The sequence below is a fragment of the Triticum aestivum genome, chromosome 2D (genome assembly GCF_018294505.1).
Source record: "Triticum aestivum cultivar Chinese Spring chromosome 2D, IWGSC CS RefSeq v2.1, whole genome shotgun sequence".
Taxonomy (NCBI): Eukaryota; Viridiplantae; Streptophyta; class Magnoliopsida; order Poales; family Poaceae; genus Triticum; species Triticum aestivum.
Window position 1 is genome coordinate 133,594,775 of NC_057799.1, and position 71,243 is coordinate 133,666,017.

At 50.7% G+C, this 71,243-nt stretch overlaps 2 protein-coding genes, 3 long non-coding RNA genes and 1 pseudogene across 5 annotated transcripts; 5 read left to right on the forward strand and 1 right to left on the reverse strand.

The window, feature by feature from the left end:
• The first annotated feature begins 4,090 nt into the window (after positions 1-4,090).
• On the forward strand, positions 4,091-12,850 carry LOC123055718 (protein PELPK1-like; annotated as a pseudogene).
• Positions 9,258-11,882, forward strand: LOC123049047 (uncharacterized). The gene is made up of 3 exons (XR_006423428.1): positions 9,258-9,392; positions 10,801-10,976; positions 11,598-11,882. It is a non-coding gene; the product is annotated as an uncharacterized lncRNA (long non-coding RNA).
• A 162-nt stretch (positions 12,851-13,012) lies between the features above and the next one.
• Positions 13,013-15,878, forward strand: LOC123049048 (uncharacterized). The gene is made up of 3 exons (XR_006423430.1): positions 13,013-13,736; positions 13,926-14,048; positions 14,236-15,878. It is a non-coding gene; the product is annotated as an uncharacterized lncRNA (long non-coding RNA).
• Positions 15,879-18,871: 2,993 nt separating this feature from the next.
• On the reverse strand, positions 18,872-21,547 carry LOC123052176 (uncharacterized). Its single transcript, XR_006424508.1, has 3 exons — positions 20,989-21,547; positions 19,483-20,652; positions 18,872-19,172 (listed from the first exon to the last, which is right to left on the reverse strand). It is a non-coding gene; the product is annotated as an uncharacterized lncRNA (long non-coding RNA).
• A 4,215-nt stretch (positions 21,548-25,762) lies between these two features.
• Positions 25,763-26,880, forward strand: LOC123049049 (protein PELPK1). Its single transcript, XM_044472047.1, has one exon. It carries the CDS (start codon positions 25,813-25,815, stop codon positions 26,593-26,595), a length of 783 nt encoding a protein of 260 aa, XP_044327982.1. The 5' UTR covers positions 25,763-25,812; the 3' UTR covers positions 26,596-26,880.
• Positions 26,881-69,199: 42,319 nt separating this feature from the next.
• LOC123049050 (protein PELPK1) lies at positions 69,200-70,363 on the forward strand. Its single transcript, XM_044472048.1, has one exon. It carries the CDS (start codon positions 69,238-69,240, stop codon positions 70,063-70,065), a length of 828 nt encoding a protein of 275 aa, XP_044327983.1. The 5' UTR covers positions 69,200-69,237; the 3' UTR covers positions 70,066-70,363.
• Positions 70,364-71,243: the final 880 nt, after the last annotated feature.

Consider the following 71,243-nt stretch of genomic DNA (forward strand, 5'->3'; position numbering starts at 1 on the left):
GGTCATTTTCAACTCGATTCGGAGCTAGCTAGCGAAGTCAAATATACTTCATGCACTACTTTGTATCTCAGCAGCTTGTCCTTGACATGCAAGTCTGCTCATGTGATTTAGAAAGAAAAAAAAAAGGCCTGCTGATTTGGTGTATTTCCCAACTAATATACCCGGAAGTCGTTTTCTGCTCAACTTGCAACCGAGCAGTGGACTTGCCGACAGACACATCCCACATGATAGATTGCATGCGATCTCTAATTACATGACGTAGAGCTAGCCCTAATCAAACACAGCCGCCACTGTACTAACCCATTGTCCCCCGCGGCTCTCGTGTCACCCCTCACGGGCGACACGAGAGCAACCTAACCCTTGCCTCGCCTCCCCCCTCCCTCCCCCCTTCCCCGCCCCGCCGCCACCCGAGGCGCTCGCCGGCGCGGCTGCCGGTGAGGTGGCAGCGAGGCTCTGCTGCTCTGCGCTGCAGGGGGCGTTGGATCTCAGGGTGGCGGCCCTGATTGGCGAGGGCGGCGTCGATCTCGTCCGGCGGATGGCGCCGCCGGTGCTGGCCGTCCCCACTGGCCGTGTGCGCGGCGGTGGGGCGGTGGAGGCTCGTCGTTGCTGCGGGCTGCGCCGCTGGCCTCGGCTGGCTTGCTTCCCTGCCTCCTCTCCTCTGCTGTGGTCCTCCCTCGCCGATCTGGGCGCTGCTCCTCCGGGCTGCCAGATCTGGCACATGAGGGTGGGTGGTGGCCTTCCTAGAACGGGGGAAACCCCTGGTCGACCTCCCGTCGACCCCGATGACGGCGGCGCTCCGGTGTCGATCACCCTCCTGAGGGCGTGTCGGGCTTCTTCGTCACCTCCTTCCTCCTCTCCCACGATCCCGGGCGAAAGCCTTGGCCTTGCTGGCCGAACGGCGGTGGCGCTGTGGCGTCTCGGTCCTCCTTGGAGGCGTCGTTCAAGGGAGGGTGAGGTTGTGGTCTCGCGGCAGGTGCTTGGTGGCGGCGGCGTTGCTCTGCTCTTCGGGATGGCGGCTATGGTGGTGTCGAGGTGGCCCCCCTGCAATCCTTCAGCGACTCTTCATCTTGTTTGGCTCTGGACAACCGGTCGGTGGACGGCGTCCGCGTGTTGTGGCACGGTTCGGACGTAGGGCCGATTGGATCTCCCCTCCGGCAAGGCTCGGGGTGGCCAGATCTGGAGCCATGCTTTTCTTCACGCAGCCCGGGTCCTCTCGGCCTTCACTTGTGCAGTGTACTGATTGCAGTTGCTCCGCTGTTCTAGCTTGCGTAGAGTTCTCCGGCAGCTTGATCCTGTTTTCACTGTGGTGGTGCCCTGCTCGCCATTGCTCTGCTTAGCTCTGTAATGTGTGTGCACGCCGCCTTTTATCTTTCAGTTTTCTTCAAGCTTTCGCCTTTGTATCAGCACTGTTGTATCCTAGCCGGTTGATGGCTTCATTAATTTGAAGTCGGGCTTTACGCCTTTTCTCTAAAATGCGACGACAACAAACAACATGCTTCCATTTCCACCATATCGAAATCAAAACAAGCGCACGGCCGGGGTTATTTTTCCTGACCACACCCACTGAAATTAACATGCCTCAGCTATCCGTTCGCTGGCGAGTGGTGACCCAACACCTGCCGTACCACGACGACCGTGCGCCAGTGACCTGACACGGCGGTACGGCGACGGACGCTCCTACGCGAACGCGTGACCGAGCCAATCCGTCAACTCTGACTGATGTATGGCGTCTTCAGGAGATCAGCCAGATCGACCAGATAGGTGCAGCTGAGCTGCCGAACCGACTGACCAATTACCGAATCATCCAAGAAACACTTTCTTTAAGGAGCCAGCAACGCTGGATAGATTATATTGATAAGCAGGCAGATGCAAAACAAATTTACAGGTCGACCAAGATTTTTTTTTTTTTTGAGAATCACCGGAGGAGTAGTCCCTCCATCGAAATATATTGCTCAAAGTGGCCATAATGCCAGGAGAGTGGTCCAGTTTATAAGAAAAACCGGATTGAAAACCTTAATAAATTGACCCCGTTTATGAGGAAAACCGAGCCGAAAAGTAGACAAGTAACAAGTGTTACAAGGAAAGGAGAGGAGCAAGACGCCCAACATAAGGCAAGACCTAGCTAGCATACTAACAGGACCAAGTAGATGAGGGGTGCGTAGACTCTACAAACAGCCTAACGCACCGCACCAGCGTGCATATCAAACCCCACGGAACAACAGAGGAGCATCCACAATCAACGAGTGCCAAAGCTTAACACGAACCTTGTGCCAAAGCTTAACACGAACCTTGACTGAGCGCTCCGCCACGGAAGTTCAGGACGATTAGCAAGTCGGGGAGGCGTCATTGCGTCATCATTCAAGACGAGACCAAGAGCCCGAGGCTCGCCTCAACAGAACAGGGTCATGAGCATGCATAGAAGCAGGCCGGAGACCACACGTAGGACAGCCGAAGAGAAACACATGAAGAAGAACACACCACCATCGGTCTTGAGCAGGCCCCAGCTCCACCAGCACGCGGGCCACCCTCAACCACACGCAACAACAGAAGACGTCGTTTGGGTCTCCAAGATGACGCCTCCGAGGAGGTAGTGTTGCCGAGGACACAACACCGCCATCTGATCCGGCATTGCCTGATCTTAGGTTTTCACCCGGAGACCACAAAGCAAAAGTTGTAGGTGCTGGAGCTCCACAACGACACCTCCTGCAAGGAAAACAGCGTCCATAGACGTCGTTGCCGCCGGCATCGACATAGTCGACGTAGGGTTCTCACCTGGAGTTTGAACACATCCCTACAACAAGACGGCACCTGACCACCACCACCATCGAACCCTTCGAGAGACGAAGAAGCACGACAAGCTGCCGGAGCCAACCGCGCCCTGCGGAGACCACCGACACCAAACGTCAGCACTAGGCGCCAGATCCATCAACGGCCGACCGAACGCAGGCCCCCGAACGCAACGCAAGCCGCCATGCCCTGTCGTGCACCATGCCGGCAAGGAGCAGAGGAGCACTGCCCGAGGCCAGGAACCATCATGGTCCAGGCTGGAGCCATACATCAGGTGCGGCGGCACGCCCCACGCGCGCCACCGCACACCCGTCGAAGACCAGAACCGAAGCGCCCGCGACGCCAACAGAAGGCAGTGAGATCAAGACCTGTTGCAGCAGCACCGCCACCACCTCCCACCACCACCACCACCACCTCCACCAGCAGCACTCACCACCACCCTCCTCTGCCCAAGCCGGACAACCACGAGCCGATCCAACCGGATCCAGCCAGTCCAGCGGAACGCACCACCAGCAACCATCTAGATCAGCGGGGCCACACGAAGGACGTTGCCGCGCGCGCCCAGGATAGACCACCAGAGCATGGGAGGCCGGCACTGCGCCCCCAGCGTCGTCACCTCGCGCAGGGCGACCCAGATCCGCCCCCAGCGCCCACGACGGGCCTGCCTGCACCGCAAGACGCGGCCACAGGAGCCAGCCGGCACACGGGCCACCGCGACGGGAGGCAGCAGCCCCGGATCCGACGCCGGACGCCCACCCGAGCCACCGCGACGAGAGTCAGCCGCCTCAGATGTGCGTGAACCCAGCCGCGAGAGCCCCGCCGCCACCATCCCAGGGGCACGCGCGGCTTAGCCCGCGTCCCCTCCGGCAGCGGCGAAGCAGAGGAGGGGTGGGGGGAGGTGCCGGCGGCGGCGCGGTAGGGCTTGCCCCCGAGTCGCCAGAGGAGACGACGCGGGGGGGGGGGGGGGGGGGGGGGGGGGGAGGAGGAGGGGGGGAGCAATCTGTTTCAGGTCGGCCAAGATGGCCAAGGAGTAAAAAGGAGAAGAGCTAAAGAGAAATGAGAAACAAAAAACGTATCACCATCCAAGACACACTTGCCTACTTGCCTTCAGGTTCGCTGTAGCACAGGATATTCGATGCGTAGGCTAGGCCGGTAGGTAGCATGCATGCACTGATATGAGTACATTTAAACAAGCAATTAAAGCTCGAAATGTATCACCGACCATATCATGTCATCACTCATGTCTCCTCAATATTCCAAACTAATTTAACTACACATAACTAGAGATGGATAGGCAGAGGAAGTGAGTAAACAACCACCGAGATGCAGGTGACCTACCAGGCCACCAAGGCACCGAAGTTCAGCCAGACCACTACTGGTGTCCACCGCAAACATGCATGCATGTATACCCGCCCCGCTGCATGTAGGGTGTAGCATTTCTGGCTATAAATACCAGCCTTCTTCTATCTTCCAGCCATCACACCAACTCCAAGAACCAGAGGCACACACGTACGGCCTCAACCATGCTGTGCAAGAACACCATGGCCTCCCTTGTCTTCCTTGTGGCGCTGTTGCTCTCATGCAGCTCCATGAGCAGTGCAACACGGCACCTAGAGGAGGCTGTGCCCAAGGAGTATCCAGGACCGGCCCACAGATGTTCGGGGCCCTGGGGCAAGACAACAATTAGGGGCCCTCTAGACACACAAAAGCTTCAAGTATTTTATATTTCATTGTCTAAAAAAAAAGTATTTTGTATTTCACAAGGAGATAAAATATGTTTGGTACATAACATAGATTGAAAAACAGCAGGAAATCCCTAGAAGAACTACTAGGATTGAAAATTTTGGCAATTGATCCTTTTTTTTGGCTTTATGATCCTACTTGACATTATTCCTGTTTATTTATGTACTCTTTTCTCCCTTTTGTCACTATCGGATAAATACTTTCTCATTTCATGAACAAGTTGCATAAAACTATCTAATACAGGGAATAAAAACACCTGGATATTGATTGTTACAAATGTAGGTGGCTTGATCCGTAGACCACGACAGTCACCATGAAAAAATGACGGCCTCGTGAACTGAATAAATCCCCCTCCCCTTCTCTTAATCTCCTGATGACTCTCTGGCACACAAATTCAATGAAGACCAAACGAAGACCTGAACAGATGTGGCGGATGAGTACCGGAGAGCAGAGCTATTCAAGGATGAATCTTCGAATTGAGAAACGGGACTAAGGAAATGTAGAAAACGCACCATCTTTCAGACGTCTAGTTGATGGGAATGATCAGAACACCGAGAAACGAAGGTGAGCCGATTGCGGAACAAATTTGCGCCGGCTGTTCCCATTAATTGCTGACCACGACCTTGGAATAAGAGAGGAAGTAAGCGACGACGCTGTTCTTGGAGATTGGATCTAGGATTGGGGAAGGAGAGGAGTCGCAGAGGAACGATAAAGTTTGGGACAATACAGTAGCGATGCGAACTCCATCGTGAGAGAATCTCAGTGGGCTTTAACTTCGGCCTTTTTTCTTTCTGACGAATTTGCGGGGCCTAGGACGGAATACACTTAATGGCGTGGGTCGGGGCCCCTACCTCCTGGGGCCCAGGGCGGGCGCCCCGTTTGCCCGGCCTATGGGCCGGGCCTGGGAGTATCAACCACATCTGATCGTCCCGGAGCTGCCAAAGCCCCAACTCCCGCCGCACCCTGCCATGCCTGAGCTGCCCAAGCCTGAACTACCGCATCCTCTTGCACCCGAAGTGCCACACCCCGTGGTGCCTGAGACACCAAAGGAGACTGAAGTGCCACACCCCGCGGTGCCGGAGGTGCCAAAGCACGAGTTGCCACCACACCCTGCTGAGCTCCCCAAGCCTGAACTGCAGCATCCGGCTGTGCCGGAGACGCCAAAGGAGCCTGAAGTGCCACACCCCAAGGTGCCGGAGGTGCCGAACACTACACCACAACACTCGATTGGGGGCAGTTAACTGCCGGGAGAAAAACATGTCTAAGGGCAAAGAATCTGCCGGGACATCAGTTACTGCCGCTAAAAGCACATTAGGGCAGGACAACTGCCGGGAGAACTAAAGCAACGCCGGCGCGAAAACTGCCGGTACACTTTACGGCCCAAACTCTGCCGAGAGAACTAAATCTCGGCCCATGATCTGCCGGAGACCGTCTTCGGCGCGAGACCGAATATAGTATCGGCCCTAAGCGCGCGTAGCGAGGAAAAAAAGCACGCGACTGGGCGAAAATTTTGGCACGAAAGATATATACGCGTCGGCCCTACCTCTACCAGACCGCAACGCCCGCCGACCCTCCTCCACCCCAACAACCACCGCACTGCCGCCGACCACTGCCTCATCGCCCCACTCCAGAGCTGCGCGGCCGAGCACCTGATTGACGCAGAGCACCACCGTCGTCGCCGAGCTACAACACCGGCGGCTACCATCCTCCATGGAATGCCTTCCTTGCCACCAACCTACTCGTGCGCTTCCTCCCCGAGCAGGCCTCCCCGCAAGATTCACCGACCACCAAGCAGCGGGTCCGCCTCGTCCTTCACACGCCCCCGAAGCAGTAGACCGTCGACCCTCCTCTCCTACGAGCAGCTCTGCCTCCTCAACATCATTTCCCTGGACATCGTTGCCTCTTTGACAGGTGAGATTTCGTTTCAATTTTGTTGCCTTTTTTGTTCTGAATGTGCAGCTACGCATTGTGTAGAAGTGTAATAATGTTGAAAAGTAGCAGCACTGAACTATTCCGGCAGTTAGTACAAATCATCATTTTGAATTGCTTTGATCTAATAACAGTTGAAACCATGAGCCAGACACGTTTGAAGGTTCTTTGCTTGTCTAAAAACTAACACTACTACTGTTAGTACCCCTTCAGATCAAAGGACAGGGACCATTGGTGATTAATAACTGCATACCTTAATTAGATTTGTTGACACCTAACTAAGTTGTTTAGTTGAGCTTTGGAGTTCATTTTAATTTGAGATGAAAGAAAGCTAATTATTTTAACTCTTTGTTTGTTTAGTTGATGCCTACATCCATTTTATTATGCTGGAGTATAGAGAGAAGGGGATTATTGTGTTCGGTCTGGTCCATGAAGAGAGATGGGGATTATTGTTATTCACTTTAGTTAGGTTCAGTTAGAAATACCTGAACATTTTAGTGCTAATACTATTATTCCAGTACAGAACTAATTTGAGAATGACCAAATTTGTGGTCATACACTCTACATTCTCAACATCAAGGTACTCCAATTCTAGGAGAACTAATTTGTGGCCATACACTAAGGTTCTAGGAGTATAACATCAGGGTAGTTTCTGTACATACACAGGCAAGCTCCAATTCTAGGAGGACTAGTTTGAACTTTGAATGAGTTTAACAAAACAAACTAGCATGAGTATAACTTGTTGAGAAAAATACTACTTGTACTAGTAAACTTTCAAGTTTACATGGCTGGTTAGCATTCTTTCTTAAACATTGATGCCTAGCTGTGTTCTAAAGAGTATAAGGCCATGCTTGGAATGGGTGTATCTTGATACGGAGGTGTATAACTTACACGTGTAACTTACTGTCGGTCGCCTGCCAGTGCCAGGGGCTGCTGCTGCCGGTCGTCAGGCGAGGAGCTCGCCTCCGGCAGCCGTGGCTTCATGGCCGCCTTTGTCGCGCTCAGAATTGATACGTCTCCAATGTATCTATAATTTATGAAGTATTCATGCTATTATATATTCTGTTTTGGATGTTTAATGGGCTTTATTATACACTTTTATATTATTTTTGGGACTAACCTATTAACCGGAGGCCCAGCCCAAATTGTTGTTTTCTTGCCTATTTCAGTGTTTCGAAGAAAAGGAATATCAAACAGAGTCCAAACGGAATGAAACCTTCGGGAGAGTTATTTTCGGAAGGAAGCAATCCAGGAGACTTGGAGTAGACGTCAGGGAAGCTTCGAGGAAGCCATGAGGCAGGGAGGCGCGCCCTACCCCCCTGGGCGTGCCTCCCACCCTCGTGGGCCCCTCGTGGCTCCCATGACCGACTTCTTTCGCCTATATATGTCCATATACCCTAAAAACATCGGGGAACAAAATAGATCGGGAGTTCCGCCGCCGCAAGCCTCTGTAGCCACCGAAAACCAATCTAGGCCCGTTCCGGCATCCTGCCGGAGGGGGAAATCCCTCTCCGGTGGCCATCTTCATCATCCCGGCGCTCTTCATGACGAGGAGGGAGTAGTTCACCCTCAGGGCTGAGGGTATGTACCAGTAGCTATGTGTTTGATCTCTCTCTCTCTCATGTTCTTGATGTGGCATGATCTTGATGTATCGCGAGCTTTGCTATTATAGTTGGATTTTATGATGTTTCTCCCCCTCTACTCTCTTGTAATGGATTGAGTTTTCCCTTTGAAGTTATCTTATCGGATTGAGTCTTTAAGGATTTGAGAACACTTGATGTATGTCTTGCATGTGCTTATCTGTGGTGACAATGGGATATTCACGTGATCTACTTGATGTATGTTTTGGTGATCAACTTGCGGGTTCCGTAACATTGTGAACTTATGCATAGGGGTTGGCACACGTTTTCGTCTTGACTCTCCGGTAGAAACTTTGGGGCACTCTTTGAAGTTCTTTGTGTTGGTTGAATAGATGAATTTGAGATTGTGTGATGCATATCGTATAATCATACCCACGGATACTTGAGGTGACATTGGAGTATGTAGGTGACATTAGGGTTTTGGTTGGTTTGTGTCTTAAGGTGTTATTCTAGTACGAACTCTATGATAGATCGAATGGAAAGAATAGCTTCGTGTTATTTTACTACGGACTCTTAAATAGATCGATCAGAAAGAATAACTTTGAGGTGGTTTCATACCCTACAATAATCTCTTCGTTTGTTCTCCGATATTAGTTACTTTGGAGTGACTCTTGTTGCATATTGAGGGATAGTTATATGATCCAATTATGTTATTATTGTTGAGAGAACTTGCACTAGTGAAAGTATGAACCCTAGGCCTTGTTTCCTGGCATTGCAATACCGTTTACGCTCACTTTAACCATTTGTTACCTTGCTGTTTTTATATTTTCAGATTACAAAAACCTATATATACCATCCATATTGCACTTGTATCACCATCTCTTCGCAGAACTAGTGCACCTATACAATTTACCATTGTATTGGGTGTGTTGGGGACACAAGAGACTCTTTGTTATTTTGTTGCAGGGTTGTTTGAGAGAGAGCATCTTTAACCTACGCCTCCCACGGATTGATAAACCTTAGGTCATCCACTTGAGAAAAATTTGCTACTGTCCTACAAACCTCTGCACTTGGAGGCCCAATAACGTCTACAAGGAGAAGGTTGCGTAGTAGACATCAAGCATCCAGCACCACCACCTCAAGGCAAGCTGCGGCTACCGGGCCCCCTTCATTTCTCCCCCACACCAACTTTTCCTTGCCCCCATTTTTAGCTCCTGACCAGGTAGAACTCGCCAGGTCCGACCACGCCGACGGCGGGAGGGTAGCGACAAGGGGGCAGCCAGTTGGAACTGGAGGGCCGGCGCCGAGGGCCTGCCACTGTGAGACTCCACCGCCAAACACACCAACCCCAAGGTTTGCTCCTCCTTGGCCCTGTTATCTTGCTGTTGCTGCCATAAGATTGATTGGCTCTCTGAATTGTTCTCTGATAAATACTCAGACTGAATTCAATCTAAATGGAGTAAACATTTGTGACAAAGAAATGTTTTGTGCTACTGTTGGATAATGCACTGCTATGCTGATGACAGAAATGTTCTGTGCTAAAGTTTATCAACAAGAAATGTTTTGTGCTAAAGTTTTATGCTGATGACAAAGAAATGCAGTTATATGCAGTGCTAAAGAAACATTGTGATAAATGCTAGTGCTATATTTTTACTGTCAAGTCTGAAATTTTGGTCTTTACTGTCAAGTCTGAAGTTAGTGGTAACTACTGAAGTTGGTGTTCATGTCAAGTTAGTGGTAACTACTGAAGTTTGTAGTTACAGTTGCTTGTCTTTCACACAAGAAGCTGGTGTTTCTGTCAGATCTTTGAAGGTCTGGTTTTCTAGTTACAGTAAGTTAGTGTTCATGTCCGTCATTGGTTACAGTAAGTTAGTGGTTAAGTCTGAAATGGGCATGCATGATTAGTTAGCCTTGCTCCCCTGGGCTACTGCATGTTGCATGATTAGTTGTTTAAGTGTAAGGTTTAGTATCACAAATGTTTAAGGGTGTACACTGGACAAAGTTGCATAGAAATTTACTACAGTTATGTGATGAACATTATTAAAATATGCTTCAGTGACTCAAGATTGATCTATTCTTAGAGATTAAAAGGAAGAGATGGCTATTCCTTACAGAAACACGACACAACAAATTCATTTTTTGTTGGGAACTCGAGGAACATCTTCAAGCCCACTGTTCTTATTCTCATTCTGTAATCTTATTTACTCCTTGCATTTTCATTCTTATTCTTACTGTCAAAATTAAGAGCAAATTCTAGTAATATTTGTACTGCTTGTTCAGATGTTATAGATTGCAAGCACCAGAGTTGAAGAGGCTATTAACAGAACTAATTTTCTCATATTGTTTCTCTTTAAGTACTTTGTTTTGTTATCAAGGGTCTAAGACTTGGTCCTTGATTAAAACTGTCATGTCTTTATTTTTGCTTGTTCTAATCTGCCAAGTAGTGACTGGTCAGCTTGACCTTTTTTCAAAAATGAAAAAAGGTCTACTCCCAGATAATGCTAAACTGGAACCAGATTGCTGCTTCTTTGATTTATGTGCTGCTTGAAGGTGCATATATGTAACTAATGGCATGTAGGTTACCAGTCTATGTAATGTGTCATCCATAGACACACTTTTCTTTTCATGTATTCCAATCACACCCTCTGATGACCTTGGTTCAGCCAGGAACATTTGGTGATAGACACACTTTTCTTTTCTTGTAGTCTGCTTGAAGTTTGCTTTACTGAATGCAATTTGTCCTGTTTTGTCTGGTCCGCAGCTGAGTTATGTTCTCCCAAAGACCTCTGTGATGATGGAAGTCGCATATCATCCCTGGTTTTCTCTCCATTGATAGTAGCAGCAGATTTGGTCGACTTGAAATTAAATGATGCAGTACTTGACCTGATGTGCTGCATGTATATCTCCGGTGCTGGCTTGCATGTTCTTTGATATCAGGTGAGTGCTGCATGTAAATTGTTCTTTCTTATTTCAGTTCCATGTGTGTTTTGGGTCATTCCTAAACTGCCAATCCTAACCTTGGTATTCCTCTTATGCTGTAGTGGATTTATACAACTGTATGATGATTATCTGCTTTAAAAAATACTCCTGGGAAGATAATCAGTTAGGGTCCATGTTCTGAAGCTAGAATAATTGTGCACTATTCTTCAGTATGATAATCCTCCTGGGAAGATAATCTACTGCTCCCAGTACTAAACATTTGTTCTGAAGCTTCTGACTGAACATTTGTTTCAGTAGCTGAGACTGAACATTTGTTTCAGTAGATTAGACTGAACATTGGTTACTCTGATTAATCCAAGTTACTCCAATTAATCCAAATTACAGTCACTATACAGGATAGACAATTCAGTTTACACGCTCATCAAATTACAGAACAAACATCCAATTAATCCAACTGGATGATCCACCAGTGCAAAATTTGAAATGAACTAAGCTGAGGACATGCTTTTCCGGACGGAGGGAGTACTGTATTAACTCCAGGGATGATGCTATACATGTTTAACTCAGTTTTAGTCATAACTTTCACCAGTAAGTTCTAATTTGTTTCAAACTGAGCAGGTTTTGCAACAGAAGTTCCATTTTGAATTTCCCATCTGTTGCAGGTTTTGTTACAGAAGTTGACGGAGGTTTGGAAGATCTTCAAGGTGCTGAAGATTTGGAAGACCTACGATTAAGTTGGTGCAGTGATCATATAATATGCTTTGTTTGTTGAACCTGGACACTTGCTCTGCTCATTTTGCTGGTTATGCCACTATATGCTCATTTTGGTTGTGTGGCACCCTCAGAAAGATATGTTCTTTCTCCTTTTGTGGCACAATTAACATATATGTACTATACCTTTTGTGACAGAACCTCCTTCTATATATATGTATGATTGTTATGTTTAACGGATGAAGTTTAAGGTTTTGGATGAGACCTATATCTTACTTTGATTGAAGTTTTTGGATGAGACCTATATGTTACCGTGATTGAAGTGTATGTATATTGTGATCTGTCCTGATTGTTTGAACATGATGAGATGGACATAACATTAGGGATGCCTAAATTAATTTGGTACTGAAATCTACATGCTGGCATAGAAACTGCCGGGAGAACAAGCTTCTACAGGCACTTGGACTGCCGCCAATTGAAGTTTCATGTGTTTTGACAAATTTGCCGGGAGAAGAGAGACTGCCGGCAAATACAAGGACGAGGGCAGAAAAACCGCCGGGAAGAGTTTATCTGCCGGGACAAGTAATCCCCGGCAGCCGTTATCGTGGCGGTTCTATCTGTCGGGAGAAATGTTGACCCGACAGTTTGTTTGCCCTGTAAAGTGATTTCTCCCAGCAGTTTACATGCCTTTGCATCAGTGTTGTGGTGTAGTGGAAGCATGAGCTGCCACCGCATCCTGCTATGCCCGAGATCCCAAGGCCCGAACTGCCGCATCCGGTTGTGCCTGAGGTGCCAAAGGAGACTCAAGCGCCACACCCAATCGTTCCGGAGGTTCCAAAGGAGCACGATGTGCCACACCCTGTCGTGCCGGAGGTGCCAAAGGAGCCTGAAGTGCCACACCCTGTCGTGCCAGAGGTACCAAAGAGCACGAGCTGCCGCACCCTGCGATGCCAGAGTTGCCGAAGCCTGAAATGCCACACCATGCCATGCCAGAGGTGCCAACGGAGCCCCATGTGCCACACCCTGAGGTGCCGAAAGAGCCCGAGTTACCGCACCCTGTTGTGCCAGAGGTCCCGAAGCACGAAATGACGCCGTTCCCCAAAGCCGAGCTGCCCCCGAAGCCCGAGTTCCACTTTCCCGAGCCAGCGGCCAAGTCATGATAGGACTAGCTACATCCGCGTAGTGCCCGTTATCTCTATCTCTATCTCTATCTCTATCTCTACTACCTAAAAGAACCGTAAGGTTCCGTTTTCCCTCTTACGTCCCTTCGTTTCGTCCGCCTTCGTCCATCGTCGATTAAGTTTTTTTTTTTTCACGCGCAATCGTCCCTGCCGAAAACGTCGGGATGCAATCCCATCTAGCACCGATCCACCCCGCCTCACCTCCGTCCTGACAGGCTCGGCGCTGCCTCCTCCCCTCCCAAGCACAGCCGCCGCTACACACCCCATCAGAGTACACCTCCCATACTCCCTCTCTCTCTTGGAGCCGCCGCCGCTCCCCATCCACCCGGCGTGCATCGGATCGACCTTGTTCCCTCTCCTTGCAACGTGGGATATGGAAGGGGCCGCCTGTCGGGCACCAATCTGATGGGGGCGTGGTCATCTACCTCCTCCTCTCTCCCCACGTTGGTCCAGCCTGTCTTCTCTACCAGATCTGGCGGCCGCGTCGGCGAAACTGCTGGCAGTGAGACGGTTCGCGGGTGTGCGATAGGAAACATCGGCCGGTCGTCTTCGAGTCCGCCTACCACGGCGATCCCGCAGTACAGCCTCCCCGCCTCCAAGATGTGGCCTGGACAAGGCCGTCTTCTCCTTTCCTCTGTGGCGTCCAATGAAGAGCTACACCACCGTGGCACCACATGTGTATTGTACCTTCGCCCCGCGGCCCTTCTGTTCTGGGATGAGGCAGCGTTTGTCTGTAGCACTCCATGTCCCACATCAACATTCCTTTCTTACTTAGTGTTGTACAAGTGATGCAATCAGGATTTGCTGGTTTTTGAACATATCCCTGATAGAGTGAAAGGGACGGAAGAATTGGAAATACAATGAGGTAATATTTCTGTACAGGATAATTGCTTGAGTTTTTTCCTCTTCTCTAATCAAGTCGATTGCTGTGTTACAAGGTACGTAGATGGTTACAGGTGCAGCTACATCTGAAAATTTCATTCTTAAACGTCAAATAAAGCAACCAAATATTTAATTTGTTCCCTAATGATCATATTTGGTGTTATTTCTTTAGGATGGTGCATGGAGAACATGCTCTGTTGCCATCTTCATCCGCGAATTGGCTCCCAAATCTAAAAGGTGTGGCTGCCGAAACATGAGTCTAACAAGGCGCGGCTGCTGAACCAGGAGAACCGCAGTGCGTTTTTGATTTCTTATTTGTTCGTCAGTGAATCTATCTAGCATAGGATTACACCATACATCATTCTTCCCATCATTTATGTTCTGTAAATGAGATATGCAATTTTTCCTTGGTATCTTGGATAATGACAGTCTGGTTCTTGAAGTGCGAAAATTAAACTGATATAAGTTATTTTCTTTTTCAGGACCTGGTCACAATGAATGAGTTTGAGACAAACCTTGTGTCATGTGTTATCGCACTCAGATATCGGAGCCTTGGAGAATGTAAAGAAATGTTAAACGGGTAGATGTGGCCCCTCTAAACTTACTTGAATTGTTCAGCAAAGGTCCGCGATTAATGGTACCCATGTACATTCAGTAGGGCGAGTTGGTCTTGCTATATTGCATTCAGGCATAGTGTTGATATTTCATCAAAAATAAGTTCAAGCATGATATTTAAGATCAATTCTGGAAGAATGACCTGACACACCTGAAACATAAGAAAAACATAAGGTGACTAAAAAATACATTGAACCAAATGTGCCTGACTGAATTTTATTTGGAATCGTACGTGTTATTATTCTTTGAATGTGGCTGGCCATTGCTAGCATGCATACATGTAGCCACATCTATGTGATATGGTCAGTATATATCTATCATGAGAATAGTATCTCATGCAATCAAGTCACAATTGTTTAAATTTCAAAAAGCCAAACTGAAGAACAAGCTGAATACTGTTCCTTCCTCGCTCGCGTCGCTCCCAGGGGGGCGGCACGGGCGATAACCTAGCCGCCGCCGCCCCCACTCCCCGCTCCTTCCTCGCTCCCATGCCGCCGCCGGGGGATGCCGACGGGCAAATCTCGCTCGGCGGACGGCGGCGGCGGGGCCTCCTCGTCGTGTGGTGTGCGGCTTCGGCCCTGGACGGAGCTCCACTCCTGGTTGCGGCTGGGCGGCGGCGGGTCCTCTCGCCGGCGCAGGTAAGCCGGGGCGGCGGCGGCTAGGTTATCGATCCGGTTTCCCTTATAAACTGGATCAATTCTCTTCTTCTATAATGAAATGCCAGAGCTCCTGGCCCTCTGACGAGGTTATGTCAAAAAAAAGTCACAATTGTTTATCCTCTTAGATTATCTTGCACTGCAGAATTGTTGTACGGAACAATTTATAGGTGGTATTCGTTATTTCTCGGTATGTATATGAACAATGATCGCACATATTCCTGTAAGCTATATTCTCTTCACATTTATGCATATTCTTGCTGAGACAGAAAAGAAAAGTAGTTGTAGTAAGTAGATATATTTCTTCCCATTTGTTTATTCTTGCTGGGAGCGGAAAACACATTAGCGACAATAAGCAGTTATGTATAAACTTCTGTCTTGCATACTGGAAATGGAAACTAATTATCATTTTTTGCTTTCTGACTTGCAATGCAGAATGTGAGAGCTTATACCCCCATAAAACAAGTGTTACAAAGTCTTTCAATGGTGGTCTTGTATACCCTCATAATTATTGTTGTTGTAGTCATCATGTATAAATAGCAAGATTCTTTTTCAGTTTTTTCTTGGCGTCGATGAGCTCAGGAGCTCGGAGGAGGCCACCATGGAGCTGATGCCACCTCGGCAAACAAAACCTGTGCAGAACGAGAACGACGAGGCGAGCCAATACTACAGAGGAGCTGGACCATAGGGAGGTCTTAATTTTAAATAGCAATCTTGGTTGCTAGCATATGTAAGGTTTGAAGTATCTATCCACCTTTTAAAATATAAGTGTCTAAATACTGAATAATGATTATAGTGATTTATGACAATCAGGTACCGTTTGGTTTAGCATACAAGTGTCTAAATACTAAATATAAGTATCTATCCACACTTCGGTTTAGCAATTAGGTACCGTTTTCTTCATCTTACTAGCTCCAGTTTGTTGCAAAGGAACTATTGACTATAGTGATTTATGATGGTGCTTCCTGGTGATTTATGATTCCTACAAGTATATAGGAATATTTCAGCTCCATCATAGGAAAAATAATCTGAAATAGAGTTTCGGTGAACTTGACTATCATGACGTGAACTTGCTTCCTTTAGTTTGAACTTGGCTATCATGGTGTTTACAATCCATTATTCATGCTTGCTTTGACACTTGTGTGTTAAATCAATGCTTATGCATCTTATTAATGTTGCTCAAAATATCATGTTTGTAAGATCGGGTATATGTTCTGGTGACCTCAGAACACCATTTCATAATACTCTTGTTGTGATGAAATTGTTGCTCCCGTAGCAACGCACGGGCAATTACCTAGTCTAAGTATTAAAACTATAGACTATACATGTTTGTGTGTGTGTGTTTGTTTTTTTTAGAATTTTATCATTCAAATCACGAATCAGTACAAAGTAGTTGACCCTTACAAGCACACTGAAACGCAAACACAAAGGACCATGAACATCTAGAGTACCCTAAGACAACCATAACACGAAGATTTTCGGAGCCCTGTGTCATCATCCTTCAATCTTGAGAGAAGACCCCTGCAGCAGAAGGATCTGCAACCAGTCGCAAGCAGGTCATCATCTTCGACCTCGGTACAATTGCCGCCACGCTGCTTCCTCCTTTCTTGACACCAGCGCTGAGAGGGCATGGACATCAATCCAACACACCTGCAACAACCGTCGCCATCTTTGGCTTTGAGTACCGGGAAAAGTGTCCCTTCCGGAAGGAAGAGAACTCGAGTCATCCGACCGGTCCAGCACCGCGGCCGGGCCATCCGCCCGGCCAAAGCAGGATCTCCCACCAGCATCAGCGCAGAGGAAGGAGAAGAACACCAACAGCAAATCATACCAACAAGGAAGAAGGGTCTTCGTCTTCCTGCATCCATCGCCCATCTGAGGACCCAAACGGCCAGTGCCGATGGACCTCCAGCCACCATAGCCCGCGACCTCGACGAGATCCGGGGATCCCCAACCCCGCTGGCTCCTAGACGAAGGCAAAAACCTCGCCTAACCGCGAACGGAGCCCGGAGAAACTTATTCCGACGCGACACCACCGCAACGGCCTCGTGAGCGTCTCCCTAAACCCTAACCCGAGGTTCCCCCTCCCTCCCGCCGCCGGAGCGGCCGACGGAGAGAGAGGGAACCGGCGGCGTGCAGGGAACTCTCGTCGCCTCCCTAGATCCTACTTTTCCGGGGGCGCGCTGCCGATCGACTTTTAGAGAGAGAGAGATTGTTATAGACTTATTTGCATGTGTGTGTTGTACATGTTGTTAGAGCCTGCGCTCTAGTTCCCGACGGGAGCGTTACGTCTGAGTGGTGTTGCATGGTGTAGCTGCTGAACATATTCCCTACTTCACTTTGCCTCTATGCACGATGTATATGATATCTACACATGAATAAATACGTTTCATGTTTTGAGTTTTAATATTGGAGTTGTGTTTGAATTAACATATGTGCATGACTAAAGAGTAATGTTTTGGCTACATTATGCGCTTAGAACAAATTTCCTTTTACTGGACAATTAACTTATTTTTGTCTTTTTATTCCTAGAGAAGGCCTGGAAACCAAGGTTTGATTGGAAGCATAATACGATAACAGTCTGGAACCACTTGTTCAAAAAACAAAAGTCTCCAACCAAAAGCTAGCAACGGTTTATGATAGATTTTTTTCTTTTTGGCGAGGAGTTTCTTACATATATGGGAAGCAAAGTAGCATTAGTATGTGTTGCAGGCCTGGCCTACATTTTCTAGAACATCGTTAAAAAATGTCTTATAAAAGTTTACAGAGGGAGTATTAAACAAACTACTCCCTCGAGGTCATACATAAATGATTCTTTAGGACAATGACAGTCTACAAGATGCAACTTTAAACAACAATTTCTACTATATTATATCGATAACACTCAAATACTTTTTGGCAAATCTACATATATGATTTTTCAAGGTTTTTCCTACTAAAAATACTTAAAATAATATCAAATCTACATATAAGTTTCTTCCTAAAAGCACTTAAAATGATATAAAAAGCCAAAGTTGTAAAAGCTTTCTATAGATACGTCCAAAAATATCACCTATATATTTGCTATTGGTACTTCTTAAAATAAGTTGTTTATGTTTGTTGACGTTGGAATAATATTTGAGAAGTTCATACAAATACTTGAAGGGGTGCACTGTTAATTTAGCTGTACAAAATCAATTGGTTGTTTATTTTGTTTTTTTAGTCTAGGTTTATGCGAATCACGAAGACATTTTTCACCCTCCAGATGATATTAGTTGAGGCGAGAAATATTGGGTGTAACACAAGTTTTAATTTCGTCAAAAGAACAAGAGAATAGGATTTGTATGCCACCATGTAGTTATTTCAGCATAATAAAAATCAAAATCCCCATTACAGACACTACTGCCTCTATTCCAAAATACTTAAAGTTCTAGGTTTGTCCTAAGTCAAACTATTCAAATTTAACCAAGTATATAGAAAAGTGTGTTACTGTCTAGATTAATATCAAACTAGATAGGAAGTGCGGCCAGCCGCACCCCACTTAGTCTCGTTTTAGCTAACCCGGTAATAAAAAATATAACTGATGATGGAAATGTAGAATTGGCAGAGATAAAAAAAAACATAATTATGCAAAATCTGGCATTACTCAAAGAGTAAAGAGATAGTAGATGCTTTCCCTAAAAAAAGAGATAGTAGATACTTAGCAAAATTCCAACTTGATTCAGTCATATCCAAGACGGTAAACCAAAATATATATGTTACACGGGATGGAAAGGTCCAAAGCATGGAAGGTTCATTACATCTCATTGATGCATTTCTTATGATATATACCACTGATGCACCAAAAGGTTCAAAGTTCAGTACAACATCATAATAATAAATTCTTTCATATCATTCTAAGATATACATCAAATATACTGAGGTAAATTAATCCAAATAGTCAAAAGATGCCTTGACACTGACATATAATCAAGGAATTGTACAAAAATTTCACAGTAAATAATCTGAATCAACAAAACAAAAGAGTCAAGAAAAAAGATCAACATAGAACTGGGCTTTGGATTGAGAACTTCTATGGACCATAATCTCCAACAGAAATCTGGACATAAATAAACGCCTCTTGTCCCAGTAAATGATTGAATAGCACACTCATACTTGCAACTCGTGATCTGCGTGACAGCACAAAAGACACAAACAAATAAAGGCATTGAGAACATGAATCAGGGGCAGGCTACAGCATATGACAACTGCAAGCAACCACAAAACCAAATTCAGGCCATGTAGGTTGTTCTAACACAATATGTTAATAGCTAGCGAGTGAAATATATAGATGAAACCGACATCGAAGGTAAACAGAGCAACCAACTGTTAATTCGGTTGTTGCACAAAAACATAAGAAAGTAGTATCTACACAGATTGATTAGAAGCAAAGAGAGGAACTTTAAATGCAGATGTAAGAGAATGAAGCAAATGCCATACTTGAAGATCTTCATGGAAAGATATCGTCCAATTGGGAACCACACGTGTAGCATTTAGAAGGCGTCCATAACTACATCATCATTAATCTGAAATGAGATGACATGCTTTGTTCAAAACACATAGCTTAGTAGTAAGTACAACAAAGAGAAAAGCATATGTGTATTTTAGAGCAGGAAGGAATGTGAGAAGCATAAGTACTGTTTGCAGATTTTTAATCCAAAGCTAGAAAATAATCTCAAGAACTAAATAGAGTTGGTCTGACTTAGTATCTGGCCAAACAACCGAGGTCTAGGATCAGAACATCGGGCTTATGACAGCGGCAGAATCCAAGTCATTCTGATGGCACACTTAGGCTGAATCAACGCACGACAACATGTTAAAAAATGGCAAAGACTTTTTATTCCCTGCTAGCAATTACATGCTCATTAGAGCTTTTACATATATCAGCTGAAAATGGAAGGGTAATGTAAAAAAGATGGGACTGAATCAACGCAGGACAACATGTAAAAAGCCGGTAAATCAAATCACATAGTACATTATCCTTCCACTTTCAGGTTTACATTACTTAAAAGGTAACCTCGACTTAACATCTAGAACATGACTTGTATGATTAGTAAAGATTCTCATTAGAAAACTCTCAGGTCTCAGAAAGGCAACGTCAACATAATATCAAGAACATGACTTGTAGGATTAGTAAGGAGTCACATTTGAAATCTCAGCAGACTAATAGGATATTTCTATTTTTCTCACTAATAAAAGAAGTTCCTCCAAATGAATAAAGCATACACCAGTGGCAAATAATGTAGTAACAGTATAGTGGCATTTTAAGACCAATTGCAATAAAAGTAGTTTGATAGCTTAAATGGTAGAGCCACAATAAAATAAACTGATTTTTATAATCAAGTGTATGATGAGAGGAATACAGAATGGCATGGATGGCTTTGGTACCCGGATGTGGTGCTGCTTATCCCTTTTGTTGTAGACACTTAAGACAGAAACTATCTACAGGAGAATAAATGGGTAAAGAAAATAATTAAAGTGCAATACCAAAGGGCATGGACATTGTTGCAGGTTGTTAATCGAAATCTCAAGCACTTAAATAAGTTGGTGTCTCTTTGATTTAGCTGTACTTGAAGGAACAGACCTCCCAAGGAGCAAATTATCAAAAACCTGCAAGTAAATACTATATTTATCAGTGACAGCAACTCATATTCAGACCTCCTAAAGACGCAACTACATCCACATACTTGATCTGAAACATTCACAGTTTGTAGTTTCAGTGACAGCAGCTCATATGTTCAGTTCACACTTTAGTCATTCAGCAAAAAATCATTCCACTGTCACACACTGACTCTTGTCATGCAGATCATTATATGCAAATGACACAAAGATGATCAAAGGCACAACAGAAGCTCAAGCGATAGCTCAATTTCTTTAGGCGGCGTTCTACTCTGTCTGTGTTGTGGCTGTTGGTTGGGGGAGCAAGAGAGAAAGAGAGAGGTGAACCTGTACGTGTGGAGATGGAGCCGAAATTGGAGGCGCCACAGATCCGGCCATCTCCAGGGCATCCGACACTCCTAGCAACGGCTCCCCGTCGGTGAACGGAGCTGAGAACCGGAGAGGCCACTCTGGGGCCTGGATGCGTTGGTCGCTAACCAGCAGCGCGAGAGAAGGGTCATGCTCCTCCTGCCGAGTACACGCGAGCATGACAGCGACGACACCGAGTCTTCCCGTCGATGGCGACGCCTCCAGGCGGAGCAGCTGTGTGAATGGCAGACGACGCTCCTCCGGTGATGGAGACGCGATGGAGGAGTGGCGGGGGTCCCTGCCGGTGGGTGGTGGTGGGGCAGGCAGCCATACCTCTCCAATGGGGGCGGCAGCGAGACGCTCCTACTGCCGAGCGCCGAAGGGGTGGGGAGGAGGAGGAGACGGTGCAAAGGGTGTGAGGCCGAGGATGCGGAGCACAGTGAGCGGCGGCGGCGCGGCGGGGAGCGTACGGGCGCTGTTTCAAGGGTTTGAAGAGGGGATCGAGAGAGAAAGAGAAAAATGGAACCTGGCGAGGCGGCGGCTAGGTTTGCTATCGAGGGAGCTCCTACATTTTATAACACTATGAGAAATCCCGACTCTACCCCGGGCCAAACCATCAAATTGCCCACCACTGCCATCAGTAAAAATATCGAACGGCTCAGGTTGATTCACAAAATATCCAATGGCTCATATCCTCCCAGCCCGAGATCTGATGGCCGAGATCGCTAGGTAAAACAGATCTAACGGCCGAGAAGCTCCGGTGAATGTGAGAGCTTCATTTTACATAGGTATCTAACTATGGGATATATATGAAATGAAAATATACTTTGTGATGAATCTAATGAATTTAGTTTGGTTTTGTAGATGTTTATTTATTTTTCTCTAAACTTGGAACATTTAGAGCTTCAAACATTTTGGAACGGGAGAGTGTAGAAAAATATATTTTCACCAAATTGATGAACAAAAATACTCTAATTGGTGTCTAAACAATGAGATGTGTTAATGAATTAGTGACCATCTTTGACTATTTCCATTTTTATTTCTATTGCATAAACTGTAAGAAAAAATTTCAGGGAAATCCTTATTGTTGTATGGGGAGTAAAAGCGGCCCCATAAGTAATACTCCCTCCATTCCAAAATAGATGACCCAACTTTATACTAACTCTGGTATAAAGTTAGGTCATATATTTTGAAACGGAGGAAGTATATGACAAAATGAGAATGGGCCAAAAACATATAATCCTTTCGTTAGGTAGCTTTCGTGAACATGTTCTTCCTAAAATGACATGCATTCACGGGCTGGGGTATCCAAGTACTATCATATTGCGTTTCAAAGAAAAAGTACTATACACAAGATGGCGTTGTAGACGTTTTCCTAAACACAAGGACACGAGATGGCGTTGCGTATGTCCACCAACCAGCTCAACTAGTCTGCTCATGATGTGATATAAAGAAAAACAGTCCATCGATCTGGTCTCAGTATTCCCATCTACTGTAATATACCCACAAGTCGTTTTTTGCTCAACTTCTTTCACTGTCCCTGCGCCGGCCGGTGTCGCTGACAAGAGCCACCATGCGCGGGCGCCGGTACGGCCGGCGTCTACCTGAACCGCGTGCCGACCGGTGACCTGCACGGTACGGCGCGCACGAGGCGACGCTCCTACGCGAACGCGTGCGCGACTCATCCACCAGCCCTGACGTGTGCCCGGCCTGTTTCGATCAGGAGATGAACCGGATCGATCAGGTAGCCTCGCCGAATCGCACGCAACCGATCGTCTAGCGCGGTACAAGGGTAGCGAAAACTACCGGAACCTGCTACCGGGAGCAGCTAGCTGCAGTTGAACTGCCGATCATCAGCAATTGACCCCCAGAAACTACTACACCTACGAGTATTTTTGGTGCGCCAGTGACCTGACACCGCGGTGCGCCGACGGAAGCTCCTACGCGAACGCGTGCGCGCCCAGTCCGTGTCACCAAACAGCCAACTCTGACTGATGTATGGCGTCTTCAGGAGGAGATCAGCCGGGGTCGACCAGATAGGTGCAACTGGGCTGTCGAACCGACCGACCAGTTACCGAATCAATCATCCAAAAAGCATTTGCCTTCAGGTTCGCTGTAGGTTGGGTAGCATGCATGCATTGCTATCAGTACATTTGGACGGCAGGTTCTGGTAGAATCTTAGAGCATCTACGGCCGAATTTGACGAATCAGACCCCTTAAACACCCGCGGACATGACTAGGCACATCTCTGAGAGTGAGCGGCCACGCCTTAAATTTGCTCCTTTGCATCCAAGGCTCTCATATTATATCCCTTAGATCCATACAAACCATGTAAAATAAACATACGTACTACGACACCCTATCTACGATTCGTCGTCGGAGATGTACGACGTCGGTACCAGGCGCCGGGTGGACAAGCGCATAGGAGGGCTCTGGCTCCTCCTCCTCCTCCTCCTCGACCTCATCCATGTATGCGAGCGTCTCCTCCTCCTCCGCAGTGTGCTCTGCCTCCATCTCCTGCCGACGGCGGCATCTGGTTTCCGCATCCGACTCTGAGCAGAGGAAACCGAAGATGGTCTGCTGCTTCGTCTACAGATCCGCGTCCCCAGCGTCCCTCACATCCTCCTCCGGCTCCTCCTCAACCTCGTCCTCCCCCTCCCCTCCAAGTCCTTGTCCAGATCCACTGTATCCAGAGGTAGCCCTGCGGCGATCCGGACTTCGCGCCTTGCCCGGATCTGCTCAAGGAGCTGCAGCTGACGCTCCGACGCTAGATATGGGTAGCTCCTTACCCGACGGTGTGGTGGCATGGCTACTTGTGGTGGTGGACGGGGAGTGGAAAGTGGCGGCGACGGCGGACGGGAGGGGGGAAATGTGGACAGGTGGGGTTTTGGTGCCGACGGTCGGCTTAAATAGCCAGGCTAGACACTACACGGCCCGCTGGAGCGTCGCCACGCGGCGCCATCGGTCCGATAGAGGAAACGAGCTTCGGAGCGCCGGGTTTTGGATTGTTTTCGCGTGAGATCCCATCGTCAATCCGATGTGGCGGGCGCACCCGGGCGCACCCAAGCGCCCCCATATCCGTCTCATATATGGGCTGGATATTAGAGGTGCCGGTCAGTTCGGACATTTGAGGCCCGTTTGAGGCACCCGTCTGAGTTGAATTTTCGTGACCAGTCAATGCCTGGACCGTCCGTCTGAGCGTTTGAGGCCGTTTCTTTTTTGTAGGCAATCAACAGACAATTAGAGAGCTTAAAATGTTGATTGGTTTCAGTCCGTCAGATAGTCTGATTTAGCGCAGTTCCATGTGTTATTGTTGTACCTTAGTTTTCATTTCTCTTTCATGTACATATTATCACGATTGTTACAGAATCTATAAAAAATACTCCCTGCCAGTCAAAATTAGGGCTAAAAATGCCGAAATCACTAATTAAGGAGTACTCATTGCAAAGAACACTCCACCTTCCCAGGTCACGACAAGTGGCGCACATGCAGCGCGCCACTTGTCGCAACCTGATAGTTTTCCCTTTTTTGTAGATCCGTTTATTCAAAATGTTTTATCTCTTAAACCGTGCGTCCAAATCTCAAACCGTTTTCACCATTGGATTCCTCGCGTCGAGATCTCCAAAACTAGATCCCATGTTGATAGGTTTTGACACAAAAAAATTCATGAAAAAACCGGACCAAAAAACCGAACGAAAAAACAAAACCGGGAGCACGTTTTTTCCCTTTCTGAAAGAGGCACGCCCGTGCCTTTCGCGAATCACAACCGTGCCTCTCGGGGAAGCAAAACCGTGACTCTCGTGGAAGGAAAAAAAACAGAAAACGCGTTTTTTTCCTTTTCGAAAGAGGCACGCCCGTGACTCTCGCGAAAGCACAACCGTGCCTCTGGCGAAAGCAAAACCGTGACTTTCGTGAAAAAAACTAGAAAACGCGTATTTTTTTCCCTTTCCAAGAGGCACGGCCGTGACTCTCGCGAAAGCACAACCATGCCTCTCGCGGAAGCAAAACGTAACTCTCGCGAAAGAAAAAAAAAACAGAAAACGCGTTTTGTTTTTCCCTTTCCGAGAGGCACGGCCGTGACTCTCGCGAAAGCACAACCTGCCTCTCGCGGAAGCAAAACCGTGACTCTCAAGAAAGAAAAAAAACATAAAACGCGTTTTTTTTTGTTTCCAAAAGGCACGGCCGTGACTCTCGCTAAAGCACAACCGTGCCTCTAAAAACCGTGACTTTTCGCAAAAGAAAAAAACGCGTTTTTTCACGTAATTTTTTTTTCGAAAATGTTTTTTTGGTCGAAAAGTTAAGGAAGACCGGGAGGAAACCAAAACGTCGAAAAAACAAAAAAAACCGTTTAAAAAGCCAAAAACGCGTGCGAAAAAATAAAAAAATAAAATCTGGACGGAGCGTCCAGAGCGCGACACATGGCGAATGGCTGAGAGCGCGCTAAGTGGCGCTGATCGTTGCGAGGCTTCCGAAGGAGCGCTCGTTAACTAGTTGCTCCCTAGAAATGCCATATCATGTCATCACACATGTCCCCTCAACATTCCAAACTAATCTAACCACACATAACTAGAGATGGATAGGCAGACATCGATCACACACAAAGCTGAAGCGAGTAAACAACCACCGAGATGCAGGTGACCTACCACGCCACCAAGGCACCAAAGTTCAGCCAGATCACTACTACTCCCTCTTGGTGCAGCATTTTGGACTATAAATACCAGCCTTCTTTTATCTCCCAGCCATCACAGCAAGAAGTTGCCTCGCACATTGATACACACCAGAAGCATACAGCATCGATCGACCATGCTGCGCGAGAACACCATGGCCTCCCTTGTCTTCCTCGTGGCGCTGCTGCTCTCATGCAGCTCCATGAGCAGCGCAGCACGGTACCTAGAAGAGGCCGTGCCCAAGAAGGAGTATCCACCACATCTGATCGTCCCGGAGCTGCCAAAGCCCGAGCTCCCGCCGCACCCTGTCGTGCCCGAGCTGCCGAAGCCTGAACCACCTCACCCTCTCGTGCCTGAAGTGCCACACCCCGTGGTGCCGAAGTCGCCAAAGGAGCCTGAAGTGCCACACCCCGTGGTGCCGGAGGTGCCAAAGCATGAGCTGCCGCCACACCCTGCTATGCCCGAGCTCCCGAAGCCCGAACTACCGCATCCGGCTGTGCCCGAGGTGCCAAAGGAACCCGAAGTGCCACACCCCGTCGTACCGGAGGTGCCAAAGGAACACGAACTGCCGCACCCCGTCGTGCCGGAGGTGCCAAAGGAACCAGAAGTGCCACACCCCGTCGTGCCAGAGGTGACAAAGGAACCTAAAGTGCCACACCCTGTCGTGCCGGAGGTACCAAAGGAGCACGAGTTGCCGCACCCTGCCATGCCAGAGTTGCCGAAGCCTGAAATGCCACACCATGCCGTGCCAGAGGTGCCAAAGGAGCCCCATGTGTTGCACCCTGAGGTGCCGAAAGAGCCCGAGTTACCGCACCCTGCTGTGCCAGAGGTCCCGAAGCACGAAATGCCACCGTTCCCCAAAGCCGAGCTGCCCCCAAAGCCTGAATTCCACTTTCCGGAACCTGAGGCCAAGCCATGATCGGACGAGCTACATCCGCATAGTGGCCATTATCTAAGTATTAAACTATATACTATACATGTGTGCGCGCGACGCGTGTGTTACTGTGTGTGTGATTGTTAGAGTATGTACTATACATGTGTGTGTTGTACATGTTCTGCGCTTCAGTTCCTGACGACAGCGTTATGTCTGAGTGGTGTTCCATGGTGGAGCTGCTCAACCTATTGCATACTTCCTTTTACGTGTGTATGCATGATGTATATGATATGTACATGAATAAATATGTTTTCGTGTTTGGAGTTTTTATATTGGATCCTATTTGTGTTTGGATTTGTGCATCACTGAAGAGAGTTCTTATGTTTTGGCTACATTATGCGCTCCGGACAAATTTCTTTCTCGAGCAGACAATTATTTTTTGTCTGTTGTAGTATTACTTAATAGAGAAGGCCTGAAAGCCCAGATTTGATCAGAAGCATAAGAAGATATAACACCATCTCTACCCAAAAGCTAGCGCCGGTTTATGATAGTTTTTTTTTTCTTAAAACAGCCTTTCGCCCCGCTTTATAAATAAAGCAACCAACTAGTCCGTACACCGGGTAGCAACTCACTGACATAAAAGTCTTTTTTTGTGTGTGGGAAAGACATAAAAGTCTGTTGGGGGCACAACACAAGCAAGCCCAAATAAAATAGAAGAGAAAAGCAGAAAAAAGACCACCAAGTGGCCATAACATCATAGGGCTGCCGAGGAGCCTAGACGACATGCCGAGTCATGTAGCGCATCCAGCATCTGTCGTAGACGGCCCCGGTCCCGTTGCCTAGCCAACGGGTGCCAGTGCTGCAAGAACGCAAGAAAATTGAAGAAAGAGTCAGAGGCCCGTCGCAGAAAGATCCGCTCGATCACCATCTTATTGCGCATCGTCCAAAGCGTCCAAGATATCACAGCAAAAACTAGCTAGAAGAGGCGTCAGTTCCTTCTGGCCTGCCCCGCTCAAGCCCGGAGGAAGCTGGCAAGATTTGAAGCTCCCAATCATGCCCGAGGGCCTCCTGGACAAAGCTCCAAAGCGATTGAGCCACCATCCAAGTAAAGAGGATGTGGGCCCCTGTTTCTGGAACCCCCCACAGGAGGCACAACCATTACCCGGGCCATGCCGCTTGAGCACCTCTGTCCCGATGGGAGGTGATTCCTTAATTATAGTTTCCACACGAAAATCTTCATCTTTAGAGGGAAAGGTGCCTTCCAGGGGGGCGTGGCCCACTCAATTGTTGGCCTATGGCATAGCGCATGGTAAGCCGAAGCCACAGAAAAATCTCCTAGGGGAGACAAGTGCAGAACATGGAGTCCAGGTCTCCCCCGCGCACGGGAGGTAGGGTCGCTTGTAAATTGGACCACTCCAACACCTCCTTCGGCCCAAATGAACGACGAAGCAAGATGCTTCATTGACTTGGACCGCCCGGAGACCAAGAGCAACAGATCATTGCAGTTGGCAAACAAGTTTGGGAACCCCGTGCATAATGGGGTTCCTTCCACCCAACGATCTAACCAAAACATGGCCCCATCATCATTACCAATAGAGAAGGACAACCCCAGGCGAATCTTGTGCTTGATCTTCTGGATCAACTTCCAAAACTGGGAACCCTCCGCGCGTTCGCAAGCTAGGAGTGGCACGCCCCGAAGGTACTTTGCCTGAAGAAGCTACAGCCACATGCCCCCCTCCACTACTAGGGAAAACCTTATACACAGAATCTAAGCAGTAGCGCGGGATAAAAAGGGGGCACTACTGCTACCTAGCAGTAGCGCGTGGCCAGAACGGGCGCTACTGATACCCACATAGCAGTAGCGCGGCAAAACGAAAAAGTGCTACTACTAAAATTGCCCCACCGTTGCCACCAGGCTAAGTTTAGTAGTAGCGCCCCTCCAATAACCGCGCCACTACTAACTAAATAGTAGTAGCGCGTATTTTGGGTAGGGCGCTACAGGTAAGTTTGACCCTAGCCACATGGCGGGGCCCACTTAGCAGTAGCGCTTCTCCCAGGGTGAAAGCACAAGTGCTCCCTGGGTGATTTTGGTAATTAATTATGTCAACATATCTCGTGTTGGACTAATATTTTCATCTAGTATATTTCAGGGAGTTCAACAAAGGCGTGGCATGGACAAGAGGATGAGTAACCCCTTCAAGATGCTAATGACAGAAGATTGGCAAAAGCTCAAGACTCTTCATTTCTATTTCAGTGATCCAAGATCACATTGAGTCCATAGAAAAAGCCAACACTATTAAAAGGGGATGAGGTGTTGCTTAATGGTCTACTTGCTCAAAATGCTTAGTGATATGCTCCAAAGCCCTCAACCACTTTCTCAATTCCAAATATGTCCTAAACCTAAAGTCAAACTCGGCCCCACCGATTTGATTCATCCGGCACCACCAAATTCACTTGACATAGCCACTGCCAGAAACCCTAATCAGTTCGGTCTCACCGATGGGATCTCGGTCTCACCGAGATGGCCTTGCAAACTCTTTGTTGCCTGTTGCAACTATTTCGGTCTCACCGAAATATGCAGTCGGCCCCACGGAGTTTTCCTGGCCAACTCTCTATTTGCTTATTACCAAAATCGGTCTCACCGAGTTTGTGTAATTGGTCAAACCAAGATGAGTTTTTTCCCTAACCCTAGCTCATCGGTCCCACCAAGTTGATCATGTCGGTCCCACCGAAAAGCCTAACGTTCACATTTTGAGCTGAATCGGTCTCACCGAGTTCATACATTTGATCTGACCGAGTTGGCTCAAATGTGTGTAACAGTTAGATTTTGTGTGGAGGCTATATATACCTCTCCACCCTCCTCTTCATTTGATAGAGAGCCATCAGAACGTTCCTACACTTCCACTATTCATTTTCTGAGACAAACCACCTACTCATGTGTTGAGACCAAGACATTCCAATCCAACCACAAGAATCTTGATTTCTAGCCTTCCCCAAGTTGCTTTCCACTCAAATCAGCTTTCCACCATAGCCAAATCTGTGAGAGAGAGTTGAGTGTTGGGGAGACTATCATTTGAAGCACAAGAGCAAGGAGTTCATCATCAACACACCATCTATTACCTTTTGGAGAGTGGTGTCTCCTAGATTGGTTAGGTGTCACTTGGGAGCCTCCGTCAAGATCGTGGAGTTGAACCAAGGAGTTTGTAAGGGCAAGGAGATCGCCTACTTCGTGAAGATCTACCCAAGTGAGGCAATTCCTTCGTGGGCGATGGCCATGGTGGGATAGACAAGGTTGCTTCTTTGTGGACCCTTCGTGGGTGGAGCCCTCCGTGGACTCGTGCAACCGTTACCCTTCATGGGTTGAAGTCTCCACCAACGTGGATGTACGATAGCACCACCTATCGGAACCACGCCAAAAATCTCCGTGTCTCCAACTGCGTTTGCACACTCCAATCCCATCCCTTTACTTTCTTGCAATTTGCATGCTTTACTTTCCGTTACTCATATACTCTTGCCATGCTTGCTTGAAATGTATTGTGAATGCTTAAACTTGTGCTAAAACTCCACCTCAACATGAAGAACTTAAAACCTGCCACTTTTACTTGTTGAGGGTCTAATCACCCCCTCTAGACCCCTCTTCTCGATCCTTTCAATTGATCTCCATTGCTTTGGTTTAATCACCATTGGAGGAAGATGGATGAGTCTACGATGGGGAGTTTTAGACGTAGAGTGCATATGCTTGATGGAGAGTTCTTTAATGCTTGGAAAAATGAGATGCTTGAGATTTTCAATGAATATCACTTGAACAAGTACATTACTAGCCCTTGTGCGTCCCTTGTTGACCCCTTGCGTCCTACCCCCGATGAGTCTCTCGACATGATCCGCAATCTTAGAACTATAAATCTTATCATTAGAGGATTTCCTAGAAATTTGATTATATGCTTGCCTACTCTTGAATGTGCTTACACTGTATGGAGATTTCTTGAGGAACGGTTTCCTAACTATTCCTTGAAAAATCTAGATGTGATTCTTCAAAAGTCCATAGCTTTTCATAAAATGAAACCCAGGGATCCTAAATTTGATGATTGTCTATTTGAGCTTCGTAACCTTATGCGTGCCAAAGGAGATGTTGGAGTCATTAGTAGCATTATCTCTCAAGTCATTAGAATTCAGAAAGATGCACATTGCCATGGTCATACATCTAATGAATCACTCTCTCTAGGTGATGATCAATCACCAGATGATGTTGAACATGGATAATATGATGAGGATGATGATAGTGAAGTTGATCTCAATGAGTCTATGAGACACTTTGGTCTTATGGCTAACCTTCACGGCAGCATGGCTGGAGGAATGGAATCGGTTCTTGATAGTGGATGTACCAATCACATGACAGGAGACAAGGATATGTTTCGTGAGCTTGCTGAAAATGACGGGCCTCGAAAGTATGTCACTTTTGGTGATAACTCAAAGGTAAGGTGGTTGGCCTTGGTAAGGTGGCCATCTCACATGACAGCTCCATCCAAAATGATATGCTCGTTGAATCTCTTGGCTATAATTTACTTTTCGTATCTAGACTAGCCGACTTTGGTTTTAATGTCCTATTTACTGAAGTAGATTGCCAAGTGTTTCGAAGAGATAATCGTAATATGCTGTTTACCGGTATACGTAGAGGTGATCTGTACATTGTTGATTTCACTAAAAAAGGCTCAACCTAGAACCTGCTTAATTGCTAAATCATCTAAAGGTTGGTTGTGGCATAGAAGGTTAGGTCATGTGGGCATGCGAAATCTTGATAAGCTTATTAAAGGTGATCATATCCTTGGAGTTAAGGACGTTATATTTGACAAGGATAGACTTTGTAGTGCTTGTCAAGCAGGAAAACAGGTTGGAGGAAGCCACCCCGTGAAAAACATCATGACCACGAGAAGACCGCTCGAGCTGCTTCATATGGATCTTTTTGGTCCCAACGCCTACAAAAGTCTGAGTGGTAACTCGTTCGGCTTAGTCATTGTCGATGACTTTTCAAGATTTATGTGGGTGTTCTTTCTTGATGATAAATCGCAGGTCCAAAAGATCTTCAAGAACTTCGCTAGGAAGGCCCAAAATCAATTTGAAGTGAAGATCAAGAAGGTTCCCAACAACAACGGAACGGAGTTCAAGAACGGTAATGTGGACACCTTTCTTGACGAAGAAGGGATTTCACATGAGTTCTCGGCTACGTACACACCTCAACAAAATGGAGTTGTTGAGAGGAAGAACTGAACTCTTATTGAGATGGCGAGAACGATGCTTGACGAGTACAAGACGCCAAAACACTTTTGGGCGGAAGCGGTTGAGACAGCTTGTCATGCAACAAATCGTCTATATCTTCACAAGCTACTCGGCAAGATGTCATACGAGCTTCTCACCGGTAACAAACCCCAAACTCTCACACTTACCGCGTCTACAACAATTTCACCCGAAAGGTTGAAGAGACGGTAGATGTGAAGTTTGATGAATCTAACGGCTCGCAAGTAGAGCAATTGCTGATTGATGTAGGAGACAAAGACCCTTCGGAAGCAATACAAGACTTGTCTATTGGCAAGATTCGCCCAACGGAGGTGAAGGAGAGTACCTCGTCCGTTCAAGTGGAAGCCTCTACCTCACGACAAGGTGAACCACGCATTGACTCGGAGGCATCCACAAGTGGGACACGTCAAGATGAGGGAAACGATAAAGTACACCAAGATGAACCTCATCAACCTCCTTCTCCACCTCCACAAGAGAACAACAACACCAACAATGAAGAAGGACAAGAGGAAGAACAAGATGATGAAGAGGATGTTTGATGAGGACATCAATACCATTTTTACATGCACAGCCCCTGCTGCTATACATACTGGACCAATTACTAGAGCTCGCGCACGCCAATTAAATTACCAGGTACTTTTGTTTCTTGGTAATGATTCTAATGTTCATGAGAATATGATGCTGCCTAAATTGGATACATTTGTTTTGCTTACAAATGTAGGGCCTAGCTTGGAGAAGGGTGAACATTGGAGCAAGAACAAGCATGGAGATGATCGAACGCGCAAGGGGAACAAGAACAGAGTTTCAAGTGATGATTTCAGGACTTTGAAGCCACCGTAATGAGTGCATGAAGGCTTGGACGAAATATACAAGATGCCACTTCACAAATTTCGTCCAGAGGCTATTATAGGTGCTGTGTCACCTTATTATTGGGCCAAGCCCACGTAATTTCGAAATACTTGAGTATAGGCTGTTTTTAGAGTCCGTATGTGTGGGGAAACAAGAGATAGGGTTTGATTCGGACCCCTCCTTCAAGGGCCACGAAATTCCCATCTCTTCCTCCATATATATAGCCCTTAGGGCGTCATTTAGACTTCGGGTTTTGTTTAGATTGAAAGTTCGCCATAGCTGCAACTTCGCATACTTCGTTTGTGTTCAACGACCAGACCAAGACGTCACAGAACCCCACCTTGATCAATAAAGCTTTCATCTTGTATTCGCAATATCCAGATTGTAATCTTAGTTTCTTGCTTGTTCTTCGGTTGCTTGCGGGAAATAGACCTTCGTGGTCAGGTTGATCGTGCTCCGGCGTGGTCAATAACCTCTCGGAGTTGGTTTATCGATTGCTAAGGTGCGACGTCCTCGCACGTTCGTAGTCGGATCGTCAAAGTCTACTCCTCTAAAACGATAATCACCATCTCATCGAAAGACGGGACACCTTAGCCTCTATCAAGTGGTATCAGATTTCCAGGTTGCTCGGTGAGATTTTACAGTTTTTCGTAGTTTAGATCGAGTCTGTTCTTCATACCTACAGTTCATGAAAAAGCCAAAAAAATATTTAGGGTTAGTTCATCATATCCAAACCAATCTGAGCCATTGCATAATCTATTCTGTATTTTCTTTGTGGAACTTGCAGTTGCATCGTCGTGTCAAGTTACTGCTCTTAGCGTCTAGTTCTTTAGAGTTTCGAGTTCTGTTCACAAGTTGTCACGCCGCCGCCGCACCATCATCATCGCCCCTGCCTTATACCACCACCACTTATCCGCTATTTCTCTGTGTCCATATACCATCACCGCTCCGAGTCCGTATACCACCACCGCTCCGAGTCCATATACCACCACCGATCCGAGTCCATATACCACCACCAATCCGAGTCCATATGCCACCACCAATCCGAGTCCACATATACCACCGATATACCATCACCAGTCCGAGTTCCACCAGATTCATCTCCGCCACCAGTCCTAGTCCGAGTCCAGTATTTGTTCCTTTATTTTTGAGTTCCAGATCACGCGATACTACGAGTCATGAACAAGTCAGATCCCCCAACTTCCGTGGCACCCGCAGAAGAAAAATAGTTCCAGTTTAAGAAAAACTAAGTTTGGAAAATTCTGGCTAGGTAGTTTTTAAACCATTTGTAGAATTTTTCAAAAAAAATGTTGCTGAGCAAAAAAAAGTGCAAAAAAAGTGAAAAAAAGAAAAAAAATCAGAGTGTGCTCCTCCCTTGTTTACGTGCAGCGCAGTGATTTTGTTAGTATTCTAGGCTCGCGTCTCTAGCACGGTCTAGCGTAGGACTAGCACAGTACCGTTGTCGGGTGGTAGGTGCGACATATGCCAACGGGTGGCTTATCATTGTGGGAGCCAGTAAGACATCGCCGGTGCCTGGAAACGGGATAAGGCGAAGACATGCACGCCGGCGAATCTTACCCAGGTTCGGGGCTCTCCGTGGAGATAACACCCCTAATCCTACTCTGCGGGGTCTCCGCATGATCACTAGATCAATACAAGTAGCTACAAGAGGCTCCTTGAGCTGTTTGGCTAGAGGAAGAAGAAGGGCAAGGCTAGCTCTCCTTTTCTCTCTACGTGGTGTCTAAAACTATATGAGATCAACCCTTTGCATGGGTGCCCTGGGGGGTTTATATAGGCCTACCCCCAGGGGTACAATGGTAATCCGGCTGGACGTGGGTCCTAGCCGTCAGTGTCTGTATTCGCCGGCTTCACCGCCGACCGCTGGGGCCTGCCGACTGGTGGGTCCCGCCGGCTGCCGGCCTCATGGCCAATAGGCCGGCCCCACTGCCTGGGGGTCCTGTCGGTGGCTGGTTACTGTAGCCTCGCCTCTGATGACGAGGGCTTTGTCGAGGTAAGCATGGCCACAGTGCCGCCGCCTCGCGGGCTCTCACTGTAGCCTTACCTCGTCTTGTCTCCTTAATGACGCACATACTTCGAGGATGGGGGACAGCCGGCTGTTGGGAGCCGGCTATGCCCCAGGCTGACTGGGGGAGGCATGGCCGCCTTCGAGCATCTCTCTGGCTGAAGGGGCCCGCCGCCCGCGGGCCGTACTGGCGCCTGTCGTGGGTGGTGTCATGGTCAACATGGCAACAGTGCCGCGCCGGACGGGGGATGGCCGACCCGTATGGCGCACTGTGGCCACGCGTGCTCCGGGATTCGGGGGGTGGCAGGTTGTACTGTAGCCACGCCTGTCGGGTGGTAGGTGCGACATATGCCAACGGGTGGCTTATCATTGTGGGAGCCAGTAAGACGTCGCCGGTGCCTGGAAACGGGATGAGGCGAAGACATGCACGCCGGCGAATCTTACCCAGGTTCGGGGCTCTCCGTGGAGATAACACCCCTAGTCCTGCTCTGCGGGGTCTCCGCATGATCACTAGATCAAGACAAGTAGCTACAAGTGCTCCTTGAGCTGTCGGGTTAGAGGGAGAAGAAGGGCAAGGCTAGCTCTCCTTTTCTCTCTATGTGGTGTGTGTAACTCTATGAGATCAACCCTTTGCATGGGTGTCCCGGGGGGTTTATATAGGCCTACCCCCAGGGGTACAATGGTAACCTGGCTGGGCGCGGGTCCCCGCCGTCAGTGTCTATGCTCGCCGGCTTCTCCGCCGGTCATTGGGGCCCGCCGGCTGGTGGGTCCCGCCGGCTGCCGGCTTTTTGGCCAGCACGCCGGCCCCACCACTTGGGGGCTTTGTCGGCGGCTGGTTACAGTTGCCTCGCTTCTGATGATGAGGGCTTTGTCGAGGTAAGCGTGGCTATAGTGTCGCCGCCTTGCGAGCTCTCACTATAGCCTTACCTCATCTTGTCTCCTTAATGGGGCGCATGCTTCGAGGGAGGGAGGTAGCCGGCTATTGGGAGCCGGCCACACCCCTGGCCGACTAGAGGAGGCCAGGCCGCCTGTGGGTGTCTCTCTGGCAAAAGGGGCCCGCTGCCTGCGGGCCGTACTGGCGCCTGTCGTGGTGACATCGAGGCCAACATGGCTACAGTGCCGCGCCGGACGGGGGATGGCTGGCCCGTACGGCGCCCTGTGGCCATGCCTGTTCCGGGATTCGGGGGTAGTGGGCTGTACTGCGGCCACGCTCCATCCTATCGCCATTATGTGGGTACAGTCTTAGCGGGTGCAGTCTTTGCCGGCTTCTGGGAGTCAGCTTTCTTCATGGCCGGCTTCTGGGAGTCGGTCCTCTTGGGGCCGGCTCCCTGGAGTCGGCTATCTCGTATCTTTCTTGGGGGAGGTTTATGAGGCTGGGTCGCCTTCTGGGAGTCGGCCCTGGGGGTAGCCGGCCGGGGGAAGGCGGCCCTATGCTTTGTATGCTTGAAGGCTTGAATGGCCTGATAATTTTTCGAAGAGCCGGGGGGAGTCGGTTAGGCTACCCGTGGCCATTTACTCCGACAGTAGTCCCCGAAGCTGATTGGGCTTCGAGGTTGAGTGGAGGTCGAGAAGCTCGGTCAGCTTCTTATCTTGACGAGCCAGCAGCTGGGAGCTGGCTTCGGTTGGGCGCGCCGTCTTGGAAAATTCTTTTAAAGTCGGAAGGCGGGAGTCTGTTGGCGCGTGCGCTGGGCTGCGGACCGGCCGCTCGCCGCCTGCGAACCACGTGGTGTCCCCTGGCTGAAGAGAGCTGCCAACCCACGCGCGCGACAAGACATCGCCGTAGGTCAAGGGCCCACCACTCCTACGCCTAGGCCCAGGCGCGGATTCTTTGCGGCCCAAAGCCGTCCGCCCGTCTTCCGGTGGCGGTTTCCGCACGTCTTTAGGGCGCAATAATCGCGGGACGTGGGGGAGTGGGTGCAGTTAATCCCACGTCCCACCCCACGCCTTGCCTCCTCAGCTTCGCCGCACGAGGCTATAAGTAGGGGGAGGAGGGGAAGCGGCAGACACTCGCACGCTCCTCTCCTCTCCTCCATCTTCTTCCTCCTGCTTTCCCTCACGGCAGCGCCTCGCCGCCGCGCCGTCCCACCATTCTTTTCTCCGCCGCCGCGCTCATTCTTGCCGGCCTCACGCCGCTATGCAGTACGGCGGGGACTGGGACGGCTCCAACGTCCATATGGACCACGTCGAGTTCCTCCGCAAGACGCGGCGGCGCGGACAAGGTGCAGGTCCGTCTCGCGCCTGAGAAGGAGATCACGCCGGAGCCGGAGGAAGGCGAGCGGGTGGTCTTCCGCTCACATTTCCTGCGCGGCATCGGCTTGCCCGCGAGTGCTTTCTTCCGTTCCTTCCTCGAATTCTATCAACTCCAGCCGCACCACCTCACCCCGAACACGGTGGTGATGCTGTCCGCCTTCGTCACCTTGTGCAAAGGCTATCTTGGCGTTCTTCCCACCCTCGAGCTCTGGGGGCGTGCCGGCCCAGAGTGGCGCCTTCATCGCGATGCGGAGGGTGGCAGCGTACAACCCCTTCCCCGTCATCACGTTAATCCAGTCGGTGAAGCTCTGGCAGAAGTCATACTTCTACGTGAAGAACGTCGCCCCGCAAGGCGACTACGTCAACTTGCCGGCTTATGTAGCCGGCCCGCCAGCGGGTAGGCGGCCTCAGTGGTCCTATCGGGCCGTGACACTGACGCCGGCTGGAGCCGCAGCCGTCGCCCGACTGCGGGTGATGATCCAGTCGGAGGGCCTGACTGGGTCCGACTTGCTGGCCGCCTTCGTCGCGCGCCGGGTGCTTCCGCTTCAGAGCCGCCCTCACCTGATCTGTCAGATGAGCGGCCAGCTCGATCCGAGTCGGATGTGCACCAAGGACATGCCGCACGACGAGGTGGCCCATATGGTGAATTACCTTGCGAACTGCAAGCTCTCCGCAGAATGGCAGTTGGGCAAGGAGCCATATTCCCGGGCTCATTCGCCGCCCATGGTATGTTCTCTTTTTCCCTTTCTTCTCTTAGTTTTGTCGCCGAGTTCCTTGTGGCCAACTCTGACCAGTCGGCATGTCTCGGCAGAGCCCTCTCCTTCGACCTGCAGCCGGGTCAGAGGCGGAGCGCCGATTCCTCCCCGACCGGGCGGAGCACGACCTGGAGGACACCGACTTGGGGGCGGCCGCCATGGATACAACACTGAGGCAGGTGGCGGCCAAGCCGGCGGCGAGGCAGGCGGCTCCGGGCTTGGAGCCAGCTTCGACGACTGGCCGGATGACGACGAGGCGGAAGTCGTCCCACGCCGCCAGCCGGCGTCTGGCCACGGCGCGGGTTCCTCCGCCGTGCCGCCTGCTCGGGGCGGCGGGCAGAAGCGTCGTGCCGCGTCGGGCTTGTTCGGCAGTCGGCCAAAGAAGCCCAAGGGCGGGGCAGCGGCAACCAGGCGGGATGAGGCGGCCGCGAAGGCGGCTCGCTTCCGCAAGGTGGTGAAGCAGCCGCAGACGTTGTCGGCGTAAGTGTATACTCCTTCGTGCATTCTTTCTTCTTTTCTTTGGTGGTTTCTGAATCCTTGTCCTTCCTCAAAAAATCAGGGCTCCGCTGTCGCTCGAGCGGGTTGCTGCCGCCTCCGTCGTTGGATCGCCGGGAGGATCCGGGAGCACCACCCGCCGCGTGGACCCCCGTGCCGAGCTTCAGGCGGCGACGGAGCGAAACGCGCGGGAGGCGCGGGAGGAGCGGGAGGCGGAGGAGTTGAGGGCGGCTGCCGCCAAGGCGGCACAGGAGGAGGAGGCGGCGAAGGCGCGCGCCGACGCAGCGGCCAAGGCCCAAGCGGAGGCTGCGGCCGCGGCGATGGCGGAGGGGGCCTTGCTCGTCACCCCTCTCGCATCAGAGGAAGCCGGCAGCGACCAGCCGGGAGTGGAGAGGGAGGACGACGTCGACGTCTTGGAGAGGGAAGCGGCACCGGCCCCGCCGACTGGGGCGACCCAAGGCGGCCGGCCTAACTTGCCGCCTGCGCAGTCGGCCGAGGGAGAGCCGGCCGCAAGGACGGATCTGGTGGTCCAGTCGCCCTTGCGCCAGCGCATGGGGAAGGCCGCATCGGAGCCGCAGAAGGCCGCGGGCTCCAGCTCGTCGGCCCGGGACATGGAGGCGGCCAGCGCCAGCTCGGGGTGGACGCCGGGTGGAGGGACGGCTGTGGTGAACGTGGCAGCGCAGGATGTCCGGAGCCGGCTTCAGGCCCAGGCTGCGGCGCTGAGGAAATATAATGACGAGTTCCTGGCGACGCGGGCGGCCATTCGGGTTAGTCTTCTTGTCTTTGCTTTTTTGATTTAAGTTTCTTCCGTGGGGGCGCGTCAGCGCACCTACTGGGTGTAGTCCCCGAGTTCCGAGTCGGCTGCAGAGCAGGCGGCTTGGAACTTCCTAGCGGGCCTTGTTTTGCCATTCTTGTTCTCATTCGCTCCTCTGCCTGACTTGCAGGACTACCACAACCTCCGCGCGGCTGCCTTCAACTCCCAGGCTCGGGAGCTGACCCAGAAGACTGTTGACCTATCTGAGAGCCGGGGTAAGTGCTTCGTCTTTTATCTCATGTGGGGGCGCGTCAGCGCACCCACTAGGTGTAGTCCCCAAGATTTGGGCCGACTGCTGAGCAGTCGGGTCGGATCTTCCTTGAAGACTTCTCCCTTATTGCTTCTTTCTTTTCTGCCATCTCTGCAGCGGCCAACGCTAGTCTGAGGGAACAGCTGGGCGGGACTCAGGCCGCCCTCCCGCGCTAAGGAGGCCGAGTTTGCCGCCTTGGCACAGGAGCGTGACCGCCTAGCCAAGAGGTTGGCCGACCAGGCGGAGAGCCACAAGGCGGCCCTGAAGGCGGTGCAGGACAGCGAGGCCGCCCTCCAAGCCGAGTATGAGACAGAGGCGGCCAGCTGGGCCGAAGCGAAGCAGAACCTGATCAACGGCTATGGCCAGATCGAGGACTTGGTTGACGGTAGGCCGCCTTCCTCTTCGTCCTTGCTTGTCGCTTGCCGCTTTAGCTCATTTTCTGACTTGGTGTTTTTCTCTTCTTTCTCTTTCTTCTTTGCGCAGAGTACTTCCCTGGCTACTCTAGCGCCGCCAACCAGGTCGTCGAGGCCCACCGCGAGGCACGGAGGCAGGTTGGCGCCGAGATCGCGCCAAACGCTCGCCGGTCGCTGGAGGAGCAGCTCTTGGCGATCCAGGCCCGCCTCCAGCCGGCTCATCGCATGCTCCGCCGGCTTCAGCGTGTTGGGGCGCAGGTGTTGGCCGCTCTCTGGCCTGGTGAAGTGCTTCCCCGCACCCCTAGTCGGACTGCCGACTTGCTGGAGGTGGCGGTCGGCCGCTTCGAGGCCTGGAAGGCTTCGATGCCTCGGTCCGGCGCCAGGCGGGCGCTGGAGTTCGCCAAGGCCTGGTATCCCGAGCTGAGTCTGGACCAGGTGGCCACCTGGCGGCAGGAGGCCGAGACGGAGCTGGAGCCGGCGCGGCCGGCTATCATCCAGTGGACTTCGGCGATCGCCGACTACACCGACACCAGCGCCTTCGCTCCTGAGGTGGACGACAACGGTGTTGCCCAGCCGGAGGAGTGGTTCGGGCTGAACCTGGCAGACGGCGAGGACTCGGCGGACGGGATCGACTCCAGCGACGAGGGCGAGGAGGAGGAGGAGGAGGGTGAAGACGCCGGGCCAGATGGTGGAGCGGCCGGTCAGCCTCAGCTTGACCGTGCCTCCAGCAACAAGGCACGCGCGGGTGCACCGCCTGCAGCCGGCGATGATCAAGCCGAGACCCGCCAGCCGGCCACTCCTCCAGCCGGTGGCGCCGTCTCCACCGACCAACCCGGCTCCCACACTGCGCCCTTAGTCTAGTCTGCTGCCTCTATTTTCCTGTTTTACCACTCTTGGAACAGTATTTTGTTAGGTTTGCATAATTCCACCCACTCGTGGTGTATTCGAACTATATTGATTACCAGCCTGTTGGGGGCCTTATGTGTAAATATAATTATGCATGCGTTTGGCTTTCCCTTGTTCTTTGCTTTTCATCCTTCTGATGTTTCCTTTGCCGCCCTTCCTTGGTTGCCGCCTCCCCAGTCGGACAGTTGCTCTGCAATCTGTGGCTGGAGAAGTGCTTGGCCAGTTGGGAGGGCAAGTACTCTAGCTTTGTTGGATTTTGGCGAAGTGACTGGGAGGCCGGCCAGCCGGCTATTTTGACAGCTGGTAGGCGTGGTTGGGGGCCGTCTTGCGTTATATAAGTTCGTTAGTCCTTAGCCTTTTTCGTGTGGGCATCCTTTCTGCCTTTGGCTCTTGCCAGTCGGACAATCGGTTCTTTGAGCTGCGACTTTCAACAAGAGAAGGCTCGGGTGCCGGCACACTACTTGTCTGACTTCAGGTAGAACTTTTAATATAACTTAAGGCAGCCAGTCCCCGGGCTGACTAGTCGAACCCGGTGCCAGACAGAAAATCAAATGTAATAATACATTCATGAGTATGACGCTTGTCATTCATAGATAAAGGAGGGCAGTCCCCGAGTGCTCCTCGGGGGACCCATTGTTTCGTACTTAATACAAAAAGGTAGCATGATACATACTGCTTTCAACTGTAAAATCTTCTCAGGAGGTTTGCGTTCCATGGTCGCTCCGACTCCTTGCTGGAATCATCCCTCTTGCGTGCTCTTGGTTTTTGTGCGTCGATCAGGTAGTAGGAGTCGTTGCCTAGTGCCTTGCTGATGACGAAAGGGCCTTCCCAAGGGGCCGAGAGCTTGTGCTGGCCGGCTGTTCGCTGGATCAGCCGAAGCACAAGGTTGCCCTCTTGGAAAGATCTTGGCTTGACCTTTCGGTTGTGGTAACGGCGCAAACCCTGCTGGTAGATGGCGGACCGGCTGAGTGCTAACAGCCGGCCTTCTTCCAGCAGGTCGACGCCGTCTTCTCGCGCTTCCTTGGCCTCCGCCTCCGTGTACATGGTGACCCGAGGCGAGTCGAACTCGATGTCAGTTGGGATGACAGCCTCGGCACCATATACAAGGAAGAACGGAGTGAAGCCGGTTGACTTGTTTGGGGTAGTACGCAGACTCCAGAGGACAGCCGGCAGCTCATCGAGCCAGCAGCCGGCCGATCGCTCCAGTGGTACGACCAGTCGGGGCTTGATGCCGGAGAGGATGAGTCCATTTGCTCGCTCGACCTGGCCGTTTGACTGCGGGTGGGCAACGGACGCTAAGTCCAGTCGGATACCCTGCGTCGCGCAGAAACGTGCCAGTGCTCCTTTGGCAAAGTTTGTGCCGTTGTCGGTGATGATGCTGTGCGGCACGCCATACCGAGTAGTGATGTCGGCAATGAATGTCACGGCAGTCGGCCCGTTCAGCTTCTTGATCGGCTTCGCTTCGATCCACTTGGTAAATTTGTCCACGGCGACAAGCAAATGTGTCAAGCCGCCGCAGGCTGTCTTGAATGGGCCGACCATGTCCAGCCCCCAGACGGCGAAGGGCCAGGTGAGGGGGATGGTCTTGAGTGCCGAAGCCGGCAGGTGTTGCTTGGAACTGAAGACTTGGCATCCTTTGCAGCTTTTGACTATCTCTTTGGCATCTTCCAAAGCAGTCGGCCAAAAGAAACCATGGCGGAAAGCTTTGGCCACGAGTGATCTTGAGGCTGCGTGGTGGCCGCATTCGCCTTGGTGGATATCCTTGAGGATTGCCACACCTTTCTCTGGCTCGACGCAGCGCTGGAAGACTCCAGTGACGCTGCGCTTGACAAGCTCTCTGTTTATTATTGCATATGCTCCGGCTCGGCGTTGCACTAATCTTGCCAAGATCTCATCAGTCGGCAGCTCTCTGTTGACTAGGAAGTTGAGGATGGGCTGGGCCCATGATGGAGCTGTGACTTCTTCTACTGTTAGTACGGCCACTGTGACTCGGGTGGGTGGGTTGGGTGGTGGAGAGTTGGAGTCGGCCACCGCTTCTTGTGTTGCTGCAGTCCCCGGGCCGACTGCTGTAGTCCCCGAGCCGGGTGCGACTACGGCAGTCCCCGGGCCGCTTGTCGAAGTCCCTGAGCCGCCTGCTGGGTTCCTCCAGTCGGATCCGGCTCCATCGGGGGCGGACGGTACGAAGATAGAATCCGACTCTGGAGACGGCTTAATAGACGGTTTGAGGAGGCGCTGGAGAGAGACACCGGTTGGTATAGCCTGTCGGGTGGAGCCGATCCGTGCCAGGGCATCTGCCTGGTCGTTGTCGGCCCGTGGCACGCGAAGGAACTCGCACCCTTCGAAGTACCCACTGATCTGCTGGACGAGGAATCGATAGCTCGCCATGTTTGCATCCTTGACGTCCCAATCGCCAGATGACTGCTGGACCACCAAGTCTGAGTCGCCATAACACAGGATCCGGCGTATGCCAAGCTCTTTGGCTAGCCGGAGCCCGTGTATGAGCGCCTCGTACTCGGCCACGTTGTTGGAGGCGGCGAAGTGGATTTGCAGCGTGTATCTGAGTTTGTCGCCTTTGGGAGAGGTGAGGACGATGCCGGCTCCCAAGCCGGTGCGCATCTTGGACCCGTCGAAGTGCATCCGCCAATGGGTAGAGTCGGGAGCCGGCGGTAGGTACTGGGTCTCGGCCCAGTCGACGAGGAAGTCGGCCAATGCTTGGGACTTGATGGCGGTGCGGGGCTGGTAGAAGATTGTGTAAGGTGCCAGCGCAATGGCCCATTTAGCCACCCGGCCGGATGCATCCCGACTGCCTATGATCTCGGCAAGCGGGGCGGTGCATACGACCGTGATGGGATGCTCTTGAAAGTAGGGCTTCAGCTTCTTGGCGGCGAAGTACACTCCATAGCACATCTTCTGGTAGTGCGGGTAGTTTTGCTTTGAGCTGGATAGTACTTCGCTTAGATAATATACCGGCCTCTAGACTAGCTGGGCTCGGCCTTCTTCTGGGCGCTGGACCACGACGACTGTACTGACCACTCGGCTAGTTGCGGCAATGTAGAGGAGCATGGGCTCCTTCTCAGTCGGCGCCGCCAGGACAGGTGGAGTGGTCAGCATTTTCTTCAACTCATGGAAGGCTTGGTCTGCTTGGTCATTCCACTCGAAATGAGTGGATTTCTTCATGAGTCGGTACAGGGGGAGAGCCTTCTCTCCTAGCCGGCTGATAAAGCGGTTCAGGGAGGCCAGGCACCCAGTGAACTTCTGCACGTCTCGCAACTTGGTGGGAATCTCCATTCTCTCAATGGCCTTGATCTTCACAGGGTTGCACTCAATGCCGCGTTCGGAGACCAGAAAGCCTAGAAGCTGGCCGGCTGGTACTCCGAACACGCATTTCTCGGGGTTGAACTTGATCTGGAATCGGCGCAAGTTGGCAAATGTTTCTTTGAGGTCCTCCAGCAGGGTGCCGCGCTTCTCTGTCTTCACCACAATATCGTCTACGTAGACGTGGGCATTTCTGCCGAGTTGCTTGAGGAGGCATTTCTGCATGCAACGCTGAAAAGTGGCACCGGCATTCCTCAAGCCGAATGTCATAGTCAGGTAACAGAAAGCTCCGAATGGTGTGTTGAAGGAAGTCTTCAAGCGGTCTGCTGGGTCCAACTTGATCTGGTGGTATCCTGAGTAGGCATCCAAAAAACTCAACAGATCGCATCCGGCTGTGGAGTCTATCACTTGATCAATCCGTGGCAAAGCAAACGGATCTTTGGGGCAGGCCTTGTTGAGGCTGGTGTAGTCTATACACATACGCCATTTGTTGTTCTTCTTCAACACCAAGACTGGGTTGGCAAGCCACTCTGGGAAAAATACTTCCATAATAAAGCCGGCGGCAAGGAGCCAGGCTATCTCTTCTCCTACGATTCTTCTCTTCTCTTCTGACAGTCAGCGGAGAGGCTGCTTGACCGGCTTCGCGTCGGCTCGGACGCGTAATTTGTGCTCGACGAAATCCTTCGGAACACCCGGCATGTCCTTTGGGGACCATGCAAAGATGTCTCGATTCTCACGGAGGAAGTCGACGAGCTCGCCTTCCTATTTACTGTCCAGGTTTGCACCAATGACTGCAAACCTTTCCGGGTTCTCCGGGTCCAGAGGTATCTTCTTTGTCTCCTTGGCCGGCTGGAAGGAGCCCTGCGCATCATAATCCTTGGGGTTGGGGGACAAGGCCGGCTGCTTGCCGGCCATGGCCACAACTCGCTCGAGCATCTTCTTCTCTTCTGCCACTACGAGGGACTCGGCCAGCCGACTGCTGGCTGCAGCGCACTCGATGGACTTCTTGTAGTCGCCGGCTACAGTGATGATCCCCTTCGAGCTCGGCATCTTCATCTTCAGGTAGGCGTAGTGGGGCACAGCCATGAACTTGGCCAGAGCAGGTCGGCCAAGCAAGGCGTGGTAAGGGCTCTCCAGATCCACTACCTCGAACCAGATTGCTTCTCAGCGAAAGTGATCCTTGTCCCTGAAGAGAACATCCAACTTGATCTTGCCGATCGGGGAACAGGACAGGCCGGGTACGATGCCATGGAACACGGTCCGGCTTGGCATGAGCTGCTTTGCCTTGAGGTTCAACTTCTCCATGGTATCGCGGTACAGTATGTTGATACTGCTTCCGCCATCAATCAGAACGCGGGAGAATCGGGCAGCTCGCCTCTCCGTTGCGAGGGTGACATCCAACACTAATGCGTAGGAGCCAGGGGACGGCATCACCTCTGGGTGATCGGCCCGGCTCCAATTGATAGGCCTTTCGGACCAATGCATGAACTCCGGGTTGCTGGAGGCGACTGCGTTGACCTCTTGGTGCTGTCGGCGCCGGCTGCGCTTGTCTTCAACCTGGCTTGTGAAGACGACGTAGGCGGCGTGCTCATCAGGGAACTCATCTTGAATGGCTTCGATTGCTGGTCGAGCAGCCGGCTGCTGGGGGGCTGGAGGCGGCGGGCCGGGAGGCGGAGGCGGCACCAGCCCCTCGCCCTTGGAGATCCGTGTGAGCCAGTGGCACTTTCGAGTCGTATGGTTGGATGGCTTCGCGCCGCTGTGGAACTTGCAGGGGGCATCGAGGGTCTGCTCGTAGGAGAAGGCCGGCTGCCAAGCCGTCCTGCCGCCCTTCTTCTTGGGAGCGGGCCGTTCTTCGGGCTGCTCGTCTTCGACTGTGGCTACCTGCCGACTGGTGGAAGGTGGCATGGGGGCCTTGCGCTTGTGGTCGTTCTGGTAGGGGCGCCGATTGGAGTCGCCAGCCGGCGTCTTGGAAGCCGGAGCGAGCACCTTCCCAGAGGCGTCTACTCGGAGCTCGGTTTTCATCGAGGAATCGGCCATGGCGTACTTGCCCGCAATGATCAGCAGCTCGTCGAGGGTAGCCGGCTCGTCGTAGAGGAGTCGGTGCTTGAGGAGGGTGCCCTCTCGGCACCCGGCGGTGAAGTATTCGATGGCTTGAACCTCGTGCACCCCCTCGCAGGAGTTGCGGAACTCGGCCCACCGCGTGAGGTAGTCGCGGGTCGACTCGTTGGGCCCTTGGACGCATAGGGAGAGCTGGCGGGGCTTGGGAGGCCGCTTGTACGTGCTAGTGAAGTTGCGGACGAAGACTTCCGTGAAGTCCAGCCAGCTGTTGACGCTGTAGGGCTTGAGGCTGTTGAGCCAGGTGCGTGCCGTGCCTTGCAGCATGAGAGGGACGTACTTCACGGCTACGCGCATGTTGCCGTTCGCTATGCTGACAGCAGTAGAGTAGTCGATGAGCCAATCTTCCGGCTTCACAGAGCCATTGTACTTGGGCGTGTCTCTGGGGAGCGAGAACCCTTTGGGGAAGCATGGCGGGCCGGCATCGTCTTCTTCTTCTAGCGCCATGGATCGAGCTAGGCGGTCGATCCGGTGGCGGGCATCGTTCTCGCCGACTCCTTCCCAGTGGCCTAGTCGGCCACCAAGAGTCGGATGCGTGACAGGCGGCGGGGTGGGATATCTCTCCCCTCGAGGTGGGGGAGGAGGCGGATTTCCTTGGCGCTCCACTGCTCGAGGGCGGCCTTCCGCGTCGCGCTCGATGGTGATCCGAGTCTGGCTGCGGCTAGCAGCCGGCTCCTTGTCTTTCCTTGCGCGGGCGCCGCTCGCAGTCGGCGACCGGGATGTCGCGGCATGCTCTCGGCATGGGGGAGGACTCTCAGCGCGGGCGCCGGCTTCATGTCGTTCTGTGGCCGCGTCGATCAGCTGCTGGATGCGCCTTGTCATGTAGGGGAGCTCATCAGCCCCCGGCCCATTTAGCTCTTCAGCGGCCGCCTGAGCGGCTCGCAGATTCTCGAGCGGTGTGGCGTAGACGGGGCGGTCTGCCCCCAGCATGCTGGCTATGGCCGCGCCGCGCTTCTTGACGAGGCCGGCTCGGCTCGGCCCGCCATGAGGCGGCGTACCGAAGGCGGCGCGGTCAACTTCGCGCTGGTGAGCCTCGGTGAGGCGTCTCATGGAGGCTATCTTCTGACCCTCCGCGATGAGGGCAAGGCGACGTGCCTCCAGGGTCTCGGCGTGGGCGTCGGCCGGGATGCGGACGGTCAAATCATGCATCGCCGCTTGTAGGGCATCGTGGGCGTTCTCGCCCGAGTCAGCGACGTGGCTGATGACCAGCACATCAGTGACAGCGCTGCTGCCGCTGTCAGCTCGAGGGAGAGGGTCGTTGAAGACTACCACGTCGGAGGGGTAGGCGTCGAGCAACGCCATGTCGGAGTCGACGAGCATCGGGTCGGTGGAGCCGACCGACTCCGAGTCTACAGCAGGCTCGCTGGAGACGTGAAGTTGGTCGAGGAGACTGACAAGGCGACTCTCGGGGTAGTCCGTGCCCGCGTCGGACGCGGGCCCGTCGAAGATGCGAGTCTCGCCGAGCAGATCAGCGAGGCAGCTCGCTGCGCAGGCGTCGTCGACGCCTTGCAGCGCGTCGGGGCAAGCGTCGTCGGGCGCAGCAGGCTGGCTGCGCTCGCGGGGGAGGAAAAGGGTTCCTGTCCAGAACAGGTCTCCGGACGATGGTGCACCTGGCCCCACGGTGGGCGCCAAATGTCGGGTGGTAGGTGCGACATATGCCAACGGGTGGCTTATCATTGTGGGAGCCAGTAAGACGTCGCCGGTGCCTAGAAACGGGATGAGGCGAAGACATGCACGCCGGCGAATCTTACCCAGGTTCGGGGCTCTCCATGGAGATAACACCACTAGTCCTGCTCTGCGGGGTCTCCGCATGATCACTAGATCAAGACAAGTAGCTACAAGTGCTCCTTGAGCTGTCGGGTTAGAGGCAGAAGAAGGGCAAGGCTAGCTCTCCTTTTCTCTCTATGTGGTGTGTGTAACTCTACGAGATCAACCCTTTGCATGGGTGTCCCGGGGGGTTTATATAGGCCTACCCCCAGGGGTACAATGGTAACCTAGCTGGGCGCGGGTCCCCGCCGTCAGTGTCTATGCTCGCCGGCTTCTCCGCCGGTCATTGGGGCCCGCCGACTGGTGGGTCCCGCCGGCTGCCGGCTTCTTGGCCGGCACGCCGGCCCCACCACTTGGGGGCTTTGTCGGCGGCTGGTTACTGTTGCCTCGCTTCTGATGACGAGGGCTTTGTCGAGGTAAGCGTGGCTACAGTGTCGCCGCCTTGCGAGCTCTCACTGTAGCCTTACCTTGTCTTGTCTCTTTAATGGGGCGCATGCTTCGAGGGAGGGAGGTAGCCGGCTATTGGGAGCCGGCCACACCCCTGGCTGACTAGAGGAGGCCAGGCCGCCTTTGGGTGTCTCTCTGGCAAAAGGGGCCCGGCGCCTGCGGGCCGTACTGGCGCCTGTCGTGGGTGACATCGAGGCCAACATGGCTACAGTGCCGCGCCGGACGGGGGATGGCTGGCCCGTATGGCGCCCTGTGGCCATGCCTGTTCCGGGATTCGGGGGTAGTGGGTTGTACTGCGGCCACACTCCATCCTATCGCCATTATGTGGGTACAGTCTTAGCGGGTGTAGTCTTGGCCGGCTTCTGGGAGTCGGCTTTCTTCATGGCCGGCTTCTGGGAGTCGGTCCTCTTGGGGCCGGCTCCTTGGAGTCGGCTATCTCGTATCTTTCTTGGGGGAGGTTTCTGAGGCTGGGTCGCCTTCTGGGAGTCGGCCCTGGGGGTAGCCGGCCGGGGGAAGGCGGCCCTATGCTTTGTATGCTTGAAGGCTTGAATGGCCTGATAATTTTTCGAAGAGCCCGGGGGAGTCGGTTAGGCTACTCGTGGCCATTTACTCCGACAACGCCCCGTCTCATCACCGTTATGTGGGTGCAGCCCTTGAGGGTGCAGTCTTGGCCGGCTTCTGGGAGTCAGTCCTCTTCGTGGCCGGCTTCTAGGAGTCGGTCCTCTTGGGGCCGGCTTCCTGGAGTCGGCCATCTTATGGTTCTCTTCGGGAAGGTTTTTGAGGCTGGGTCGCCTTCCGGTAGTCGGCCCGGGTGATAGCCGTCCAGGGGAAGGCGGCCCTGTGCTCTGGATGCTTGAAGGCTCGATTGGCCTGGTAATTTTTTGAAGAGCCAGGGGGAGTCGGTTAGGCTACCCGTGGCCATTTACTCCGACAGTAGTCCCCGAAGCTGGTTGGGCTTCGAGGCTGAGAGGAGGTCGAGAAGCTCGGTCAGCTTCTTATCTTGAAGAGCTAGCAGCTAGGAGCCGGCTTTGGTTGGGTGCGCCATCTTGGCGAAATTTTTGAAGTCTGAAGGCGGGAGCCAGCCGGTGCGCTCGCCGGGCCGCGGGCCGGCCGCTCGCCGCCCGCGCGCCACATGGCACCTTCCGGCTAAAAAAAGCCTGCCAGCCCACGCGCGATGGGACGCCGCCGCAGGCCGGGGCCTACCACTCCCATGCCTAGGCCCAAGCGTGGATTTTCTGTGGCCCAAAGCGGTCTGCTCGCCTTCCGACGGTAGTTTCCGCACGTTGTTAGGGCGCGATAATCGCGGGACGTGGGGGAGTGGGTGCAGTTAATCCCACGTTCCGCCCCACGCCTCGCCTCCTTGGCTTCGCCGCACGAGCCTATAAGTAGGGGGAGGAGGGGGAGCGCCAGACGCTCGCCCGCTCTCCCTTGCTCCGCCATCTTCTTCTTCCTTCTCTCCATCGCAGCAGCCTCTCGCCGCCGCGCCGTCCCAGACTCGCACTTCTCCGCAGCTTTGCCGCCGCGGAGCCGTGATTTCACCGCCGCCGCGTCCTTTTTGTCAGCTTCTCGCCGTCATGCAGCACGGCGGAGACTGGGACGGCTCGAACGTCCACGTGGACCACATCAACTTCCTCCGCGAGATGCGGCGGTTGCCCGGCGAGGACCAGGTGCAGGTCCGTCTTGCGCCGAAGAAAGAGATCACGCCGGCGCCGGAGGAAGGCGAGCGGGTACTCTTCCGCTCGCATTTCTTGCACGGCCTCGGCCTGCCAGCTAGCGCCTTCTTCCGCTCCTTCCTTGAATTCTATCAGCTCCAGCCGCACCACCTCACTCCAAACACGGTGGTGCTGCTGTCTGCCTTCGTCAGTTTGTGCGAGGGCTTTCTCGGCGTTCTTCCCACCCTCGAGCTCTGGGGGGAATTCTTCCAATCCAAGCTCGGCACCCGGATGCAGGGCGTGCCGGCTCAGAGCGGCGCCTTCATCGCGATGCGGAGGTCGGCAGCCGACAACCCCTTCCCTGCCATCACGCTGATCCAGTCGGTGAAGCTCTGGCAGAAGTCGTACTTCTACGTGAAGAACGTCGCCCCGCAAGGCGACTACGTCAACTTGCCGGCTTACGTAGCTGGCCCGCCGGCTGGGAGGCGGCCCCAGTGGTCCTACCAGGCCAGGACGCTGACGCAGGCTGGAGCCGCCGCCGTCGCCCGACTTCGGGTAATGATCCAGTCGGAGGGCCAGACTGGGTCCGACCTGCTGGCCGCCTTCGTGGTGCGCCGGGTGCTCCCACTTCAAGGCCGCCCTCATTTGATCAGTCAAATGAGCGGCCAACTCGATCTGAGTCGGATGTGCACCAAGGAGATGCCTCATGATGAGGTAGCTCACATGGTGAATTGTCTCGCTAACTGCAAGCTCTCTGAGGAGTGGCAGTTTGGCAAGGAGCCATACTCCCGCGCCAATCCTCCGCCTATGGTATGCTTTCTAAATCTTCTCTTCTTTAGTTTTATCGCCAAGTTTTTCTTGGCCGACTCTGACCAGTCGGCTCGTCTTGGCAGAACCCTCTTCTTCAACCGGTGGCCAGGTCAGCGGGGGCGGATCACCAATTTCTCCCCGACTGGGCGGCGCACGACTTGGAGGACCCCGACTTGGGGGCGGCTGCCATGGACGACAACATCGAGGCAAGAGGCGGCGAAGCAGGCGGCTCCGGGCTTGGAGCCAGCTTCGACGACTGGCCGGATGACGACGAGGCGGAAATCGTCCCGCGCCGCCAGCCTGCGTCTGATCAAGGCACGGGCTCATCTGCCTCGCCGGCTGCCCAAGGCGGCGCGCAGAAGCGCCGGGCCGCGTCGGGCCTATTCGGCAGTTGGCAGAAGAAGCCCAAGAGCGGGGCGGCGGCGACCAGGCGGGAAGAGGCGGCCACGAAGGCGGCCCGCTTCCGCAAGGTGGTGAAGCAGCCGCAAAAGGTTTCAGCGTAAGTGTCGATTCTCTCGCGTATTCCTTCTTCTTTTCTTATTGATTTCTGAATCCTTGTCTTGACTCAAAAAACAAGGCTCCGCTTTCTCTTGAGCGGGTCGCTACCGCCTCCGTGGTTGGATCGCCGGGAGGATCCGGGAGCACCCGCCACGTGGACCCCCGCGCCGAGCTTCAGGCGGCGACGGAGCGAAATGCGCGGGAGGCGGAGGAGCTGAGGGCGGCTGCCGCCAAGGCGGCGCAGGAGGAGGCGGAGGAGTCGGCGAAGGCACAAGCCGACGCGGCGGCCAAGGCTCAGGCGGAGGCTGCAGCCGCAGCGGCCGGGGCCTTGCTTGTCACCCCTTGCGCGCCGTGGCGCCCGAGATCCCGGAGCCCTCGTCGGAGGAAGCCGGTGGTGACCTGCCGGGGATGGAGAGGGAGGAGGATGACGTCGTCGTCCAGGAGAGGGAGGCGGCACCGCCATCGCTGACTGGGGCGGCCCAAGGTAGCCGGCCTAACGCGCCGCCTGCGCAATCTGCTGGAGGCGAGCCGGCCGCGAGGACGGGCCTGGTGGTCCGGTCGCCATCGCGGCAGCGCGTGGGGAAGGCAACTTCGGCGCCGGACCCGCAGAAGGCCGCGGGCTCCAGCTCGTCGGCCCAGGACGTGGAGACGGCCAGCGCCAGCTCGGGGTGGACACCGGGTGGTGGGACGGCCGTGGTGAATGTGGCGGCACAAGAAGTCCGGAACCGGCTTCAGTCCCAGGCCCCCATGCTGAGGCAGTACAATGACGAGTTCCTCACGACACGAGCAGCCATTCGGGTGAGCCTTCCCTTTTTTGCTTCTTGATCTTGATTTCTTCCGTGGGGGCACACCAGCGCACCCACTGGTGTAGTCCCCGAGTTCCGAGTCGGCTGCTCAGCAGGCGGCTTGGAACTTCTTGGTAGACTTTGTTTGCTATCTCGTTCTTATTCACTTCTCTGTCCGACTTGCAGGACTACCACAACCTCCGTGCGGCTGCCTTCAACTCCCAGGCTCGGGAGTTGTCCCAGAAGGCTGCTGATCTAACTCAAAGCCGGGGTAAGTGCTTCCTTGTTGATCTCACGTGGGAGCGCGTCAGCGCACCCACTGGGTGTAGTCCCCGAGATTCGGGCCGACTGCTGAGCAGTCGGGCCGGATCTTTCCTAACGACTTCTTTCTTATTGCTTTTTTCTTCTTTGCCATATCTGCAGCGGCCAACGCCAAACTGAGGGAGCAGCTGGGTGGGACCCAAGCCGCCCTTCGCGCTAAGGAAGCCGAGTTTGACGCCTTGGCCCAGGAGCGTGACCGCCTGGCCAAGAAGCTGGCCGACTAGGAGGAGAGCCACAAGACGGCCCTGAAGGCGGTGCAGGACAGCGAGGCCGCCCTCCAAGCCGAGTACGAGACCGAGGCGGCGAGCTGGGCTGAGGCGAGGCAGTTGTTGATCAACGGCTATGGCCAGATCGAAGACTTGGTTGACGGTAGGCCGCCTTCTTTTTCGTTCCTTGCTTGCCACTTGCCGTTTGGTTCATTCTCTAACTTTGTATTTTTCTCTTTTTCTCTTCCTTTCTTTCTTGTGCAGAGTACTTTCCTGGTTACTCTACTGCTGCCAACCAGGTCATCGAGGCCCACCATGAGGCGCAAAGGCAGGTTGGCGCTGAGATCGCGCCGAACGCCCGTCGGTCGCTTGAGGAGCAGCTCCTGGCGATCCAAGCCCGCCTCCAGCCGGCTCACCGCATGCTCCGCCGGCTTCAGCTTGTTGGGGCGCAAGTGCTGGCCGCTCTCTGGCCCGGCGAGGTGATTCCCCGTACCCCCAGTCGGATTGCCGGCTGGCTTGAGGTAGCGGTTGGCCGCTTCGAGGCCTGGAAGGCTTCTGCAGCTCGATCAGGCGCCAGGCGGGCGCTGGAGTTCGTCAAAGCCTGGTATCCTGGGCTGAGTTTGGACCAGCTGGCCACCTGGCGGCAGGAGGCCGACACAGAGCTGGAGCCGGCGCGGCCGGCTATCATCCGGCGTGCCTCGGCGATCGCCGACTACACCGACACCAGCGCCTTTGCTCCCGACGTGGATCACAACGGCGTTGCTCAGCCGGAGGAGTGGTTCAGGCTGAACCCGGCGGATGGTGAGGACTCGGCGGAGGAGATCGACTCCAGCGACGGGGGCGAGGAGGAGGAGGAGGAGGACGGTGAAGACGCCGTGCCAGAGGGTGGAGCGACCGGCTAGCCTCAACTTGATCGCGCCTCTAGCAACGAGGCGCGTGCGAGCACGCCGCCTGCTGCCGGTGATGATCAAGCCGAGACTCGCCAGCCGGCCACTCCTCCAGCCGGCACTACCGTCTCCAACGACCAGCCCGGCTCCCCCGCTGCGCCCTTGGCCTGATCTGCCGCCTTTGCTTTGCTGTCTATTGCTTTCTGAACAATATTTTGTTAAGTTTGCGCAGTTCCACCCACTGGGGGTGTATTTCAAACTATGTTGACTGCCGGCCTGTTGAAGGCCTTTTGTGTAAATATAATCATGCATATGTTTGGCTTCCCATTGCTCTTGCTTTTCATCCTTTGGCTGTTTCCTTTGCCGCCCTCCCTAGGTCGCCGTCTTCCCAGCCGGACAGCTGCTTTGCAGTCTGTGGCTGGAGAAGTGCTTGGCCAGTTGGGAGGGCAAGTACTCTAGCTTTTTTGGATTGTAGCAAGGTAAATGGGAAGCCGGTCAGCCGGCTGTTCTGACAACCGGTAGGCGTGGTGGGAGGCCGGCTTGTGTTATATAGGTTCATTAGTCCTTAGCCATTTTTTGTGTGGGCATCCTTTCCTGCCTTAGGCTCTTGCCAGTCGGTCAGTCGGTTCTTCGGGCTGCGACTTTCGACAAGAGAGGGCTCGGGTGCTGGCACACTACTTGTCTGACTGCAGGTAGAACTTTAATATAACTCAAGGCGGCAAGTCCCCGGGCCGACTGGTCGGACCCGGTGCCGGACAGAAAATCAAATGTAACAATACATTCATAGGTATGACACTCATCATATATAGATAGAAGAGGGTAGTCCCCGAGTACACCTCGGGGGGCCCGTTGTCTTGTACTTAATACAAAAGGTAGCGTGGTACATACTGCTTTCAACTGTAAAATCTTCTGAGGAGATTGGCGTTCCATGGTCGTTCCGACTCCTTGCCGGAATCATCTCTCTTGCGTGCTTTCGGCTTCTCTGCGTCGATCAGGTAGTAGGAGTCGTTGCCTAGGGCCTTGCTGAGGACGAAGGGGCCTTCCCAAGGGGCCGAGAGCTTGTGCTGGCCGGTTGTTCACTGGATCAGCAAGAGCACAAGATCGCCTTCTTGGAAGGATCTTGGCTTGACCTTCCGGTTGTGGTAACGGTGCAAGCCCTGCTGGTAGATGGCGGACCGGCTGAGTGCTAACAGCCGGCCCTCTTCCAGCAGGTCGACGCCGTCTTCTCGCGCTTCCTTGGCATTCGCCTCCGTGTACATGGTGATCCGAGGCGAGTCGAACTCGATGTCAGTTGGGATGACCGCCTCGGCACCATATACAAGGAAGAAAAGGGTGGAGCCGGTTGACTTGTTCGGGGTAGTACGCAGACTCCAGAGGACAGCCGACAGCTCATCGAGCCAGTAGCCAGCCGAACGCTCCAGTGGTACGACCAGTCGGGGCTTGATGCCGGAGAGGATGAGGCCGTTTGCTCGCTCGACCTGGCCGTTTGACTGCGGGTGGGCTACGGACGCTAAGTCCAGTCGGATGCCCTATGTCGCGCAGAAACGTGCCAGTGCTCCCTTGGCAAAATTCGTGCCGTTGTCGGTGATGATGCTTTGTGGTATGCCATACCGAGTGGTGATATCTGCGATGAATGTCACGGCAGTCGGCCCATTCAGCTTCTTGATTGGCTTCGCTTCAATCCATTTGGTGAATTTGTCTACGGTGACAAGCAAGTGTGTCATGCCACCGCGCGCCGTCTTGAATGGGCCCACCATGTCCAGCCCCCAGACGGCAAAGGGCCAGGTGAGGGGGATGGCCTTGAGTGCGGAAGCCGACAGGTGTTGCTTGGAGCTGAAGACTTGGCACCCTTTGCAGCATTTGACTAATTCCTTGGCGTCCTCCAAAGCAGTCGGCCAGAAGAAACCATGGCGGAAAGCTTTGGCGACAAGTGACCTTGAGGCTGCGTGGTGGCCGCATTCGCACGACGGCGTGGTGGTGGAAGTAGCGGGGATCTCGGCAGGGCTTCGCCAAGCTCAACGAGAGGGAGAGGTGTCACGGGAGGGAGAGGGAGGCGCCAGGGGCTTGGGTGCGTAGCCCTCCCTCCCCCCTCTTTATATAGGGGTCTAGGGGGGCGCCGGCCCCCAGAGATCCATCTCAAGGGGGGGGGGCGGCCAAGGGGGGGACTTGCCCCCCAAGTCAAGTGGGGCGCCCCCCCACCCCTAGGGTTTCCAACCCTAGGCGCAGGGGAGGCCCAAGGGGCGCACCAGCCCACCAGGGGCTGGTTCCCTCCCCCACTTCAGCCCATGGGCCCTCCGGGATAGGTGGCCCCACCCGGTGGACCCCCGGGACCCTTCCGGTGGTCCCGGTACAATACCGGTGACCCCCGAAACTTTCCCGGTGGCCGAAACTGGACTTCCTATATATAATTCTTCACCTCCGGACCACTCCAGAACTCCTCGTGACGTCCGGGATCTCATCCGGGACTCCGAACAACTTTCGGGTTACCGCATACTAGTATCTCTACAACCCTAGCGTCACCGAACCTTAAGTGTGTAGACCCTACGGGTTCGGGAGACATGCAGACATGACCGAGACGACTCTCCGGTCAATAACCAACAGCGGGATATGGATACCCATGTTGTCTCCCACACGTTCCACGATGATCTCATCGGATGAACCATGATGTCGAGGATTCAATCAATCCCGTATACAATTCCCTTTGTCAATCGGTACGTTACTTGCCCGAGATTCGATCGTCGGTATCCCAATACCTTGTTCAATCTCGTTACCGGCAAGTCACTTTACTCGTACCGTAATGCATGATCCCGTGACCAAACACTTGGTCACATTGAGCTCATTATGATGATGCATTACCGAGTGGGCCCAGAGATACCTCTCCGTCATACGGAGTGACAAATCCCAGTCTTGATTCGTGCCAACCCAACAGACACTTTCGGAGATACCCGTAGTGCACCTTTATAGCCACTCGGTTACGTTGTGACATTTGGCACACCCAAAGTACTCCTATGGTATCCGGGAGTTGCACAATCTCATGGTCTAAGGAAATGATACTTGACATTTGGAAAAGCTCTAGCAAACGAACTACACGATCTTATGCTATGCTTAGGATTGGGTCTTGTCCATCACATCATTCTCCTAATGATGTGATCCCGTTATCAATTACATCCAATGTCCATAGTTAGGAAACCATGACTATCTGTTGATCAACGAGCTAGTCAACTAGAGGCTCACTAGGGACATGTTGTGGTCTATGTATTCACACATGTATTACGATTTCCGGATAACACAATTATAGCATGAACAATAGACAATTATCATGAACAAGGAAATATAATAATAACCATTTTATTATTGCCTCTAGGGCATATTTCCAACACTTAGTGGGTCGCTCAGAAAACTTAATCACATAAAGACTGTTCTAGACATGCCCAACAAAGGCTACTTTAAGAGTCTTTCTCCACAAGAGGGCCACAAAATCAATATCAAAGAAAGTGGCAAAGCCCATGAGTGCAAGTTGACGAACGGAAAGTAAGTTGTATGCAAGGGACTCAACAAGCATAACTTTCTCGATCGTGAGATCATGAGAAATGACAACCTTGGCAAGCCCCAATACCTTACAAGATGAGGCATCACCCCACTCAACATTGGTGGGCATAGATGAAATCTTGTGCACGTCCACCACCAAGTCCTTGCTTCCGGTCATATGATTTGTGGCTCCACTATCGAGCAACCATGATCCCCCACTGGAAGCAAACACCTACAAGAGATCAATGCTTGGTTTTAGGTACCCATTTTGTAGTGGGTCCTTTGATTTAGTAACAAGGGTCTTCGGAACCCAAATAGACCACTCAATGTACTCATAAGAAGAACCAACAAATTTGGCATAAACATGCCCATCACTAGCACGGCATAACACATAAGAAGGGTTAAAGTCGCCGGCTTTGTTGGAAGGGGTGGCATTGCTCTTCTTTACACCACCACCCTTCACATTGTTCTTCTTCTCCTTAGAAGCATCCTCTCCCTCATTCACAAAAGTTTGCTTTAGAGGAGGAGGTCGTTTGGCCTTGTCATTCTTCTTCTTGTTCTTGGACTTGGGTTCAAACCCAATTCCCTCCTTGGCCACAACTTCCTTTTGATTGCTCAAAAGGTCGTTGAGGTTCTTCCCACATTGTATGCAAGACAAAAGGCCTTTCTCAAGTTGCTCCTTCAAATTTGTATTCTCCTCCACAAGATGCACATCCTCACAACATGGGTTAGTAGCATTTGTATTTTTAATTAAAACCATATGAGGAAATGTGGCTTTCTCCTTGGTTAGCTTCACTTGGAGTTGATCATGAGACTCTTTAAGGCTAGAATGAGTACCCTTCAAGGCCTTGTGAGCCTTGTCAAGTATATCAAACTCCTCCTTGAGTCTAGCAAGATCAACCCCAAGTTTGGCCTTCTTGGAATTGAGCACACGAGATACAACAAGAGCATGATCAAGATCTTTCTTCAATTTAGCATGATCATCCTTGTGTGACTCCTCAAGAGCCAAACGATGACCACGCTATTCCTCAAGCGCATTAGAGAGATCTGATATCTCATCGGCATAGTCACGACTATGCCCCTCCATCTTAGAAATGGTTTCTTCGTGAGCCTCGATCATGTCATTGGCTTCACCAAATTGTTCCAAGAGAGCAACAAAGTGCTTCTTGGATTTACCCTTGAGCTTACTCATAAAAGACTCAAATTCATTTTCTTCCTCATTAGACCCCTCACTTTCATCAATGCAATCTGCCAAAGAGGGATTAGTAGTGATGGTGGTTTTGATTTGGGGGTTACCTTGTTGGTGGCTTTGGCCATGAGGCACTTGGCGGTGATGTTCTCGTTGGGTGAATCGAAGAGGGACACCCGTGGAGTTGTGGCAATGGCAACGGAGGCCATGGCAACCGTCTCACCGTCTTCATCATCATCATCATCATCCTCATTGTACTCCTCTTGAGCCACCAACCCCTTGGGAGGAGTCTTCTTGGTGAAGTTGTTCTTGTTGGGGAAGGACTTGGTCTTGTCTTTTTAGATGAGCTTGCCACCATTGTCTTCCCTCTTCGCATATGGGCACTCCACAACAAAGTGGCTCACATTGCCACAATTATAGCATGTCCTCACACGTTGCTTGCCCTTGGTGCCACTTGAGTTGTTCTTGTTGAAGTTGGGCCTTGAGTTCTTCTTGCTCCAAAATTGCCTTGAAGCGAGAGCCATGTGCTCATGATAAGCATATTTTGTATCTTCGGGGTTACTGTCCTCTTCTTCCTCTTCGTTCTCTTCTTCCACATTAGCCTTGGCCTTCAAGGCAAGGTTGGGCTTCTTTGCGCGTTGAGAACGCAACACTGCATTGTCGGCGGTCTTGTCCAAGATCCTCATTGCCACAAACTCATCCAACACTTCACTTGAGGACAAGGTGTGGAAGTCCGACCTTTGACGGATGACGGAGGACATGGCCTTATGGTAAGGCATCATGGCCTTGAGAAACTTGCGTTTGATCCAATTGTCATCTGTATCCTTGCTCCCATGATCTCGGAGTGACACCGCGAGAGTGGTTAGTCTCCGGTAAAGCTCACGAGGTTCTTCATCTTCATTCGTTACAAACTCATCGGCTTCATCTTGCACCACTTCATAGTTGGAGCGTTGAATGCTTGTGCTTCCCTTGTAAATGGAAACAACATGTTGACATGCTTCCTTGGCCACGGTGAAAGGTCAGAGATGCGCAATATCTTCGAAAGGAATTGCATCTTGGATGATGAAGAAATTGGACTCGTTGAATTGATTATCCGCGGCTTCTCTAGGGGTGAAGTTGCTTGGGTCATGTGGGTAGAAACCTTGCTCAATAATTCTCCAAAGATTAGTATTACTATGATTTAAATGACGTTTAAAGCGATAGACCCAAGAGGAAAAATCCTCATTTTTCACAAACTTAGGAGGAGGACCAACATGATTCAAATGAGTGGAGGGAACCGGTCCTCCATAAGTAAGGGGTGGTTCAACATGGGCAAAGATGTCGTTTCCACTTCTACCACTAGACAAAGGAACTTTATCACCAGTAGCCTCCCCCTTGTCGGAGTTAGCATCCGTCACCTTTTTAGTGGGATCGATCACTTCCAACGGTGCGGTGGATAATTTAAGACCATCAAGAAAGTTCTTAAGCATGCCTTTGACCTCGGCCGTCATGGAGGTCTTCAATGTGTCCAAGGCCACATTGAACTCCTCACAAGAGACTGAGGTTCCCCCATCGGCCGTAGACGACGACGGAATCACACCGGGGTGCTCCTCCCCACCGTCTACGGTGTCAACCATACTCTTCGGACGGCAAAGTCCTTAATAAAGAGACGAGGCTCTGATACCAATTGAAAGGATCGATATAGTTGACTAGAGGGGGGTGAATAGGCAACTAACAATTTTTAGCTTTTCTTTACCAAATTAAACTTTGCATCAAAGTAGGTTCTAGATATGAACTAAGTGAACAACCTAAATGATGCAACAACAACAAGCACAAGAGCAAGCAAGGGATACCCCACAATATAGCTTGCACAAGTAAAGGTGAGAGATAACCAACAGTGGAGCCGGTGGAGACGAGGGTGTGTTACCGAAGTTCCTTCCCTTTGAGAGGAAGTACGTCTCCGTTGGAGCGGTGTGGAGGCACAATGCTCCCCAAGAAGCCACTAGGGCCATTGTATTCTCCTCACGCCCTCACACAATGCGAGATGTCGTGATTCCACTATTGGTGCACTTGAAGGCGGCGACCGAACCTTTACAAACAAGGTTGGGGCTATCTCTACAACTCAATTGGAGGCTCCCAACGATACCACGGAGCTTCACCACAATGAAATGTGGCTCCGAGGTGACCTGAACCGTCTAGGGTGCTCAAACACCCAAGAGTAACAAGATCCGCAAGGGATTAGTGGGGGGAATCAAATTTCTCTTTGTCGAAGTGTAGATCCGGGCCTTCTCAACCAATCCCTAAAGAATCAACAAGTTTGACTAGCTAGGGAGAGAGATCGGGCGAAAATGAGCTTCGGAGCAACAATGGAGCTTGGGTGACAAGAGGTAAGTCAACTTGGAGAAGAAGACCTCCTTTTATAGTGGGGGAACCAATCCAACCATTACCCCCCCCCCTCTTCAGCCCGCACAGAGCGGTACTACTGCTCAGTAGAGCGGTACTACCACTCGTAGCAGCGGCACTACCGCGACCACCAGCTGTACTACCGCATAGACTGAGAGTAGAAGAAGCAGAGGTAGAACAGAAGAGAGAGAGAGGGGGGGTATGGACGGTACTAGTAGCGGTGGTAGCCGCAGTACTACCGCTTGTGGGCGGTACTACTACTGCTACTGCCGCTACTAGTGCCGCACAACCGGACACGAGAAAATGCATCCTCAAATCGAGGCGGTAGCGTTGCCGAGCCAGTGTGGTACTGCCGTCGATGCCCTGAAGCGGTACTACCGCTGTTGGACAGCGGTACTGCCGCTTGAGGACCATGGGCGGTACTACTGCTTTCTCCTCATAGTTTCCACTTCTGATAAAACAGCAAACTCCAAGGTGAGGGAAGGATTTGGGGGTGCAACAAAGACGTGTATGTGCTGATTCCACCCTAGCCTTTCCAATGGGGACCCCCTCTTGATAGTACGGTGTCTCATACGACTCAAGTCCACCAACCCGAAATGAAAGAGACTACACCGTCTTCACATAAAGATCCTAGGGGAAGGAATCGTCTCGTGCCAATGAATGAATCTCTGAAATACTCAATGCACACGATTAGTCCGCAAAAGCATTGTCATCAATCACCAAACCTACTTAGAGAGAGACATGCCCTAACATGAATGCTAAATATAAACTTGCTAGAGATAAGGGTTGAGAACATGTTGTGTTTGCACCTGGAGATCTTTTTTGGTTACATTTGCGTGATAGATTTCCTGATTTGTGCAAATCAAAGCTAATGCCACGTGCTGATGGACCTTTTAAGGTGTTAGAGAAAATAAATGATAATGCATATAAACTTGAGCTGCCTGCAGATTTTGGGGTTAGTCCCACTTTTAACATTGCATATTTGAAGCCGTATTTGGGTGAGGAAGATGAGTTTCCATCGAGGACGACTTCATTTCAAGAAGGGAGGATGATGAGGACATCAATACATTGTTACACCCACAGCCCCTGCTGCTATACATACTGGACCAATTACTAGAGCTCGCGCACGCCAATTAAATTAGCAGATACTTTCGTTTCTTGGTAATGATTCTAATGTTCATGAGAATATGATGCTGCCTAAATTGGATACATTTGCTTTGCTTACAAATGAAGGGCCAAGCTTGGAGAAGGATGAACATTGGAGTAAGAACAATCATGGAGATGATTGCACGCGCAAGGGGAACAAGAATGGAGTTTCAAGTGATGATTTCAGGACTTTGAAGCCACTGTAATGAGTGCATGAAGGCTTGGACGAAATATACAAGATGCCGCTTCACAAATTTCGTCCAGAGGCTATTATAGGTGCTGTGTCACCTTATTATTGGGCCAAGCCCATGTAATTACGAAATACTTGAGTATAGGCTGTTTTTAGAGTCCGTATGTGTGGGGAAACAAGAGATAGGGTTGGATTCTGACCCCTCCTTCAAGGGCCACGAAATTCCCCTCTCTTCCTCCATATATACAGCACTTAGGGCGTCGTTTATACTTTGGGTTTTGTTTAGATTAAAAGTTTGCCACAGCTGCAACTTCGCATACTTCGTTTGTGTTCAACGACCAGGCCAAGACGTCACAAAACCCCACCTTGATCAATAAAGCTTTCATCTTATATTCGCAATATCCAGATTGCAATCTTAGTTTCTTGCTTGTAGGAAATAGACCTTTGTGGTCAGGTTGATCGTGCTCCGGCGTGGTCAATAACCTCTCGGAGTTGGTTTAGCGATTGCTAAGGCGCGACGTCCTCGCACGTTCGTAGTCGGATCGTCAAAGTCTACTCCTCCGAAACGATAATCACCATCTCATCGAAAGACGGGACACCTTAGCCTCTATCAAGTGGTATCAGATTTCCAGGTTGCTCGGTGACATATTACAGTTTTTCGTAGTTTAGATCCAAGACATTCCAATCCACCACAAGAATCTTGATCTCTAGCCTTCGCCAAGTTGCTTTCCACTCAAATCATCTTTCCACCATAGCCAAATCTGTGAGAGAGAGTTGAGTGTTGGGGAGACTATCATTTGAAGCACAAGAGCAAGGAGTTCATCATCAACACACCATCTATTACTTTTTGGAGAGTGGTGTCTCCTAGATTGGTTAGGTGTCACTTGGGACCCTCCGTCAAGATTGTGGAGTTGAACCAAGGAGTTTGTAAGGGCAAGGAGATCGCCTACTTCGTGAAGATCTACCCAAGTGAGACAAGTCCTTCGTGGGCGATGGCCGTGGTGGTATAGACAAGGTTGCTTCTTCGTGGACCCTTCGTGGGTGGAGCCCTCCGTGGACTTGCGCAGCCGTTACCCTTCGTGGGTTGAAGTCTCCACCAACGTGGATGTACGATAGCACCACCTATTGGAACCACGCCAAAAACTTTCGTGTCTTCAATTGTGTTTTCACACTCCAATCCCATCCCTTTACTTTCTTGCAATTTGCATGCTTTACTTTCCGCTGCTCATATACTCTTGCCATGCTTGCTTGAAATGTATTGTGAATGCTTAAACTTGTGCTAAAACTCCACCTCAACTTGAAGAACTTAAAAACTGCCACTTTTACTTGTTGAGGGTCTAATCACCCCCCCTCTAGACCCCTCTTCTCGATCCTTTCACAGGGGCACTACTGCTACTTTTTTAGCAGCAGCTCGCTTTACACTACGGCGCTACTGCTAAACCGCAACCATCACCTTTTTCCTCCCCCTCCCTCATCCTCTCTCCTTCACTTTCCCCTAGCTCCCACTTCCTCTCTCCCTCATTTTGCTTCTTTCTCACTACTTCTCCCCCCATTACTCTCTTTATTCTACCTCTCTTTCTCTCTCTCTCTCTTTATTGCTCCTAGCTAACTACACCACCTCCATTAATGCATCTCCTTTCTCTTTTCCTCCCCCTCCACTAGTTAAACTCATCTCCTTCCCCAACTAGCTAGGTAGATCTAGCATTTAATGAAATGACCTATGTACCTCCCTAACTAGATCTAGCCATGTCAAGAAGTAAGCTTTGTTCACTTTTGATCATTCCCTAGGTGTGTGGCGACACCGATCGACATCATCATCACCGTGCTCGATTTCAAGATAGGTGATAAAAAATTCGTGCTTTTGCAAGAATGGAAATATGTGTATGTGTGTGATATGACATAATCGGGTGATATGACATAATGTGTGTGTGTGGCATGAGTTGCCGTCGAATTGTGCTTGAGTTGCCTATGTTTTGCCGAAATGTGGATTTATTTCCATTCGGCGAATTTCGGGCGAACTCTATATGTCCTATTTTTAGGGAAGGTCATGCCAATTTTTTGTATTACTTTGATGCATGCATGCATATTTATAATCAATTTGTTTATTATTACCGTGCATGCGTTCATGATGGTCAGTGGAACGATGGTGGAAAGATGGTTGCGGTCGGCAGTGCAGGACCTGAATGAAAATAACCGGACAGAGATTTTATGTCCGTGTAGAAGATGCAAAGGAGGAGTTTGGCTCGACCCCTATGAGGATGGTTGTTTGATGGCGCACCTGCTCATGACTGGTTTCATGGATGGCTTTACTCGGTGGATAATTGAAGATGAGGAGGAGGACGCCGATGGGGCAGGCAATGACGACACAGAGCAAGACGAAGAGATGACCGATAATGGTGGCGGAGAAGGGGCCAGACATGGCGGCGGGGACAAAGCACTACAACTATTAGCAGTAGCGCGTTTAGGAGAAGCCCTCTACTGCTACATATGTATAGCAGTAGCGCGGTTCAACACGCGCTACTGCTAGAAGTTAGCTGTAGCGCCGTATCAGTAGTGCGGGACACCTTAGACGCACGCTACTGCTAGGCTTTTCCCTAATAGTGCTCCCCTCGGATGATCCGCCAGACCCACCTAAGAATGAGGGAGACGTTCATGCGACGGGAGGCAAGGATGCCCAACCTCCCAGATCTTTAGGCAAGAAAATGTCGGTCCACCTCACCATGTGGTACTTTTGTCGATCGTTCATCACTTGCCAGAAGAACGGGAGAGGTCTTTATTGAACAAGCTATGAACTCCCTTCAAAAGAATATAAATCCTCATCATATACATGGGCAGGCTAGAGAGATTAGAGTCAATAAGGACAGTCTTACTTCCCTTGGAAGTAAACCGTCCACACCGCAGTTCGGCCCGCGCGGCTATCCTCACCATAAAAGGGTCGAACGCACCGAGAAGAACCCTCGAGTCACAAAGTGGCATCCCCAAATTCTCTATGGGGAAGGCGGACAAACTACAATTCAGGTTGTCCGCAATCCGCTGCTACTCGGCCTTAGAATATCCCAACACAACCACCTCGCACTTGTCAAAATTAATTTCCAACCCACAGGTTTTTTTTTTGCGAAGAGTTTCTTACACATAAGAGAAGCGAAGTATCATTAACATGTGTTGCTTGTCTGGCCTACTTTTTCTAAAACATTGTTAAATCTTAAACAAACTACTCCCTCTAGGTCATACATAACTGATGCTTTTGGATACTGATAATCTACTAGATGCGACTTTAACCAACAGTTTCTACTATAGTATGTATATTGATAACGCTCAAATACTTTTCGACAAAACTACATATAATATTTCCAAGTTTTTCCCTACTAAATATACTTAAAATAATATGAAATCTACATATAAGATTTTTCAAGTTTTTCCCTAATAAAACACTTAAAATAATACAAACAGTCAGAGTTGTAAAAGCTTTCAATAGATATGTCCAAAAATATCACCTATATATTTGCTATGGGTGCTATTTAAAACGAGTTATGGACGTTTGTTGATGTGATGGAACAATATTGTAGAAGTTCATACAAATACTCGAAGGAGTGCATCTATTTAGCCGTACAAATCAATTGGTTATTTATTTTCATTTTTTCTTAGTCAAGATTGATGTGAATTGTGGAGACATTTTTCATGCTCCGGAGGATGTAATGCAAGTTTTAATTTTGTTGAAAGAACAAAAGAATAGGAATTGTATGATACTATGTAGTTATGCCAACATAATAAAAAAAATCCCCATTACAGATACTTACTTCCTCTGTTCCAAACTATTTGAAGTCCTAGCTTTGTCCTAAGTTAAACTTGAACCTTATTCAAGTTTGACCAATTATATAGAAAAGTATATTACTATCTACAATATCAAATATATACATATAGAATGAAATTATATTTTGTGACGAATCTAATGCAACTAATTTGGTTTTGTAGAAGTTACTATATTTTTCTGTAAACTTGGTCACACTTGACACTTCAAATATTTTCAAATGGAGGAGTATAGAAAAATATATTTTCACCAACTTGATGAACAAATAGTTCTACTTGGTACCTAAACAATAAGATGTGCTAATGAAGTTAGTGACCATCTTTGACTATATCCAGTGTTATTTATGTTGCATAAGTTGTAATTTATTTATTTATTTGGGGAAATCCCTATTGTTGCATAGGGAGTAAGACCCCAAAAGTATATGACAAGATGATAATGGATTAATAACATATAGTCCTTCTGTTAGGTAGCTTCGGTGAACACACTTTTTCGTACAATGACATGCATTCACGGGCTGGGGTATCGAAGTATTATTATTACGAGCTGGCCCTCCGTTTCTTTTTACTCTGCATATAAAATTTGATCAAAGACAAACTTTGTAAAGTTTGACTAACTTTATAGGAAAAATATCAACATCTACAATATTAAAGCTAAAAGACTCCCGACCCGTATCAAACAAATGTGGAACTCGGTGCAAAGCAGCTCGACTTGCTCTATTTGGACGAGCTGCAATGGCATGTTTGTCGGTGTTGCATCACCGGCTGGTGCAGACGGTGGAGCAGTATGTCGGAGAGTCATGGACCAGTCGTCGCAAGGCTTTAAAAAAAACAAGCTTTATCCCGAAGTGGAGGCAACTCGTGAACCAAATTGGACCCCTGCATTTGTGGGTGCGATGACCTCTAGAAAGGCATCGGAAGCAACGATACTTCACCAAGGTTGGGGATTTGGATGAGCAATGAAGGCAAGGGTGATAGAAGGAAGTCGAAGGTGACCAGCACGTCCAGTGTGTCGGCATCCCAGAGGATCCCCATGAGATTTCGGTGTCCAACACACAGGAACCATAGGCGCTGCTCGACGCCAATGCCTTTTTTTTTCGAAAAGGGGATCTCCCCGGCCTCTGCATCAGAGTGATGCATACGGCCATCTTATTAAAGAAATAAAAGGTTCCAACAAGGTTTCAAAGTCTCCAACTGAAAAGTAATAAAAAGACAGCTCACACAGAGCTAAAGAGGCTGGCCACACAGCCTAGCCAAGATAAGACGCCACAACCGGCTGGCTAAAGATAGATAGGTAAACCGGCTCGACGCCAATGCCTACAAATCTTTATAGCAACTGTCGCAACTACTAAAAAATACACGCAACATTATGTCGTTATGCCAACATTATCAAAAACAAAATATCCATTAAATGTACTTACTAAATATATATCTTTACCCATTTGATTAACAAAAATGTTCTAATTGGGGTCTAAACAACAAGGTGTGCTAATGAAGGTAGTGACTATAGTTTCCAATATTATTTATTTTGCATAAGTTGTAACTTATTTATTTTTGTGAGAAATATTATCATTGTTATATGGGGAGTAAAAGCGACCCTGAAGGTAATATATAACAAAGCGAGAAGTAGATAATAATATAGTCTTTTTGTTATATAGCTTTGATTAGGGTACTTTTCCTAAAGCGCCATGCATTCAGGGTATCAACTATCAAGTACTATTATCAATATACATTTCTGAGCCTTGCCTCATCTGCACCTGGTGAACAGTAAATTAAAAAAACTTTTTTTTGCATGAAAGATGTTTCAATGCATGAGATCCATGCCAATTTTCAGCGTGTTAGGACATCTACTTAGCAAAAAAAAAGGTCTAAACAAATAGTAAACTGTTTCACAGACCCTCCAATTTTTTCTTTTTTGCCGAGAGCTACTGGGATGTCCATACGCTCAAAATTGGCACGGACCTCACGCACTAAAACATCTTCGGTGCAAAAAAAAAACTCAGATTTTTTTTATTTTCCAGTATTTTTTTCCTCTTTTACTGTTCATGGCAGGAGTATATGAGCCCGGGAGCCAAATCACCGCTCTCGTACTATTATTACTAGCTACACCCTTCGTCGGGGAGTTATTAGTACCCATCATATTCCAGTAAAATTTAAACCATACATGTGGCTTGCAAATATAAATAATTTGTCGTAAAAGTTATATTATTGGATTTGTATTCAAAAGTAGTTTTTTTGCGGGGTGTATTCAAAAGTAGTTACCAATGATACTATTTTTTCTACATACTATAACTCAAATATATGGTTGAAAATTGATCCAAAATACAATGAAGCCCAGTAAATCCAGACGGAGGAAGTAGCTGGTACCTGAAGAATTTTATGTGTGTATGGCTTTGGTACCTGGAGAGTTAGATTGCTTAAGTTGCTTGAATAATGGTCACGTACGCCAACATGAAAAGGAAAGCGCCATGGAATGGTCATTTTCAACTCCATTTGAAACTAGCTAGTGAAGTCAAATATACTTCATTGCACTACTATGCATCTCAGCAGCTTGTCTTTGACATCCAAGTCTGCTCATTCGTTATATAAAAAATAGTCTGCTGATCTGCTCTTAGTATTCCCAACTAATATACCCGGAAGTCGTTTTCTGCTCAACTTGCAACCGAGCTAGCAACCGCCTGGTCGATAGACACATCCCACATGTTGCATGCGATCACGTGAAACTAGCCCTAATGAAGCACAACCACCACAAATGACATTCCACCATATCAAAATAAGCTCGGGGGGGCACACGTTAAGTGTGATAAAAGCAATCTCAAACACGGAAATTAAGCGCGCCGGGATGTTTCCTCACCACAGCCACTGAAATTAACATGCCTCGATCGTTCGCTGGCGGGTGACTGGTGACCTAACACCTGCCGTACCACGACGACCGTGCGCCAGTGACCTGACACGGCGGTACGGCGACGGACGCTCCTACGCGAACGCGCGCGCGGGCAGTTCATCACCAAACGGCCAACTCTGACTAGTGACTGATGTATGGCGTCTTCAGGAGATCAGCCAGACCAACCAGATAGGTGCAGCTGAGCTGCCCAACCGGCCGACCAATTACCGAATCATCCCAAAAATACTTGCCTTCAGGTTCGATGTACCACAAAATATTTCGGTGCATAGGCTGAATAGCATGTATTGATATGAGTACAATTGAACGGCAGGCTCTGGTACAATCTTAGAGCCATTCTGTAGAGCAAACTAAGCAAACAATCAGAGCTTGAAATGTATCACTGACCATATCATGTGATCACTCATGTCTTCTCAATATTCCAAACTAATTTAACCACACATAACTAGAGATGGATAGGCAGAGATGGATCACACACAAAGTAAACAACCACCGAGATGCAGGTGGCCTACCAGGCCACCAAGGCACCAAAATTCAGTCAAATCACTACTAGTGTCTACCTCAAACATGCATGCATGTATACCCTACACATGTAGGTCTAGCATTTTTGGCTATAAATACCAGCCTTCTTCTATCTCCCAGCCATCACAGCAAGAAGTTGCCTCTCGCTGATCGATACACGTAGACAAGAACACTATGCCGCGCAAGAGCACCATGTCCTCCCTTTTCTTCCTCGTTGCACTGCTGCTCTCATGCAGCTCCATGAGCAGCGCAGCACGGTACCTAGAGGAGGCTGTGCCCAAGGAGTATCCACCACATCCGATCGTCCCGGAACAGCCAAAGCCGGAACTTCCACCGCACCCTGCCATGCCCGAGCTGCCGAAGCCTGAACTACCGCGCCCTCTCGTTCCCGAAGTGCCACACCCCGTGGCGCCGGAGACACCAAAGGAGCCTGAAGTGCCACACCCCGTGGTGCCGGAGACACCAAAGGAGCCTGAACTGCCGCACCCCGTGGTGCCGGAGGTGCCAAAGCATGAGCTGCCGCCGCACCCTGCTATGTCTGAGCTCCCGAAGCCTGAACTACCGCATCCGGCTGTGCCACAGACGCCAAAGGAGCCTGAAGTGCCACATCCCGTGGTGCCCGAGGTGTCAAAGCATGAGCCACTGCCGCACCCTGCTATGCCCGAGCTCCCAAAGCTTGAACTACCACATCCGGTTATGCCTGAGGTGGCAAAGGAGCCGGAAGTGCCACACACTGGCGTACCGGAGGTGCCAAAGGAGCACGAGCTGCCGCACCCTGCCTTGCCAGAGTTGCCGAAGCCTGAAATGCAACACCATGCCGTGCCAGAGGTACCAAAGGAGCCCCATGTGCCGCACCCTGAGGTACCAGAAGTCGCAAAGGAGCCCGAGTTACCGCATCCTACTGTGCCAGAGGTCCCGAAGCACGAAATGCCGCCGTTCCCCAAAGCCGAGCTGCCCCCGAAGCCCGAGTTTCATTTTCCGGAGCCAGAGGCCAAGCCATGATCGGAGCTGCACCCGCGTAGTGCCGTTATCTAAGTATTATTAAACTATATACTATATGTGTGTGTGATTGTTTTATTATACATGTGCGTGCGTGCGTGCGTGGTACATGTCGTTTAGAGCATGCACTCTAGTTCCGGACGGCAGCGTTATGTTTGAGTGGTGTTGCATGGTGCAGCTGCTCAATTTGTTCCCTACTTCCCTTTACGTACACGCAGATGTATATGATATATGTACATGAATAATTATGTTTTCGTGTTTGGAGTTTTTATATTGGATCACACATTTGTGTTTGGATTTACATATGTGCATCACTAAAGAGTTCTTATGTTTTGGCTACATTATGCGCTTCGGACAAATTTCTTTTTTGAGCGGACAATTTATTTCTTTTGTCATTTTGTATTAATAGTACAGAACTCCCGCAAAAATATATTAATAGTACAGAAGGCCTGAAAGCCCAAGTTTGATCGGAAGCATAATAAGATATAACGTCTTGAAGGGGCGCATCTCTTATTCATACAAAATCAAATGGTTATTTATTTTATTTTATTCTGAATTTTCATGCTCCAGACGATATTAGTTGAGGCGAGAAATATTGGGTGTAATGCAGAAGTTTTAATTTCATTGAAAGAACAAAACAATAGGATTTGTATAACACTATGTAGTTATGCCAACATAATAAAAAAAATCCCCATTACAGGTACTTACTCCCTCTGTTCCAAAATATTTGAAGTTCTAGATTTGTAAATTCAAAGTATTCAAGTTTGACCAAGTATACTGAAAAATATGTAACTATCTGGATTAACACCAAATACAACATATAGGATGGGAATATATTTCGTGACGAATATAATGCAACTAGTTTGGTTTTGAAGATGTTAATACATTTGTCTCTAAACTTGGTCACACTTTAGACTTAAAAAAATGGAATGGACGGAGTACAAAAATATATTTTCACCAAACTGATGAACGAAAATTGTTCTAATTGGTGTCTAAACAATAAGATGTGCACATGAAGTTAGTGACCATCTTTGACTATTTCCAACGTTATATATGTTGCATAGATTGAAATTTATTTATTTATTTATTTCAGGGAAATCCTTATTGTTGTATGGGGAGTAAAAGCGACCCCTATATAGTAATATATGATAAAATGAGAATGAACTAACAACATATAGTCC

Coding starts and splice junctions, on each gene's coding strand:
- LOC123049049 (XM_044472047.1), top strand. CDS start 25,813: ATGCTGCGCGAGAACACCATGGCCTCCCTTGTCTTCCTCGTGGCGCTG.
- LOC123049050 (XM_044472048.1), top strand. CDS start 69,238: ATGCCGCGCAAGAGCACCATGTCCTCCCTTTTCTTCCTCGTTGCACTG.